Here is a 72,089-nt window from a genome sequence, read left to right as displayed (position 1 = left end):
TGAATAGAGTGCTTTGTGAGTGGAGGGCAAGGGGCTACAGTGAATGTGATAGGCCAGAAGCTCATGAAGTTTTACAGCTACATCTAATTGTGAATCATTTCTAACTAGGACTTCTAACAAAAAAGGTAAAAATACTCAGACATATGTGTATTCTTTTACTCAGGCCAGAAACCTGGGGTCATATAAATGCAAATACAGTAAAGATGTCACTGAAAACACAACTGGCATTCTCTCAAAAACATCTACTTTCCCTGAAGATGGCCATGTGGAAAGAAAGAGAGGAAATTTCTTAATCCAGGATTCTATGCTGGACTGGACTCTACGGGGGTCCAGACAAAGAATTTTCTTTTTCTAAGTCGGTCTTTGATTAACGGTTTTGTTTATATTCTTATGGTGCTTGGCACTATAGAACCAATGTATTCTAACATAATTTTTAAGTATTTCTAAGTATTTCTTTCTTTGCCCTTGACTAAATGAAACATCCATCTAGGTAGAACATAAGTAGAACCCTTTAATATGTGATCCAGAGGACACAGAAATACAGGGGGAAACTACATTCAGTCCCATATACGAAATAGTTCCTCATGTATGACAGGAAAAACTTGCCTGTCAATGGTGGTTCTGGGGTGATAAAGAAAGTTTTCAAGGTAAAGGAGTCATTCATCAATGTGAGAAGACAAAAATCTGTTTGACTGTGGCATGTGAGAGCTTAGATCTCCAATGGAACAGGTCACTCAACATGTCATGGTTTGCAGCAAAGTGTGTTGATATTGCTTGTTGCCTAGATGGCCTATGGATATGTTCTGGGGTTTAAAAAATAAGATACTGAATTTAATTTCCATCTTTTTTTAAAAAGGGGGGAGGAGCTCTTCTTAAATTAGCAGAGACCATAGCTTGCTGAATAAAGAGTAAACTTTTTCAGAAACCTTTTAATTATTCATGGAAAAATTGTTAGCAAGGTTAGAATCTATTTTACTTTGAAACTTTTACTGCTGTGATCAGAGAAATTAATAGAATCATTTGCCAACTAGTCTTCTACAGCATTTGCATTTGTGATCTTTTGCTTATCATTTTAAACCAAAGTATTTTACTACCAATTCCTATCAGGTAAAATGAATAAGGAATAGAGTTTATTTTATATTGGTGATTTGTATTTCCTTAAGGAATGATACTATCAAATTCTAATATGAATAAGGCAGACAAGAAAAACTCTAGCTGAATCAGAGTGCTACATTACTCTAAAAGAAGTTTTTAATTCCAATATATGTTAATAAAACTACTGATTATTGCATTACTTTCAATAAATATTTGTGAACTATCAGTACAAATGCTACTTCCCCTAAGGAAAAATAATCCAAAATCAATTTGAAATAACTATGTGTTAATTGAACATTTTTCTCTGCATGTTAACCTAAAACAACCAAACTAAATGTCTTTTCTAATTTGAAGCCTTTCCTGAGGAAGGGAATCATTGACTAGTAACTTCTACACAAAAAATTAAACTGTACACTAAATTCTTATATTGGTTTCATGACCTTTCAACAGATTTTTTATAAAAGAATTTTATAAAACAATTCCACCCTTCTAAATTGCCATGATAATTTTGAAAACTCCTGTTGTATTTAAGTGAAAATGCATTATCAAATAGGTCTTTTTTAGTATTGCAAAGTGGATATTTTTATTTCCTATTTGCAGAAGCAGGTATGTATGTTGACATCTGAGAACAAGAACTTAGTAGAATTAATTCTCAGAATTGACAAACTAAATGTTACATCTGTCAAAACATGGAAACAAATAGTTGAAAATAATGCTTTTACTTCAAATCTTCATGATTCATTTTGTGATGTCTGTGCCGGAGGAATAAAGAGAAGAGGGAATGTATTAATTATACGTGATGGATGTCTTGACACTCAATGAGTGTTGGAATGAAGATGATGTTTTGAAAGTTTTCCTGAGGGGTTGCTTCATGCTTCGCAATAATGTGTGTCTTATCATATTTTAGCATTTTAAGTAATTTTAATAAAGAGGGAAAATACATTATAAATGTTGACATAAGAATGCACACACATGCACACTGGTACACAAAAATGAGTTGCTTAATAATGACGATGCAGTCTGAGAAATGTACTGTTAGGAAACTTCCTTGTTTATGTGGACATCATAGAAGGTTCTTACACAATCTATAAAGTGTGGGTCAATCACACTCAATGTGATCTCTTGATGCAATCAAGAGATACAGTAGGGCTGGGAATATGGCCTAGTGGCAAGAGTGCTTGCCTCCTACACATGAAGCTCTCGGTTCGATTCCACAGCACCACATATATGGAAAACGGCCAGAAGGGGCGCTGTGGCTCAGGTGGCAAAGTGCTAGCCTAGAGTGGGAAGAAGCCAGGGAAGGTGCTCAGGCCCTGAGTCCAAGGCCCAGGACAGGCAAAAAAAAAAAAAAGAGAGAGAGAGATAGAGAGATACAGTAAACATGACATGTATGAAAATGTTACTAGTGTAACAAGGCTTACTCTTCATGATAAACCTTTTATTATATGAAGAAACATTGTATTTTAAAATAACATAAAGTATAATAAATAAATAAATCAGCACCATAGTTGTGTGTTACCAATTTCAAATATTCTGCATAAGGATAAGTGCTATATTTTCAGGACTGGCAATGTGGTAGGTTTGTTTACACCACAAACATCATTATACTACAATATAATTAGGCAATAGAATTTTACAAATCCAATTATAATCTAAGGAGACCACAGCTTTACTGTAGTCTTATGAGACCTTTGTAACCTTAGTTGTCTGTTTTGGACTAAAACATTACTATCCAAGACATGGCTATGTTCATATTCAATTGCTCACACATCTAAAAAGTGAGTATCTGGTTTTCTGCAAGTAAAATGGAGGAATTCCATTTATTCATGTACCTATGGCAAGCTAAAGGTTTTGTTTCTCCCTTATATTCCAGATAACAGCTTTTCCATTGTCAATATTTGATACCTCAAACATATTTAAAGGGTACTTCAATAATGTTAATGAGTACATCGAAATTAAAATCATGTATGACAAGGCAGATGGAATGCCAAATAACCTCACATCTGGAAAAACATTATTCTATAAACCAGTTTCCAAATATCAGTTAAATATTGATTATATACTTTTAGATATTATTAAATATTTCTTTCCTTGTGATCTTGTCTCATATTTGAGTAAACACACTATAAATATAATGAAAGTTCAGAGAGAGATAGCAATTGACAAAAGTAATATCCTTAGATATCATTGATAACTATAAATTGCCCCTATGTCCTTGAAAATAACTTGTGAACAAAGTAAATTATGGTATGTTATCCTAACTCCCCACTTTTTGCTAGAGAAGTTGTTTTGAGACAATTTGGCATAAAGTATGATAGTAGTATGTCTTCCTTTTCCTCAATGTAGCACTCCACCTGCATAAGTAATTCATCACTAACCACCATTACTCCCAAGGACAATGACTCCAAGTAAACAGTGGCCAATCAAATGCCACCTATTTAGTCAGTGTTTAAACTCTTAATCTTTGACTATTTCCCATCAATCTGAGAGCAGGGACTGTGTCCACCTCTATGTAAAATCCAACATAAAATAGGCACAAAGAAAACTTGAGTGAAGTGCATGTATCACTGTAATTGCAATGAATTAATTTAGACTAGCATTTAGGTTAGAACTGAATAGTGTGCACTGATGATGTTAGTAGCCTGAGTTAGAATCAGAACTTCTGCCTCTCCCAAATTTAAGTCCATCAGAAGCACAGAGGAAGGAGAAAGGGAAGGCAAAGGACAAGCCAGTGCAGTGTGGAGCAGGTTGTGCCAGCAAGCTCAGATGTCCCAGGGCTGTGGAATCTATGAGGCCTGCCAAAGGGGCTCTTGATTGACTGAGGCTCCCTCTCCTGCAGACCTGCCTGATTACTCTGTGACTATCTATGTTCACTTCAGAGGCAAAGAGAACAGCCTGTATGTTAAATATTGATATTGAAATGTTTTGCTGTTTGTAAATAAGAACTAGAAGCATTGTTTTTATTTCATTGTCAGATAAAAATGTCAGTTCCTACAGAAATACTTAAAGATACCCGCTTTTCATCTTCTAGCATCGCTATCCACTTGTTTCCTAGCTAATTTATAAGTGAAAGTTTATCAGGAATGTAAGATGTATTGTGCTCATAAACTGATATGTTGAACTGAAATCCCTTTGTGCAACTACTTAAAGATGAAGAAGAAAAAGAAATAGGAGGGGGAGGAGGAGGCCAAGGAGGAATATGAGGAGGAGGAGGTATGGTGGTGGTGGTAGTGATGGCAGCGAAGGAGCATCTTAGGACAAAATATTAAAACATAGAACAATCTGGGCTCTGGTGGCCCACACCTGTAATCCTAGCTACACGAGAGGATGAGATTTGAAGATTGTGCTTCAAAGCCAGCCTGGATAGGAAAGTCCATGAGACTTTTGTCTCCAATTAAGCACTGAAAACCAGAAATGGAGCTGTAGCTCAAGTGATAGAGCAGTAGCCTTGAACAACAAAAGAAAGGCTCAGAGACAGGGCCCAGGCCCTAAGTTCAAGCCCTAAGACTGGCATGAAAGAAAAGAAGAAAGAAGTAAGGAAGGAGAGAGAGAAGGAAAAAGAAGGAAGGAATTAGATAGTAGGATTTTGCTAAAAGATTCACCTCTTGGTGCAATTATACTAGTTTAACAAGTCATTATTTTCCCAATTAAAAGACTTTTTCTTTTCACTTGTTACAGGAAAGCTATACAAAATATTATTTCTGTAACTTTCCCATGATTCCTTTGGTAATTGCTTATTTGGGGCACCACTTTTAAATAAAATTTGATAGTATTAGGCTTTGTTCAAGGCATGTGAGAATCCACCCATTATCTTTCCATCCACTTCAAAAACGAGCTGCTGACGAGATTGCTCATGCTGACAGTCAAGCAAGCCCAAGAATTCTCCTACTGAGAAGCCATGTATGTCATTAACCAGTGTGCTTCCCACCTGCTGGAAGTTTTGAATTTCTCCATTCATCCCTCCACTTCACCAGTGGAAAATGTGAGATGACGCACATTGCTTCACTTAGATAGCAAGGTATAAATGCTGTGGGGATGTATCAATGATTTTTCCAATTCCCCTGCTATATGTAATTCAACTTCAATGAGGCTATTTAACTTGCATCAGTGCCTTCATGAGGATCAAAGTCTGCCATTTATGAGATAGATGCCATGTGTTAAATTCTATGCAAACCCTCTTATCCCAGCTCAGTCTTTTAATCTTTAAAACCCAACCAGGGAGGTAGGCACTCAGAAGAGCCTATGGATGGAGCTCAAGGTCACACGGTAAAGAGGAGAGCTGAGGTTCCAAACCAGACCATTAGCCAGGAGCCAATGGCTCAAGCTTGTAATCCTAGCTAGTCTGGAGGCTGAGATCTGAGGATGAACCACCATAAAGCTGGAAGTGGGGCTGTGGCTCATGTGATAGAGCACAAGCCTTGAGCAAAAATGCTAAAGACCAGTACTCAGGCCCTGCATTCAAGCCAAGTATTGGTATGCACACACACACACACACACACACACACACACACACACACACATCACCACCACCACCAGAACCCAGAACATTTGGGGGGTTTCCGGCTGCTCTGTAATTAAAGGTCTCTCCATACCCAAATTAAGTCATTGGCTCTTAGCCATTGAAACACCAATCTTTTCTTTTTAATTTTTTTTAATTTGCTGGGTCACCCCCCCCCCAACACATTCTTCTACATGAAATAAATTATTAGGTGTAAATGGGCTTAAAATGTGATTTAGGTATTTATTTAAAGAGCATAATTATTATCTTCAAATCATCAGTACTGCAAATGAATTATGGCCGTCAGTTTTCCAGCAGGCTGAGCTGAGTTGAGCTGAGTCTTTATGTCCCTTGGAAACTGCATTCCTGAACACAGTGCTGCTCTGCCACCTAGAGGCCACACTCTGAAGCAATGTTGAGTCCAGGCCTGGGACAGGGGCTACACCTTAGCTGAGGTCATCTCACAGCTTCTTTACATTACCCACTTTGAAATGGTTGTCTTTTCTCCTCCGTAAAAGCAAAGTTGAAAGGGGTCACACTGATCAAGGCAGATTGCATTCAAAACCTTTTTGGTTAAACGGCAACTCCTTTGCTCAACTACTTAAAAAGCATACTAAAAAGGAAATAATACTAAAAAAAAAAAAAAAAAGATAAAATTGGAAGTCAGTGAGAATGTTTCTAAAAAACTAAGTTACTTTCCAAACTTACTATTAACAAAGGCCAATTGTATTAAATAAAATGTGAGACTATTTTTATGGCAATGACTCTAGGAATAGGAAAAAGAAAAAAAATAGCTCATTCTCTGATAGCTCACACCTATAATCCTAGTTATTTTTTATTTTATTGTCAAATTGATGTACAGAGGTTATGGTTTCATACGTTAGGCCTTGGGTACATTTATTAAAGAGGCTTAAAGATCGAGTTTGAAGCTATCCTAGCCAGGAAAGACCATGAGACACTTATCACCAATTAATCACCAAAAAAGCCAAAAGTTGGGCTATGGCTCAAGTAGTATAGCACTAGCCAACAGCAAAAAAAAAAGCACCAGGGATAGCACCCAGGTCAGAGAAAGAGAGAAAAAGAGAGAGAGAGAGAGGAGAGAGAGAGAGAGAGAGAGAGAGAGAGAGGAGAGAGATCATTAAAAAGGTAATTTCCTTGGCATTTTAGACAAATACAGAGCTTTCGACACACAGGAATCAATTATTATCATGTTGTGGAAGAGATTCATTTTTTTCTACAAGATTAACCCACTATTTGCATGTTCATCATACAAGTGGCTAGATGTTCTCAATTTTCAAAAAGTTTAAGAAATAAATATTTCTCAAATTACAGTAAAGCACACAAGTAAAACAGGAACATTATTTCCTAATCTTTACCTTATATAAAAATTTCTACTGATAGTTTGTTTAATTAGATACCTCATAACAATAACAATATTGGAGTGACAACTAATACTGTTTGAGTACCTCCTGTGTTTAGTATATGTACTCATGTATTATTTCTAACAACATAACAATTTGAAAGTTATTAGAACCATCATTTAAGATTTAATGAAATTGAGACTCAGAAAAATGAGGAAATAACTAAACTACAAGTGGTAATTAATGAAGGCATATATAGAACAAAAAACTCCAAAATAAATTATCTTTCTAAAACATCACATTTATTTATAAATAATAAAATGTTACCATTTTATATCCAAAATGATCATTGCAAGGATATTCATCTGAATATTTTGCATAGAAATAACCAATTCAATTGTTTAAATTTTTATTGAGAGTCATTGAAATAGGATACATTTATTTATTTTCAGAGCTGAAATATTGAGCAGTATTTGCTTTAATGTCTAGTGCCATAGTACCCTTTCTAAAAAATACTTTTTTGGAGGAAGGACAACATAACCTCATACTTTCTAAGCCAATGCTGTGCAGTAGAATCCCAGAAATGATGGCAATGTTTCTGCCTGTCCAATATGGCAGCCAGAAACTACATGTGGCTATAGAAGGGATAAATTTCTTTTCTTAATTTCAATTGAGTTAAACTTGAAAAACCATGTATAGCTAGTGAGTGCCACAATAAGACGCTCTAGGACAAAAAGGGGTATGAAAATTGGATAAATTGGATTTTTTTCTAAAATTGAGAAAGATAGAAACTATTCTTATATGAGATAAATTTACAAACAGATTATGATGAAATTGTTTAAATTGAACAATACCCTAAGGCAAAGTTAGTAGCAGCAAGAAGGATATGGAGAAGACAAGGAAACATGATATGATAAAAATGAATTTGTGGAATATTCTTATTTCAACATAAATTGATACCTCCAATTTTGTAGGCAGGAAAGTAGAGTCTATATAAAAGAGTTATAATACAAGATCTTTCAACCAGTAGGTCATGACCCTTCTAAACCATGAAGTTACATGATCTACCAGAAAACAAACCAATAGCATCATTAGTTGTCCATCCTCTGGGTACCACTAACTTCTCTTGGAATCAACTCTTAAACCTTTCCATTGATATTTATATTTTATGACATTTTGTTCACTTAAAAAATACTTGAGGGAGAGGAGTAGAGAAATGAAAGGAGGAAGTGGGGGGGAAATGCCATCACCATTTATACATGACTCAATGTTTATACAAGAAAATTAAGAAAAGTAAGCGAAGGTGGCTCAAAAGTGGTGAGAATGTTTAAGGAGTGACATTGATCAAGACACACTGCATTCATAAACTGTTTTAATAAATGGCATCTCCTTTGTATAATGATTTAAATATATTTTAAAAATTAAATAACATACCTGGGAAAATGTGCTATATATCTTGAATATTTGATATCTTAAAAGATTTTAACTATAAAAGGTCAGATAATATTGTAAAAATTATAATTATGTTGTAAATAACAAATTCTAATATATTCCTGTAAACAATTAAGATGGACAATAAGATGATTATGAATAGTTGTAGGGGTTTCAACAGTAGGGAATGTGCACAATTATCTTTGCGAGCAAATCAGAGTGGATTCTCAAGTTACTTTTAAATTGTAAGAGTAGCATATGGGAATTATGATTTTAGAATGTTAAGACTAGAGGAGATGTAAATACCATCTATTCTAGTCAACATCACATTTTTCACAGATGAGAAAGCTGAGGTCTACAGAGATGAAAGGACTTCCCAGTACAGAAAGATAAGGGCAGATCTAAGAATAGACCTGAGGGTCCCAATTGCCAGCCTTGATCTTTTTGATAGATTGCACACTGTGAGCTGTATATTCACATTGCACTCTGATCACACACAGTGTGGGTAAATTTGGTGAATAAGTATCTGTCAATACTGGGCTGTAACAGAAGTAGTAGATGCCTAGCACTCAGTGAACACTGGGGGGATGAGATTTATACATTCACTTGCCTTCATCCATTATATCCAACCAAATACAAGAAAATTCAGGGAATTGGATGATATCCAGAGAAGTTTTTTAATGGGAAAACTCTCCATGGAATGGAAATGGAGATGTTCAGATATGCTATAATGAATTAGCATTGTTCAAGCTAGAGCACACACATGGAAATGCACAAGGCTCTGCATTCCATTCCAAGCACAAAACAAAAGCAAGAAAAAAAATATTATCCCTTTAGCCATAATTTTGGTCATAATTCCAAGTGATTTACACAGGAAACTATTGAGTATAATAAACTGAAAAAACTGATTTAATAAATCAATAATCTTAGAATTCATAAATGGCTAAAATACAAATTAGAAACCAAGAAGTTCAGCCATTTAGAAGATAAATACTGATCATGCTCTAAGAAAAATTGACTAACATAGACAAAGTACAATCTCTGGGTAGCATCAACCTGACATCTAGACACAAACAAGGGTAGTTAAAGCAGCCCATAGGACCTCATATTGCCTAAAGTTATGAGAATTCAAGGGAAACATCGAACAGTAATTCAAAACACCAATTCAAGTTCATCCACACATCTCCACTTATTAACAGCAAGAAGAACGTGATTTTAAATTACTACACTCTGGCTAGGAATTCTAGTGCTATGTTGGAGTGGAGAAAGCAGATTTCTGCTCTTTATTTTAAAGGAAATGGCTTTACTTTTCACCATTAAGTAAAATGCTAGCTGCAGGTTTGTCATATATAGCTTTTATTATATTCAGGAATGTTCCCTGGATTCCTAGTTTCTTCAAAGCTTTCATCATAAATGGTTGTTTGATTTTTCAAATGTTTTTTTCCATGTCTAAAGAAATAATCATGGGATTCTTGACCTTGCTACTATTGATGTGGTGAATTATGTTAATTGACTTGTGCATATTCAAACAGATTTGCATCCCTCTAATGATCTGATTTGATCATAGTGTATAATTTTTTTATGAATCATTGAAGTCAATTGGCCAGAATTCCCTATATAATTAGCACAGGTTTAGGCTAGTCACAGCAGAGGATCACAAGAGCCTAATAGCTATTTCCCTATGAATGCATAAGATAAAGCTAAGTGAAATGAACTCCATGTTATGGAAACGAGTGATATATCACTGTTGTAATTACTTTCAACATGCGATGTGAAACCGTAGCTTCTATTGTTGATGATCCTCTTGTATCCCCTTCCTGTGGTTGTACCTGCATTATCTCTGTATCTTATCTGAGGACATTGGAAACTGTATATACTAGTATTAGAACTAGGAAAGTGAAAGGGAATACCAAAATTGAGAGACACAGGATAAAAAGACAAACAACTACAAAAGCAATGCTTGCAAAACTGTTTGGTGTAAACCAACTGAACAACTGATGGGGGGAGAAGGAAAGGGGGAGGGGGAGGGGGAATGAGGGAGGAGGTAACAAACAGTACCAGAAATGTATCCAATGCCTAACGTATGAACTGTAACCTCTGTGTACATCACTTTGACAATAAATAAGAAAAAAATGCTTAAAAAATAAATTGGCCAGAATTTTGTTGAGAAGTTTTGCATGGATGTTCATCAAAAGAAATGGGTCTATAGCTGGGACTATGGCCTAGTGGTAAAGTGTTCTCCTCGAATATATGAAGCCCTGCGTTCGATTCCTCAGCACCACATATACAGAAAAAAGCCAGAAGTGGCATTGTGGCTCAAGAGGTAGAGTGCTAGCCTTGAGCAAAAAGAAGCCAAGGGTAGTGCTCAGGCCCTGAGTCCGCACCCCAGGACTGGCAACCAAACAAAACAAATAAACAAAGAAATGGGTCCATAGTTCTCTTTAGTTGATGAGTCCCTGTCTGGTTTTGGGATAAGGATTATACTGACTTCATAGAACGTGTTTAGTAGTGAACTTTGGCTTTCAATTTTGTTGAAGAGTTTGAAGAGTATTGGTGTGAGTTTTGCTCTAAAGGCCTTATAGAATTCCACTGTGAATCCATCTGGGCCTGGGCTGTTCTTGGAAGGGAGATCTCTTATTGCTATGGAACCAACCTAGATGCACCTCAGTAGATGAATTGATCAAGAAAATGTGGTACATACATATGCACATTGGAATTCTATGCATCTATCAGAAGGAATGACTTAGCCCCATTCGTCAGGAAATGGAAAGACTTGGGGGGAAAAATCATACTAAGTGAAGTGAGCCAGACCCAAAGAAACATAAACTCTATGGTTTCACTCATGGGAAATAATTAGTACTTGTCTAGGATAGTCCTAGTAGAGGAGCACAATCTATAGCAATAGCTATATCAATAACAATGTACATATGAGCACATAAGATGATCCTAGGCAAAATGAACTACAGACTTGGAAATAAGTGGTTTGTCTTTGCTGTTGGCATTTCCAATGTACCCTATGAAATTATGCCTTTTTCTTTTATCTTTCTTCCCCATGGTTTTGCCCCTGTCATCACTGTAAATGATTTTGGTACACTAGGTATTGTATGTACTTTTAATGGAACTAAGGAAGAAGAATACCAAAGTGGACAGACCAAGGGTAAAAGGTTAACCAATGCAATAGCAATGCTTACAAGACAATATGCTGTAAACCAACTGCACTTCTCAGGGGGTGGGGGGGCGGTGAGAGGGAACCGGGGAGGGGGGAAGGTGGGAGAAAAATGAAGGAGGAGGTAACAAGTTTGATAAGTAATGTACTAACTACCTTACATATGTAATTGTAACCCCACTGTACATTACTTTGACAATTAAAAAACGGTTTAAAAAAACCCTACCACACCCTTTTTTAACCATATTTACTTTTCTAGGGTATGAAGATGTGCTAAGACTCTATAGTCCAGGCTATGGGGAACAGGTATTCACCTACTGCTATTAAGATTACCTTTATGGGAAATGGTTAGAGCTTGAACAAATAATGTTGAGAGAGACAAGCCTAGAAGACAGAGAACAAAAGGGCATGGTCTCCTTGATATATGACTGTTAGGGGGGTGGGGATGGGGAACAGTAGAGACCAGGCCTGCAAAATCACAAACTTTTTTTCAAATGGTATTTCCACATGTTTGGGTCAGTGACTTTACATTATGTATCTAAAACCAAACAACTACTAAACAAACATAAAAAGGTCTAGGATAGACACATGATTATATAAGATGAGGATAAGCAAAAACAACTCCAAGAGAAGGACACAAGAGGATTCTATTGTTGTCGTTACATTTAATGTTCTAGAAGAATTTCCTTTGGCATACCCTACATGGTTACTGTATTTGATTTTGGTGCACTGGATATTGTATATATGCCTACCTGAACTAGGGAAGGGAAAGAAAAATGAGGGTGTAACAGATATCACAAGAAATGTACTCACTACCTTATTATGTAACTGTACCCCCTTTACACAACACCTTGTCAATAAAATCTAATTAATAATTTAATTTTAAATTTTAATTAAATTTAATTAAAATTTAGTTAAATTTAAATTTTTAATTAATAGGCACTTATTCTTGAATGCTTCTCATTGTTGATTGTTTATGATGGTAAGAATCCACCCAAGTATGCATCTACAGTGAAGTGAGTAAATAAATGCACATGCATGTAATTGAATAATATGTATGACCGTGAGAAAAGATAGGCAAATTCCCTTTCTTCTAGTACTCAGCCATCACCCGTGAAAATGGCTAAGTAACAAAGCAATGTTCCATGCATACATCAGGTATGGCACATGTCTAAGAAATAAGAAAATAATACCTGGGGCGGCTGGGAATATGGTCTAGTGGCAAGAGTGCTTGCCTCATATACATGAAGCCATGGGTTCAATTCCCCAGCACCACATATATAGAAAATGATCAGAAGTGGCACTGTGGCTCAAGTGGCAGAGTGCTAGCCTTGAGCAAAAAGAAGCCAGGGACAGTGCTCAGGCCCTGAGTCCAAGGCCCAGGACTGGCCAAAAAAAAAAAAAGAAAAAGAAAAAGAAAATAATACCTGGCATGGGGAAGGTCAGCCTGGGATCTTTGGCAAGCAGGTGACTATAGAAGTCAAATGGCATGGAGGGAAAGAACAATCACAGACAGAAGAGAAGGAGTGGCTTCCTGAAGTCAAACCATGGAACTCCCAACTGAACTCAAGTTCGACAGGAGAGAGGAAGATAACTGGACATCACATTGGGGGAACCTCTAACTTCCAGCATGCATTTTGTTACATAATTAGGCAGAATTAAAACTCAACAGGTTTTGAAAAGTGTTTCCTTTCAATGGATTAAATATATGCCCTAAGGAGGGAACATGGACACAAGGCTAAAAAATGAGCATGAAAGCTAGGGTACATTGATGTCTTCCCAAAAAACAATGCCTGCACACTTTCATACAGCAAGAAAGTCATTTCCTAAGGCCCAGTGTGGTAAAATATGAAGCCTAATACATTGTGTAGACAGTTTTATTGGACACCAGAGAAATATAAATAACCTTATCAAAAACAAAAAATGAAAAGCATGAATGTGTACATGAAGATTTGTTGGCAGCAACATATTAGCAATAACAATATTCTCATCCACCTCTTGGATACTATGAATAAGAAAACTGTAAGAATGAAAGGATGAAAATATGATTCTCCACTGCCACATCACTGAGAAAAGGCATAATCTTGTTCCCAAGACTTCTAGCATAAATAGTTAGGCATACCTAACAACTCCCCAAAGCTATTGACAACCAGTTTCTATGCCTAAATGTTATTTTCTGCTTTGAGATGAAGTCAATATGAGAATTACATAATTTATACTCCACTTACTTAAGCCATATTTTTTAAAACATGTCATTAAATTGTGTGACTTTGTAAACAGAAAGGCCCCCAAATCCCTTCTCCTCTAAATAAGTCACTGTATCATAGCACTGAAAAGTTCACTGGTGGCCGTTTTTGTGGCCACTATCTACCAGAGAGCTGGATTGATATATAACATAGGCTTAATGCAGAGAAAAGCTTCCTAATCAAACATATATTTTTCCATAGGTAAGGTTTATTTAAAATTTGCTTTTTATTTTTGTTTTTGATTTTTGGAGTCAGATCTCACTGTGTGCAGCTTTAGCAGGCCTCAGATTCACTAGCTTTCTAGCCTCAGCCTTCAGATGCTATGATTGTAGGCATGTACCAACATGTCTGGCGGCATAGGTTAGATTTGCCTCTTTTTTTTTTCTTTTTAGGAGCACTGGGATTTGAACTTTATGCCTCAAACCTACTAAGCAGCTCTATACACTTCGCCATGCCTCTAGCTCTGTCTCCTACTGGTTAATTTTAGAGTAGAATTGTACTTCTTTCATGGGCAAAACTTTGAACTATGATTCACCTACTTTGAGGCTTCCTGTCATTGCTGGGATGGCAGGCACACACCATTGCCATGCTCAACTTCCCAACATGAGATAGAATCTCACAAGCTTTTCTGCCCAGGCTGGCCTCAAATATGGATCATCTCCTAGTCACAGAATCCTACATAGCTTGGAATGACAGGCACCTAGATATGGGTGGACAGGGTGTCCTGAATAGTTTTCTGTCTGATCTGGCCTTAACCCATAATCTTCCAGTTCTCAGTCTCATTTAATCTTGAAACTCTTCAAAGATCTGGCAATGTCTGGAAACATAACTGGCTGTAACTGCTTGAGGAGGGGAGATGGATAGTCAAATATCCCTGCAGGGCACAGGAGAGCACCCACCACAACAAATCATCTGGCCCCCAAAGTCTTCAGTGCCAAGACTGAGGAACTTTGATCCTGTGCTATGAGAAAGGCAAATTTATTGATATTTCTCAGATTCCATTGGCAATTCTGGCTACAGTATCTAAACAAATAATACTTCAACTATCATATTCATCTCTGGCTTAATTATTGTTTTATATATATCTGTATGTCTTGCTGACTCTAATGCTTTAGAAAGTGAAAATTTGATCTCATTTTTTAATGTGCTTGAGTTTAATATGTTTTGCATTTTACACTAAGAAGTACCTTTTTTTTCCACACTTGCAAGTCAAAGGATAGTGGTAGCCTTGGAACCAAAGAGGATCATGCACTGGATTTTACTAAGTTTTCCTCTCTGCTATAAATCAAAAACAGAGTTGCAGCTCACTGTGACATGTATTTCTACATTGTTTTACAACTTGATATTTTATGCAAGAGCACTTACAAAATGTTAGCCATATATAGCCAAGGCTGGTTGTTTACATCTATGGGTCACAGAATGATTAGAAACAACAGCCCCAATTGACATATTTTCAAACCACTATCACAGCTCAGTGGTAAAGTTGTGATTAAACAAACTAACCAAATGTCTTGGACTCATTGAATCTCTCTATAATTACAAAGGCAGGATTTTCAGATTCATTTTAACCATTGCCAAAACATTGTTATTCCCTTTCAGATAATTTCATCTCTCCGTAATAGCTTGACTTTGTAATTTAGGTCAAGTGGAAGATAAAAAGTAAGTAAACAAACTAGCGACATGAGAATCTATTGACCTCTATTGAACACTTGAATGGGAATCTGGAATTTACTAAATGAAGCCAGAGAGGGAAGAAAACATACATGGCAAAACTCAAACCAAGTGATTTAAGGATTAAAAAAAGAAACTTTGATAAAACAAAAGTTGATTAATTCCAGAAAGAAGAACAAGTAAAAGTTTGAAGAGCCCCTTCAATTTTCTAGCTATGAGATGAATTTTAAAATAAGCTTCCCCAATAATATGGAGACATCTATTTCAACCTAAGGTTTTGAATATGCTGTTGAGTTAGCATTTGGATCTGTGCATATGAGTTTGTCACAATATGATTTAAAATCTATCTTTGACCATGTGCATGCTCAAAACCACTTTGTGCCCTTTGGATTTTATGTGATATATAAAGCACTTCCTACGCCTTTGGGAAAAGAAGTCTCACACAGAGAGTCATATCTTTATTTAAAATGGGTAGAGATGCCATGAACTGGTTCTTTACCATGACTTTTTCACCTTCTAAATATTAGCCAAGGGAATCAAAGCATATAAAGTTCAAAAACCAAACTGGACATCTATATTATGAGTTAGTTGACAATTTAAGAGTCTGACCTGGATTCTGAGAGCAGCTGCATTCTGCTGATGCTGCTGGGGCTTTATGAAGTGGCCCTCTCCCTCCAGTACCTGGATTCCCATCACTGTCACTGATGACTCTCACTTCTCCCTGAAGGACAACTTTCCTTTCATTTCCTTACCCTCCACCACAGACCTTATAGACTACACTGCGGCTCAGAGTATGTGAGCTGAATTTTTTAAGCTTTTAGAGCCTGAACCAGACCCAAATGTCAATGAAACAAACTTGGAAACAACACAAGTTCTATGCCATGTGGAGGTGGTCTGAGCAAGATTTTCTGGACCTCCCTATAAGCTTTCCCTTCATTTTGCAGGACTTGATTAGACCATAATCCTCATTTCCTAATGGGAAAAAATACACCAACTACTTTTTTTTTTACTACTCATTATTTGCAAATGTGGTTTTTTTCTTCAGACAAACCTTCTAACATTAGTAGCATTAGTGTCAGTTGATTAAGGTTATTTTTTTTTTCTGAGAGGTTAAAATAAAGACAGACTTTAGAAGAATATAAGACTTTATTTTCTGTTTTTTTTTTTCTGTACATATTCAAGAAAATTCCCTTTGCTTCTCTGAGGATCTGTCTCCCATCAATAAAGTTGGCCTAAAACAAATATGTAACTGATTTAGAGGGAGAGCTAAACAGAATATGTGAATATATCTTAATCGGTGTTCACAGCACTATTTATTTAATCTCATTTAAAAAAAGGAGGTTGGTTGGTTTGGTTGGCCCATTTTTGTTATGTTTTGCTTTTGAAAATGAGAACATGAGAACATAGAAACTCAAGAATTTGCCCATGGCACAAAGGCCAGTGTGGTAAAGCAGAATGGAATTTTAATTGGAGCAGCGGCTATTGGACCCAGCAGATCCTTTTTCTCCCTTCCAGCCCATTATAAGCAGGCCCTCCCACCTACCCCACCCCCAGCGCCAGCCACCATAGGTAGTATTTTAGGGCAGAATGAGCCGCATCCCTAGCAGATAAACTGTCTCCAGACTGCTCACTGCATGATACAGAGGCCTGTATCGTTCTGCCCAAGTGTGAATACACTGACAGGCCTTAGAGTTCCAGGGGTCCTGCTACGATCAGCTGAAACAGAGAAGCAGTCATTGGTAGAGAAGCTCAACTTCTCCCTCTTCACAGTCTTGATTTTTTTAGCCCCCTCTTGGTAGCTACGAATGTCCTCATAACATTCCTGAATACACCTTCTGCTTACAAATCTCCTCAAGTTCTCCCAGGACAGTGCAACCTCCTAACTCCAAATTCCATTTTCTTGCCACAACAGTACATGTGAAAGCAAGGGAAATGTTTTTGTTTTGTTTTGTTATTTTTTTCATAATAATCATTGCATCTGTCTGCCAAGTTATCAGCAAATCTTTTTAGAATGGAAAATAGAACCTGTAATTGTAGATTGTTACGTAACAGTTTTGGGTTCATGAAGAACAGAGCCCAAGGCAAATTAAAAGCCATGAATATCCTCTACTCTGTATTTTATGTGATGAGATACAAAAATGAGACAAAAATTGGCTGTTGCTTGTCAAGGAGCCTACAACCAAAATGCCTGGGACATCAACTCTCTAAAGGAAAAGCAGAGCAGAAGCGAGGACACTGATTGCACTGAAGTGCATTCATGGATCATAATGGTATGGCTGCAGGGTAGGCATGATCCATACCATAGAAAGTTGTCTCTCCCGAATTATCTTTGGGAACTATGCATGCCACCAACACCTAGAACAGTTGTTTCTGTCATTACTGCCCCTTTGAAAACTCCCAGGTCAAACTGAGCCAATCACACTTCTCCTCCCCCCAAAATTTGGGCTTTTGACCCCAAGACTCTTGATTTTAATAACATTAACCTACAGAAAGTGGACCCTAAAGGACAACCTCCAGATAAACCCTGCTTCCACAAGTCTAGGATGTATTTTTTCTTTGAAGTATGCCATTCTAATAAGAGAGTTTGTCAAAGCAAGTCGAACTTGATGTTGTTACCTGAAACCCAAAGAAATTAAGTACCCTAAGTCCTCCATAAAGTTGGATATTAAGCCCCAGCTATTTCCATTCTGGCTTTGGCAGACAGAGAATGCCTGCCCGTATAAACTGATTCCCATATGGTGATATTATTGAGAGTAAAGGAAAATAACATTAAGTTAGAAAAAGTAAACCTGGAAAAACTGTCTACCTATCTCAAATGCCATAAGGCAAGGAACATGAAAACAGAAACAGAAAACATGGGGAAAAAATCCATAACAGTAACCAAAACATTCACAACAGGGCAGATCATTTCTTTCAGAAAATCTAACAATAGCTTCTCATCACAAACAACCCAGTCTTTACATTAACAGGTCAGTACACTGCCTACTTTGTTGACCCTTGGCTGTCTCTAATCTCATTTCCACCTACTGTCCTCTTCATTTATTCCATCCAAAATTACAGGCCTCTTTTTAATTCTTAAGCACGCACCTACCTGTTCATAGTTTTCCTATGAGGACATATGTACAGCTCACCTGGGGCTTACAGATATTTTCATTTGATTCTCTGCCCAGATAGTATCTCCTTAGGCTTTCTTGGAACTCCTATTTAGAAAAATACCTCCAAAATCGTTATATTTTACTTAATTTGACTTTGTGACATTTGTGACTATAACTACATGAGAGAAATACTGCACTTTTGCTCATTGTCTGTCATCCTTACTGGATTATTGTTTCCATATCAGCCACGAATTTGCATGCTTTGGTTCATTGTACAATCTGCACTATTTTGAAGTTGATGATACACAGAGAATTCTCAAGTGATAGTTATTTATCTGATTAATAAGTGCTTCAAATCTGAGCAGTGAGACTTTTCTTTTTTAACTTATTTCTTTATAGTCAAAATGATGTACAGAGGGGTTACAGTTTCACATGTAAGATAGTGTGTACATTTCTTATCCAACTTGTTACCTCCTCCCTCATTTTCCCCTCACCTTCCCCCTCCCTGTCTCCCTCTCCATCCATGACTTGTACAGTTGGTTTATAGCATATAGTTTTGTAAGTGTTGCTGCTGCATTGGTTTGTCTTTTATCCCTTTTCTCTCCATTTTGATAATCCCCTTCCCTTCCCTAGTTCCAATACACATACATACAATATCCAGGGTACCAAAATCAGTTACAGTAATCTCAGGGGTAAAACCCTGGGGAAGAAAGAAAAAGGCATAATTTAACATGGTATGTAGAAAAGAACAACAACAATGATAAACCATTTGTTTCCATTACTTGGAGTTCATTTTGCTTAGCCTATCTTGTGTGTACATAGCTATTGAGCTATTGTGATCTGCTAGGGTTATCCTAGATGTGTACTAATTATTTGAAGGAAACCATAGATTCTATGTTTCCTTACGTCTGGTTCACTTCACTTAGTATGTGGAAATAGTTGTGGAGGATGGTGATGACTTTCCTTCAGGTCCTCATCTTTCTCAGGATATTCAATAGCAGTAAACCTGTCCCTCAGGAGAAGAGTCCAGGTGTGCTGATGCCCACAAAAGGAGCAGCTCTCCCATTTCAGTTTCTCCAGCATAGACTGGTGAGAAACGAGGTACTGGAGCATCTTAAATCATTGGAGGTGCAGAATCCAACAATGTTCATGGCTACAACCAGAGCAAGGCAGCAATGAGTACTGGTAAGGGCTGTCCCAATCTTGTTGCAGGAGAGGAAGACAAAAGTTAGAATTAGAATAAAGGCAATGAAGATGTCAGAATGTCTGGATCTATTGAAAAATCAACCCTGAGTATACAATATTTCTGCTACACTTTTTTTGTATTGTTAAATAGATTTTCCCAAAATTGCCCATACCTTAACCAAGCACATTGCCTTATAGCTATAATATTAAGGAAGGGTGAGGGGGAAAGATGTTCTCAATTTTTTTCTTATATCATAGTCTACTTACAAAAGAGTTTCTACTAAGGTCAAAGAAACAATCAAGCTTTCACATGTCAAATTTTATATTTCACAAAATGCATTTTTCTTGAGAAATTTCCAGCCTTCTTTAAAGCCAATATTCTAGCGAAAGAATAGGTTAAAGCCTCTGTTGAACTGTCATTTAGATTTACTCAACAATGGTAAATTGAATTTCAATATGATCTCTAAACAAATCTGGTTGAGGTAGAGCATAATGAGATATTCATACCATACAATAAGTGAAGTGTTTTGCCATTCTTAGAAAACTCACTGAACATGGGTAGAAAACTAGGGAAGGGTTTAATATAGAAGGGTCTTGAGATAAAGATTTACACCACTATTAAATGTCAGATTTCTTTTATTTAGAACTATGTGAGGGAACAACTATGTAATATCTATGTACTCTTAAGTGTTTGTTAAAATAGGTAGACAGGTAAGCACACATGTAGATTCTTATTTTACACAGTTGAAGATCACACTAATCAGTGAATATAACACATTGTGAAGGGCAATCAAATTTTAAAATGTATACTTAAGGAGGGAAAATAATTATGATCTCAGAGAAAGAAAAATATATTAAAACCTCAATAATGTACTTATTCTGGACTTGGTAATTTTATTTCTAGAGCTTAGAGTAAGACAATAAACATATATACGGGGGGGGGGGGCTGGGGATATGGCCTAGTGGCAAGAGTGCTTGTCTCGTATACATGAGGCCTTGGGTTCAATTCCCCAGCACCACATATGCAGAAAATGGCCAGAAGTGGCGCTGGGGCTCAAGTGGCAGAGTAATAGCCTTGAGCAAAAAGAAGCCAGGGACAGTGCTCAGGCCCAGAGTCCAAGCCCCAGGACTGGCCAAAAACAAAAACAAAAACAAAGATATATACAGGGAGGAAAATGGATTGAATTACAAGAATGTTGACTCTCTGTGTAATCTTAATCAGACAAAGACTATAAATGACACAAATGTTTCACCAAATGTTTTATAGTGTTAAGAATTGTACTTTGGGAGCTGGGAATGTGGCCTAGTGACAGAGTGCTTGCTTAGCATGCATGGAGCCCTGGGTTCAATTCCTCAGTACTACATATACAGAAAAAGCCAAAAGTAGTGCTGTAGCTCAAGTGGTAGAGTGCTAGCCTTGAGCACAAAGAAGCTAGGGACAGTGCTCAGGCCCTGAGTCCAAGGCCCAGGACTGGCAGAAAAAAAAAATACTTTTAATGTATTATAATGACAATTTAGCTTAAAACGTCTATTTTTACTTTAAAAAATCTGGCAGAAAACATGCCAGAGGTAATTAGATTGCCTATAAGTATTTGAATTATAGATGGTTTTTATTTTATTACTTTATACCTTACTCCAAACGAGCTACAATGAATGTACATTACCTTTTAATAAAATGGTCTGCATTTTGAATGCATATGATGAAGAAAATGAAGGTGGGCAGCAGAAGAGAGGAAAGAAAAGCAGCTAATTTTTGCAATGATAGAGATTAAATTGTGTGGTGTGTTTTAGAGATAAAATCCTAACTTGCCACTTTGAAATGATAATAAATAACAACCACACTTACAATGAAGCAATGTCAGAACGCTACAATGGGGAAGCAAAGTAATATTAATAGTCACAAAGTCATATGTCAAGAAAATGCACTAGTTCCCCAGAGAAAGATGCTGGTAGAATAAATAACCTAGACTAGAAGACCGTAGTCCTGGTAATTGTGCTCTTTGTGAGGTGACAGAGACAGATTAGGTGCTGAAGCATTTAAAGGGTTATTATCCTGATTTTTGATGAATGGTAATAAGGCCTATGGGTATATTTATATAAATACCACATAAAGAGCTTATATAAGAAGTAATATTTGGAAAGTTTTGATCCATACAACTACATTTAAATTCCTATTTGTGTCAAATAAGTTTAGAAAATATATAAAAGCTTGAGGCTTATGCGTATAAGCTATAACTGTATCTACCTTTTCTCTCTTCTTATTTCCAAATTATTTGCCTACCAGCTTCCCAATATTCTCTCTTTCTTCCTCCCTCTTTCTTCTTCCCTTATTCCCTTTACTCCATCTTACTGTTATAATTTCAAAAGCAAGGTGAAATATTTTTGCAGTTTTACCTGGTGAATTTTTTATCCTCTGGCACTCTACTTCTAACAGAGTCTGTTTTTTTTCGTGTTTTTGCTACCTAGGAAAAATCCAGAAGAAATGCATGAAATTTTTTTTGTTCAAATCACATTGACCATTGGTTGACAAAACAAGAAAGGAGTTAAGTTTCAATGGCATTACTATCTATTCTGCATTTATTGTAGAGAGTATTGTGAACAATTCTGCATTTCGTTTTAAGTCCAGAAATAATTTCCCAGATTTGGTTCATAAAGGATGTTTCTGTCATTTGAAGTGAAAAATAGACCATCATGCATTGCATGGCTTCTCATTTGGGAAAACAGGACATATGGCTTGTCCATCTAAAAGGGAACCTTCCATCCTGTGAACTTGTCGAGGCTGACTATTGCAGGCTCATTCAAATAGCTACTGTCTTTGCTTCTGCCCTTTCTTAGTTCAGTGCCCCTTGACCCACAATCCTGACAAAGAAGTTAAAGAAAAATATAAACAAACTGTGTGTATAAGAACTAATTAGTGTTGTAATCTGTGTGCCTTAAAAATAGATCCTGGGTCAAGAATTTATGTAAATATTTATTAAGAAATATTTATTGAGCAATAAATATTTTCAGAAAACTCCAGTGTCTGAATAAGGGGTATGTGGGGATCCAAAGGAGGAAAACAGTCAATAAAGAACAAGTTGTTAAAAAATGTTAGTTTCTGCTGAATGACAAACCACCCTAATACTTACTGACCTTAACAAACATGTATAGTGCTCACACTTCCATGAACCCGTCATCCTGGTGAATTTTATGTGGGCTGACTGCATCTAGCTTCTACTAAGTCAAATCTGTCTTGACCAGACACAGTGATTGACTGGTTTTTGAGGTTTCCTGTATCTATTTATCTCTATGTCATCTCCCATCCTCCCACAAGCTGGCTTGGACTCCCGTATGTAGTAGTCTCAGATTCAACACCACACACACACACACACACACACACACACACACACACACACACACACTATGCCTTATTCAAGACACTTTGGGATCATGTTTGCTAAGCATTCAATGGACAGAAAAAGTCACATGACCACCCAGATTGCAATTTAGGATGGGGATTTTTCAACATCTCTAACAGGGAGAAAGAGTTTGTAGCTAATTTATAATTTACCACCATCACATGCCATACGGATGGGTGGAATCTGTCAGAGAAATTATTAATTGATACATTCTTCAAAATTAATCCACCCAACCTTTGGCATGAAGAAACGGACTTTTAGAGACTTCTCTGATGAGGAAATGAGAATGGCCAGGAGACATATGAAAAAATGCTCTACATCACTGGCCATAAAAGAAATGCAAATCAAAACAACATTGAGATTCCATCTCACCCCAGTAAGAATGTCATATATCAAGAAAACTAACAATAACAATTGTTGGAGGGGATGTGGCCAAAAGGGAACCCTACTTCATTGTTAGTGGGAATGTAAACTGGTTCAGCCACTCTGGCAAGCAGTATGGAGATTCCTCAGAAGGCTAAATATAGAACTCCCCTATGACCCAGAAGCCCCACTTTTGGGTATCTATCTAAAAGACCACAAACAAAATCACAGTAATGCCACCAGCACAACAATGTTCATCCCAGCACAATTTGTCATAGCGAGAATCTGGAACCAACCCAGATGCCCCTCAGTAGACAAATGGATCAGGAAAATGTGGTACATATACACAATGAAATTTTATGCCTCTATCAGAAAGAATGACATTGTCCCATTTGTAAGGAAATGGAAGGACTTGGAAAAAATTATACTGAGTGAAGTGAGCCAGACCCAAAGAATCATGGACTCTATGGTCTCCCTTATTGGGAATAATTAGTACCGGTTTAGGCAAGTCATAGCAGAGCATCACAAGGCCCAACAGCTATACCCTTATGAACACAGAAGATGATGCTAAGTGAAATGAACTCCATGTTATGGAGACAATTGTTATATCACAGTTGTAACTACTTTCAACGTCCCATGTGTATCTGTAGCTTCTACTATTGATGATGTTCTTGTATCACCTTCCAGTGGTTGTACCTACACTATCTCTGTAATCTTATCTGAGTATATTGGAAAGCGTGTATAGTGGTATTGGAACTAGGAAATTGAAAGGGAATACCAAAATTGAGAGACACAGGGTAAAAAAAGACAAACAACTATAATAGCAATACTTGCAAAACTGTTTGGTGTAAGTGAACTGAACACCTCAGGGGGGGAAGGGTAAGGGGGAGAGGGGAGGGGGGTATGAGGGACAAGGTAACAAACAGTACAAGAAATGTATCCAATGCCTAATGTATGAAACTATAACCTCTCTGTACATCAGTTTGATAATAAAAATTTGAAAGAAAAAAAAAGAAACAGACTTTTACATATGATTCCTCAGCCATTGCAAGGCTGCTCTGGGATAGCTAAGAGCCTAGCCATTCTAGCTAGCTGCCCAGGAGCCAGAGTGGTGGCTAACAGCTAACTTCAAACACATTGAGTTCCATACTGACAATTGGAAGGCTGAGGAAACCAGAATTACCAAGTCTTTGAGGAAAGTGGTGAGGCTGTCTTTGTGACTGATATGAACTGTACACATTTTCTATACAAAATGATTTGGAATGTCTGAAATGGGCATTCAGTGTCACTTAACTATTCTCTGTTTAAAGGAAAGACAGTCATTGTCTGGGGCCTAATCAGTACTTTCCTACCAATAAGAAACTTTGAACAAAGACTTTGATCTAAAATTCAACCTGTTTAGTGAGCAATTTTCAGTATCCACAGGTACCATTTTTCTTCACACAACAAGAAAACAAACTATAAGCTACCTCGCTGTAGCCAGTCATGTATCTTTTCAGTAAGCCAGTGAATAAGAATCAAGGTAAATGTTTTATGAATCAAAATTTTCAGAAAAGAATAAAACCATTAATTCAATCATTTTGCACAAGCACTTATTAAAGACAAGTTGACATTAGAAATGTAAACTTTTTTATTTACAAAATGCTTCTGTTGAGCTGGCACTGGTGGCTCACACCTGTAATCCTAATGACGCTGAAGGCTGAGATCTGATGATTGCTGTTATAACTCATCCAGGGCAAAAAAGTCTGTGGGCCTCTTATGTCCAATAAACTTCTCAGAAAAAGTTGGAAGTGTCACTGTGGTTCAAGTGGTAGAGTGCTAACCTTGAGCCAAAGAAGCTCAGGGAAAGCATCCAGGCCCTAAATTCAAGGCCCAGGGTCAGCACACACACACACACACACACACACACACACACACACACACACACTTATGGATTCTGAATACAAGTTGAAATTCTGGCTGGTCCTATGACACAGAACAATTCACATTTAGTCACTAGGCCTTCATTTTATCATCAGCAGTAAGGATCAATACTCTTAGTATAATACTAGGCAATATGATGAGAAATTGCAATTTTTAGCAATTAATTAACAGTCCCACAAAATCTATAACATTGAGGTAGTATGAACTACTTGAGAAAAGAAAAATCTAAAAAATGTTTACAAATGTGCTTTATTTGCATCCAGATGTTAGTTAATATGTTGAGAAAATTAGACTAAAAATTGAAGCAAGTGATTTTGATGTCAACAGATCCTTTTTTTCCTTTTTTCACAATAATTCTTAGTACAGAATAAGCTTTCATTGCACACAGCCACCTATTTATAATAAACACACACACACACTAAATTTAAAAAGATTTCAGGAAAGAGCAGTCATTGCAGTCTTTTGTACTGCCTTCTATTTGGGTTTATCAAAATACTGATAGTACTTCTCTGTGGCCATGCATCATCTCAGCCACAGGCCAGCAGTTCAGGAATAAACTTTTCTCTCCTGCCTGAATACTGTGTGGTATTCTCATTCATGGGCTGCCTACTTTAATAAATGCTACAACTATAATATATTATGCATTGTATACTATACATACTATATTATGTAATATATTAATATAACTTAATGTAATAATATATTTAATAATTTAGTATTACATAATAGTATAACTATGGTTTCTGCTATTATTACCATCATCATCATGTGGGAAAATAACTATTAGTGAACAAGGCAGACAAGGCTCTGGCTATGAGAGCATAATTACATAACAGGAGAGATAGACACAAAGTAAGAGTAATGATTATAAACTCACACACTCAGCCAGGTGTTAGTGGCTCATGTTTGTAATCATAATTACTCAAGAGTCAGAAACAGTGACTCATTCTTTTAATCCCAGCCTCTCAGTGTTAGGCCTGCCTGGGAAAACCATCTCTCCCCCTCTTCTTGAAAAACAGCACACAGTCTTACCAAAATCACCTGCCTAAAACTGGTAACCACCTGTAACGGTCAATCACCTGATTGTGAATCAGCGGAGGACCCCAGGCTCGGTGGTCACTTCCTCATCCTCTGAGGTCAGTTCTTCATCCACCTTAGTTACACCTCCTTCGGAGAGTAAAAGGTCCCCCAGGCTCTGAAGTTACTTGGGTATGGCTGTGCCACACCTCCTCCTTGCCCTCCCATACAAAATCTCTCTTTGGGCCTAACATTCTGTCTCTACACACCACCATATGGTGCAGGCTGGTGGTTTGGGTCTCCTAATAAATTATTTTCTGCTTGAGCTTGTGTGTAGGTCTCTTTTCAGCAGCATTTACACTGAGTAAGCTGAGATGTGAAAATCATCATCCAAAGCCAGCTCAGGAAGAAAAGTCTCTGTGACTCATATCTCCAAAATAACCAAGTTAAAGCCAAAGAGGAGCTGTAACTCAAAATGGTAGGGTGCCAACCTTGAGAGACCAAAAGCTAAGGGACAGCACCCAGGCCCTGAGTTCAGGCTCTAGTACTGAGAATACACACATACACACTTACACACACACACACACACACACACACACCACAAACTCTGATCAACATTATAAAATATGGATACTGGGCCTAAGTAACTTCATCTTGTACTTATTCTGACCTCTTAATAGATGATGGGGGCTTTTCACCCAATTCCAAACATGCTACTGGTGAAATAGATCATTCTTTGAATTGGTGATATGTCCTGTTGTTTTGTTCCAGGGAATTCTTGTCCTAAGTGGGGGATTGTTCCACCTCGCTTGTTTTGTTTCTGTAAACAGGCTTTTGATAGGTTTAGTTCCCCGCCGAATCTTGTGGATTTTGCCCAAGTTTTATGCTAGCTGCATTCAGGGTTGCAGGTTCTTTGGGACATGAGTCAGACTGCAGTCACTGGCTTTCTAAGACTCCTGATTCAACCTCTCAGAGTATAGCATCCCTGTATCTCACGAATGGTTTCCCATATAACAATTATGAAATAAAGATCGGATCCATTGGTGCATGCAGTAAGAGCCTTGGCTCAGATAGGAGGAAAGTGTCTGAAGGTTACCAAAGAACATACTTCTAAAATAAGTGCAACACTAATTATATGGCCCATGTCTGAGTTCAAATCCTGGCCACTTCCACTCTGCATAATTCTGAGTGAAGTCCTTTCTCTAGAAAAATGTAACAATGGTTAAAAAAAACAACAACACTGATAGTAATCTATTCATCTCACCATTGTGACCTTTTTAAGAAATACTCTATAACCAGTTCTTGCAATGAGAAACCGCAGGGGGAAATATGTGTTCTTCCCAGTCCTGGCCTCTCTTCAGTGAAGACCTCCCTATAGTCAAGCTCCCTTTGGTAAGAAGGGAAACAAACAATTCCCAACTTTAGCAGGATACCCTGATCTCTAGTCCTGGTTTCAGCTACTCATCCATCTCAGCCTTTTCCTGATCTGCAAGATATGGGGAATGAATGCTCCTGCCTGGGAAAACAAAACTCTTTCTGTGACCTAAAATAGTTCTGCCTATCATGGACATGGGAAGCAGAAGGCTGGAAAAAGAAGAGGTTATTAACCTCCAGAGAGCTGTGAAGAGCCTTTCTCAAGCCCCAGAATGAAAATCATGACCTTTGCCATTTTATCCAATTTGTGGCCTAAGTAGCACATGGCACAGCATCTAATTTAATCCATGGAACAGAAGTATCTAAAAAGGCTTTAGGAACTGAGATTGTGTAGGGACAGCAGATGCAAGGCCAGATTAAGTATATTGTAAAATAAATGATAATTATTTCATAATAAGATATCATTTTCATTTTTCTACTCGGGTCAACTGTGTATGATAGAATTCCACTACTGGACATGGTTCCAATTTCTTATATTCTTTTAATAACATAACTGTATTCAATAATGTTCATACTTGGGGGATTACATTAGAGACAAGAGACAAACAAATGCAACAGCAATACTTACAAAACTATATGGTGCAAACCAACTGTGCAAGTCATGGTGGGGGAGGGAAATGGGAAGTGGGAAGGCGGGGTGATGGGGGCAGTATGAGGTAACAAGTTGAATAAAAAAATGTATGCACTGCTTTACATATGAAACTGTAACCCCTCTGTACATCACTTTGACAATAAAGAAATAAATCTTAAAATTTTTAATGAAGAAAAAAACAAACTATAATGCTCTAAAGATAGATGTTGGCAACGTGAATGTACTTAATGGCACTCCTCTATTTATTTTAAATGTTTAAACAATAATGTTCAATCATGATTAAGTGTTATTTTCTTTTTATCATAATTTAAAAGTAAATTTTAAAAGTTCTAATTTAGAGTTCCTTTTAATTGAAATATTCTCCCCACCTTGCCTCTAATAAAAAACCAAAAACAATACATAAATGAATAAGCTCTTCTGACATTTAATAGTTTGTTAATCAAGAAAAAATTAGTTAATTATTTAGATTTTTCAATCTATTATTTGATACAATTTTCTAGCTTTTGTGGTTTGGAGTAATAACCAGAGGAGTCAGAACTGTCCTTCTTAATCTCTCATTTAATCAAAACTCTCCATGCATCCTTACCACTTCTACATTGGTAAACTCCATGATAAACATGCGTCTATAAAGAGACTGTTATTCTCATTCCTTCTGAAATTATGTGGCAGAAACTTATGGACAGAGTTAAGCTGTCAAAAGGATTTAAAAAAATCTCTTTAAAGAATCAAGCAAATATATTATTCCAAAAATATTAAGATGGAAGGATTGTTTAATAATTTCTTGTATGACTACACCTCAAAAACTAAAGAAAACAAGGACATTTTCTTTGCATACCTCTATTAAGGTAGGCATAGCTATTAAGCAAATGCAAACCTTGAAGGAAACTAGAATGGCAGTTCATTTAACATAAGCTTCTCATTGACCTTGAAAGGCATCCACCCAGAATCCTTAATAAAGCATATGTAAACAAGTGTTCTCTCTTACCTTTGAATTTTGATGACCTTAGAAAGCATTCGAGCTTCCCCTCTGTAGTTAATGTGTCATTGGAATCTGTTCCTAGTCATCTGTGAATAACTTGGTTGTAGCTTCCAATTACTATACTCTATATGCTTCTCTCTTGTGCTCATCTTATTACCCAAGCAAACACTCTACTAAGAGCCAAGCAACTTCATGTAAGATTTATTTAAAAATCTAACTTTAAGCTTTTTTCTCAGAGCTTGAATAATGCATTTAGTATCTCTCATTCTTAATTCTAGTCTTCAAATTCACCCTATTCAAATGTAATAGCATGTCAGCAAAACTCATACCCTTGCTTGCTGCTCTTCATTTCCCAAATATGTAATAAGATGTTACACACAATCTAACAAATGTAAGGCTGACTATATGGATATTGGTTTTGCCAGTAAACAAATCTGATAAAAGTAAAGGCATATAGTTAAAGTCTATTCTGTGGCACTTACCTAATCTAGTATCAAAATTAATTTCTAAGGATAAAAATAGCAAATATATGTCTCAGGTAAGAATCCTGAAGTTCTGTAGTGTACAGTCGTTATGTGCTTAAGGATTTGAACAAGGATGGTCACAGATTTGTAGAATTTCAAGGACAAAACAATGCAAATAGCCCTGGGTAGATCATATTCATACAAAAACTAAATCACAAAAAAAAGATGCATTTAAAAAAATCCTACCAAAGAGATTCTGCAATTAACACAAAGATCAAAAGATGAAAATTTATAAGTATACACATTAAAAGTAAACCTTTTTATAAATAAATAAATGTCATCCTTGGATCCCTGCATCTCTTTGTAAAGAGGAAGTATATTTCATCCAAAATGTTAGTGGAATTTTATTTTCATTAAACAGAGAATTTAAATAGCTATGAAGGATAAAAGATAATCAAGTGAATTTTACATATTGGCCAGTTTGCATTCCTTTCATCTTTAGATATTCCTCCTAAATTTTTTTAGGCTCACAGCCAGAAGAAGTTTCCAAGTGAGTCATCTAGGCTGAATGCTTATTATTATTAAAATCTTCTCTGCAAAATTGAATGACTTCCAAGATTTGTTGTTCTTTCACTTCCCAATTCTCATTCTGATTTTCACTAACATCTATTCCTCTACCCAAGAAGAAAAATGAGGCTAAAAATTTTTAAAGGGAGAATGTAAGGACTTAATGCAAGGGAAAACAAGTAAACAAAAGCATGATTTAAGTGAGTCAAAAATACCCCTCCTAATTCTTTTCTTTATTACAAGTTAACTACATTCACTACCCATGTATTGAAATTCATTTTGATAATAATAACAGCTACCATTTAGAATATATTCAGAGTGAGGCATTGTTCAAAGCATGTTACAAATATTAACTCATCTGATATTCATAACTCTTCAAGATGAGTAATGTTCCACTTTGGAGACAAAGAAATGTCAAGCAACTCAACCCTGGGCACAAAACTAGTAAATTCCAAATGCAGCAATCAAACTAATTATAAATCTCTTATTTACTACTTTACATTGCTTTTCTGTGTTAGAGGACACACTAACCATGCATATAATTTTGGGTTCTGTTTTAATATTCTGCACTTATGGGATAAGATGATACTAGAGACTTCCACTTGTTATTAGCATATTCTATATGCTCTACCAGACTTTCACTACCTTAAAGAGACAGAAAAATTAATAAATCATGTTCAAGCTTTAGGTAAATGTATAGTCCAGTGAGGAGGTTGGTCTTTACACAACACAGTGAAAGCAGTGATTGGTTACATAGCTATATCCAACAGTGCTACTGAGGATGTGGGATGGATGCAGGTGCAGAGATAACTAACTACTTGAAAATTTTTCAGGAAATTGTCACCAGAAAGGTTAAAAAGTGATCAAATTTTTTAGAGGACAAATAAGAATTCTTCAAAATAGGAAAGGCAGAGGAAAGCAGATGTCCATATTCTGGTGCTTTATCTTTATGTCGGGGCTCTGGGTGGCCACATTCCACTCAAAGAACAAATGTTAAAGAAAGATTCTTCAAGCAGAAGGAGGGGAAGCACGCATGGCAGAACAATCATACAGTCCCCAACCCATTTGTAGTCCTTGCTCTAATCCTTTGAGAGCAATTTAGATTCTTATTCCTGTAGCCCACTTTCTTTTATCTAACTCAGTTTGGTTTTCATCAGTTAAAACCTAGTCAATCTTGGGGCTGGGGATATAGCCTAGTGGCAAGAGTGCCTGCCTCGGATACACGAGGCCCTAGGTTCGATTCCCCAGCACCACATATACAGAAAACGGCCAGAAGCGGCGCTGTGGCTCAAGTGGCAGAGTGCTAGCCTTGAGCAGGAAGAAGCCAGGGACAGTGCTCAGGCCCTGAGTCCAAGGCCCAGGACTGGCAAAAAAAAAAAAACCTAGTCAATCTTAAGTAATATTTCTATGTGACCAGCCCATTATATAGGATATAATGACAGATGGAAGGAGGGAAGGAAGGAGGAAGAGGAATACAAAGAATGGAAGGAAGTAGAAATGGAGAAATAAGTTATTCTTATTGCCAATTATCTATATCTGCCACTTCTTCAAAATACCACTCCACACCTCCATAGGAAAAAAGATAGCTTTTGTCCTAGGTTTCAAAGGTTTATTGATGTATTTCCTATAGGAAGAATGAATTTGACTGGGGTTTTTCTCTGGATGAATTTAAGAGTGCTTTTGGAAAATCAATCATGTGGTAGGTAGTGTGAAGGCCAGAACGGATTGTGAGTAGAGAGAGGAACATGGAAAGGATACATAGGAGGACCCAATTACATAAGAAAGAAAAAGGTTATTGTAAACAATGAGAAACAAGCCTTTTGACACTTAGCAACTGTCTGTGTAGGCTAATAAGGGAAATGATTTAAAGGTGACTATTTCACAGTGACTAGAAAGGGGAACTTAAACCTGAAATCAGAAGCAAGACTGTGTTTATGGGTATTATGAATTTGTGTGGTATCAGCTAGCAGCTGTGGGAAAATCCCAATGGCTCAGGAGGAAAGACAAGACCAGAAGTATATATATGGAGTTGTGTCATGGGGCTAAAGGCTGACATGAGCCCACTTAGGCTTTTCAAAGATAGAAGAAGGACAAGAACAGAGCCTCGAGGAAGAGGACCCACATTTTAGAACATATGGGTGGGAGAAAATACAACCAAAAAACTGCAAGCAAAGCAGAAGGAACCAGAACAACACAATGTCCATGATGCTAAGGAGTTTGAAGAGGTTGTCAGCAGTTTTAAACACCTTGGATAGGACAGGGAAAAATTAAAATCTGAGAATAGCAACAAAAATTCCACAATTAAGGAGCAATTGAGCATTTTCAGTAGGTTTATATAAAGGAATATCAGATTACAGAGGTGTTTGGAGTTTAGTGGTTAGTAAAGAGAAATCTTTGAAGTAACTATACAGAAGAGAAGCAGAGAAAAGAGACCTGATCATGACCCTTTTCCTCCTTTAAAAAATTTTTTTGTTTCATTTTTCTTCCTTTTCTTTTTCTTGTATTTCTCTCCCTTTAAATATAGAGGAGCTATGTGAAACAATGGGATGTGAAGGGGCACAGTGCACACGAGATTAAAAATACATAAAAGAGAAAATTGGTAGAAACAAGATTCTCTCGGGACAGAAAGTGTGACCCTAGTTCATTTGATTTAGAGGTGAAGGCAGTTAAGAGCATCCAGTGGCTTCTACCCTGCCTGTAAAGCTACAAGAAGAAATGCATTCTAGGGCAAGGATCCTAGCATATAAACACATCATCCACAGTATAGACATAAGACACAGGCAGCACATAAACATACTGTCTTATGAATGAATGAGTAGCACAAACACTGGTGTAAATATATAAATAGTAGTTTCTGTTGCTAATGGGTCAGGAAGAGAAGAGCATTTGTACAGCCATTAGCCCCAAAGAGAGCCAAAAGTGACTATAAGTGCTCCTTGCATCCAACATCAGATGTAAAGAGATTCATTATTATGTGATAAAGCAGTGAACCTGGCATACTGATCCAATAAGAAATCAGAATCATCAGCAGAATAATTTGCCACTGTAATAGCCAAAATAAACCAAGAACACTTCATTTCTTTTTTTCTTCTTTATTGTCAAAGTGAAGTACAGAGGGGTTACAGTTTCATATGTAAGGAAACTACATTACTTATCCAACTTGTTACCTCCTCCCTCATTTTCCCCCTCCCCAGATCCTGCCCCCCTCCATGAGTTGTACAGTTGGTTTATACCAATTGGTTTTATAAGTATCGCTATTGCAATGGTTTGTCTTTTTATCTTTGTCTCTCATATTTGGTATTCCCTTTCACTTCCCTAGTTCCAATATACATATATACAGTATCCAGGATATTAAAATCAGTTAGAGTAATAGCAGGAGTAAAACCACAGGAAGGGAATATGAGAGAACAAAAGGTATGGTTTCACATAGTAGTTGAAATTAACTACAGCAATGATATGCCACTTATTTCCATAACATAGGGTTCATTTCACTTAACATTATCTTATGTAGAACACTTCATTTCTATCAAGGAAATTCCATGATATTCTTCCCATGTGAACTCCTGCTATTGTTGCTTTCCTAGAAAATGGTTTTGTACCTTCCAGCACTAATATTCACTTCTGACTTCCCAAATCAAATAAGACTAGTCAAAATATGAACAAAACAGAGTAAAGATTCTAACACATATAAAACCAAAACTGACAGTTGAAGATGATTGAACATTATAAACTAATATACCGTTTTTCAAATTTTAATTTTATTGTCAAGGTGATGTATAAAGAGGTTATGGTTACATTCGTGAAATAGTGAGTAGATTTCTTGTCAAACTTGTTATCTCCGGTCTTCCCCCCCTCCCAATTGCACCGCCCCCACCAAGTTGTACAAGTTCCAACATGTTGTCTAACTAACTTTTGACAGAAAATCTGATAAAATTTGCCCAGTATTATAAATGTGAGCATATATATATATATATATGCACACACACACACACACACACACACACACACACACGGAGGGTGTGTGGGGGTGGGTGTAAAATTTGTTCAATATTTTGTGTGTATATGTGTGTGTGTGTATCTATGCACATACACCATAAGACCTTGGTCCTAATGGAAAATTGTAATGCTACTTATGGCCATTTATCTATATCCTTGAACGGAAATGTGTTAACTCAATTTTCTGAAGGAGCAAATGATCTAATAGTCACACCCTTTACTTGTTTTTCTTTCAAAGAGCTAACATAGTCATTAAAACTTTCTGTGGGCCCTGGGTTTGATTCCTCAGCATCATATAAACAGAAAAAAACAGAAGTGGCACTGTGGCTCAAGTGGTTGAGTGTTAACCTTGAATAAAAAGAAGCCAGGGACAGGGCTCAGGCCCTGAGTCAAAGCCCCAGGACTGACAAAAAAAAATCACAAAACTTTGTGTGCCATATACTTCTTTGGCAATTTGACAAACTAATCAGATGTGTGTGTGTGTGTGTGTGTGTGTGTGTGTGTGTGTGTGTGTTGTGTGTGTGTGTGTGTGTGTGGGTGGGTGGGTGTATATGTATCATAACTCCAGGATCAGAGCCTACAATAACGTTTGAAAGAAATTCTCATTTTCTTTCAATGTGAGCTTAATAGAGTCCTTCTCCCCATCTGAAAGTACAAGCACCAACTTAAAGCTTGAACTCTAATTTGTCCCTTTTATATAAACTGCAGATATTCTTAGTGTTCACTGGCTGCTATTGCTAACTAAATTAACACCATCTCTCACTCTCTAAGAACTTCTAAGACTTCACCGATTTTCAAAGAGCGCAGAAATAGAACTGTGGCTACAGCTACAAAGGGAAGATTAAAGTCCATGAATGTGGAGAATCTCTGATATACTCCGAGAAACAACATCTAAGAAATTCACTTTAGTGCAAAAGTCACTCCCAGAAGAGCCCTGGAAAGATGAGTATACTGGAGTCTCTCCATTATCCCAGTACAGCTTGCTTTTCTCTGTGTGTACTGAAAACCCATATTGTACAAATGATCATCTTAAGTACATAAGACCATACTGTCAATTATGTTTTCTTACTGGACATGTTGATTAAATTTGTCTGTAAGATACAGAGTCTACCAGAAAGAATTATTAAACTTCACCAAAATCCTGTCAATCACAGTTAATTAAAAATACTAATGAAGCATGATCATAATGAGATTTACAGTAAAACCATATATAAAGCTCTCATGAAATAGTTAAAAAGCAAACTCATAAAACTAAGGTATTTTCTTATTTAGTTGGCTGGTTCATGGGTCTTGATATAAAGTTATTTTTGCTATAAAGGATATAAGAGATTGCCCTTATCCTAGATAAAGTGGCAATCTCATGATGCACGGGACAAGAAATGACCACAAAGGAAACAATAGCAGAGAACCTTCATGACATCACTTAAGCCAGAATTTACTATTTTCCTACCCATATTCTAATATATGCATTTCCTAGAGATATTATAGCAAATCACCTAAAGTAACAAAACTTTACTCACAGTTCTGCCACAAGTTGAAAAATAAGATGCCAGCAGGAACCAGGATTGGTGTTGCAGGACTACAAATCCAGAACCCAGGAGACAGAAAGAAGAGGACATGAGTTCAATTCCAATCTCAGCTACATAATGAGAACCTGTTTCCCATATATATATATATATACACACATATATACATACATATATAAGTATATATGTGTGTATATATATATATATATATACATACATACATACACACACTAAGCTGAATGTAGCTTATTGTCTTGTTTAGGGTATGCCAAAACCCTTGGGTTTGAATTGTAGAGCAAGATAAATAAATAATTACATACATTGATTGATTAATTAAAATTGTAAATTAAATGCCAGGAGGATTCGATTCCCTTTAAACAATATATCTTCCCTGCCTCTCTTCTACTTCTGGTATTTACTAGCAACTCAATACATTTTTTATCTCAGGACTTACAAAATTCCAGTCTTGACTGTCATCATACAACGCTCTCTCTCTCTATATATATATAGATATATAGATATATAGATATAGATATCGTTCTCTCTCTCTGCCTACAAATAGAGGATAATATCTCCATTCTTTTTTTTTTTTTTTTTTTTTTTTTGGCCAGTCCTGGGCCTTGGACTCAGGGCCTGAGCACTGTCCCTGGCTTCTTCTCGCTCAAGGCTAGCACTCTGCCACGTGAGCCATAGCGCCGCTTCTGGCCGTTTTTTCTGTATATGTGGTGCTGGGGAATCGAACCTAGGGCCTCGTGTATCCGAGGCAGGCACTCTTGCCACTAGGCTATATCCCCAGCCCAATATCTCCATTCTTAACTGATGACTTCTATAAAGATGCTATTTCCAAATAAAGTTACATTCTCTGGTACCAGGGATTAGGAATGTCATGCCTGCTACTTTAAGAGATATAATTTTAAGAGATATGCCAAAGATTCCTAAAATTACACACACTTTATTGCAGAAACTTTTTCGTAAAAAACAATCCAAGGCAACAGAAAGAATAAACCTGTATATCCTCCTACCTCAGTCTCTGAGGTGCTTTAAATATGTGTACACCACCATGCCCTGTAACATCCTATTTTTTTAATTGTAATCACAAATGACCAGTATTTGTACATGTGTGCCAGAAATGCACAAGAATTTTGTACTAGAATTTATTCAAGAAGTATATGTAGTTACAAAATAGATGCAGGGTGTGTGGTTAGGATCAAGTTAAAACTGACACATATAGCCCCAAATAAGAAATTCTCAAAAATTACCTCTGAAGGCTTACTTAGTATTGAAGGGTATGGGTCAGTGTAGGATGTAAACATGGGCTGAAGACTCTTAGTCCTCATTACTAACAGTGTTTCCATTTTTCAGTGAACTAAGGTGAGCCCAATCCATACTGAGCTATATCTGAACTGATTAAGATATACTGTGTATATTTACATTTAAATTAACTCTTCATAAGTTTATAAATTATATATAATCAATCCAGTAGTTTATATCCAGTTCTAACTGAATGTTTTATGTTTGCCTAAAGTAACAGGACAAGAAGTGGTATGGTGGCTCAAGTGGTAGAGTGCTAGCCTTGAGGAAAAAGAAACCAGAAACAGTGCTCAGGCCCTGAGTCCAAGACCCAGGACTGGCAAAATAAATAAATAAATAAATAGATAGATAAATAAATAAATAAGACAAAATACTCATAATGTGGTGCAAAAAGAAAATGAAATCTCGCATGTGTAGGCCTGCACTCAGACCTGCAGTCATATTTTTTCCAAAAGGGGACATGACATGATGTATGTCCCAATGTGGGAAATCAGCTTTAGAATCAACAACTTTAACACAGCTTGGGAATTTTAAAGCTAGGTGCCAAGGTATGATGATATTGTTTCATTCATATACCTGACTTCATAGATTGTTTTTCTGTGTGCCAACATATGGTGATACGGTTTTATTCATACACCTAACATCATCAATATTTCTGTGTCACAGAAATGGAAAGTACATTATTATCTAAAAATCAGAAGTATGCACGTAAATGCATAATTGGTCAGTCTGTCTGCTCTTTGCACTCAGTAATACTGTGCAATTCTCTGTAAATGAATATCCCTTCTTAGACTGACTTAATGGAATAACCCTAAACTTTTGTTAATGTCTAGCATAGTTCCTGGTAAATGAGTCCATACTTTATAGTAAATACTAGATTTCCTAATACTTTCTGTTAACAGTTGACCTGTGCAAGGTACCATTTGCATGTGAGGAATTCATGTAAAATAAATATTACTCAATATTTTTCCCACTGAAGCAACTCTGAAACCTAAGTTTGGGAGCACCTAATTGTACCAGTATATGCTATGCTTACTTTCCTAATAGAAATAATTGCTTCAGAGGTTTTCTGTTCAAATAAATCAATATTTGTAAAGTATTCAGAAGAATTCAATGTAAGCACTTTTGTTAGTAATCATGGTGGTACTGTTATTGTTAAAACATCTCTTCATGAGAATCTTAAGAGTCATTATTGATTGAAATCCATTAACTTGAGGGAATCAGAGTGAATTTCTCAGGAGTCCTTTGCTTAGCTTTCTTTCCTTAGGGCAAATGAAGCTTCATTCTTTGGAGCAAACAGGCTACCACAGCTGACCCAGGTCAATTCCTGCTGACAATAATAATAATCTTCTATTTCTACCAAGTGAATTTTGATAAGATTTGACAAACTTCTCTATTTAACTTTCTGGCAGTCACCAATATTTTTCCGATCATAAATGTCAATAAAAGTTTCTCTTGCTTATAAATGTACTTATTCAGGAATAACCATTAGGTTAGGAAGGGGCCTGATGTCAATTCATTGTTAAAATGGCTCTTATTGAGGCTTCTAATCAATTCATGTTAGTGATATAAAAATTAGAATCCACTGTGACACCAAAGAGCTTTTCCTTCTATGGACTATATTGCAATCACTATTGTACAAAAAGCAAGCCTGTATAAATTAAGTATATTCCCAAATAGCAGATGAATATATCCAAAAGGGACTTTTAGATTAAGTCTTTATATTGTCTTTTCTCTTCTTTGTTTTCTAAGTTAAAAATGGTTTACTTACACCAATTGAACGTACACATCCACTTCTCTCTTCCTGCGGCCATCACAAAAACACAGGGATGCTAGTTGTGAGGCATTAGACCTCTTTCAGCTCCTGCTGTGCAGTAGTATAATATGAGAGAGAAGTGTCCACTCCATGTACTGATAAATTATGTTGGACATCTTTCCACAGTCTGTTTACAACTGCTGACTCCCAACACTTAGGAAGCAATATCTCACTATAGAAATGGCCCTGGAACTCTATTTTATTTTCACAAAATGCTGTTGCCGACATAGAAGATAAGGAGTTGGGAAAGAAGTAATTAAATGAAAAGGTTATAAATTTTTTTTTAAAAAGAGTCTGGAGAAACATCAGAAACCTGGGAATAACAAGAGATGAACTAGCCAGAGGCATTTGGCCTTTTCTTAACCATTTTAGCAAAGGAATGTTTGGCAATTTGGAGAGGCATTCTGCTTTAGGTGGTAAAGCATGATTTTAACCTCCCAGTATGTTTTTTACATGGATTGTTTCAAAGATTAAAAATTTCTATGTATGTTTCATTCATGCAACAATATTTGTGGAGACCCTCCTAGTGTCAGTCACTATTTTATATGATATATATAGATATCATATGATATATATCTATACAAGTACACACACACACACACACACACACACACACACACACACTGTCCTCAAGGCTCCTGAGTTCCATGGGAAAGACCAGCAATAACCTTAATTAGTACATCAAATATGTTGTATTTAAAATTAAAAAAGGAGTGAGTGCTATAAACATACAAGAGTAGACTAAAAGGGCTGGGAATATGGCCTAGTGGTAGAGTGTTTGCCTCGTATACATGAAGCCCTGGGTTTGATTCCTCAGTACCACATATATAGAAAAGGCCAGAAGTGGCACTGTGGCTCAAGTGGTAGAGTGCTAGCCTTGAGCAAAAAGAAGCCAGGGACTGTGCTCAGGCCCTGAGTTCCAGCCCCAGGACTGGCAAAAAAAAAAAAAAAAAAAAAAAAAAACTGGGCATGTGTGACTTTAAACACAACTACCTTAGTAAGAACAAATGCCTATGTATTTATTCAAAAACAAATTTTTCCCAATCTCTGCAAACTCTTTGATTACATTTGATAATATCATAACTGACTTTCCCTCAGATCAGCAGGTACAGCTGGGCCTCTTCTAAGATCTCTGTTGATGATGGTCAATCCACACCCATCCAGTGTCTTGGAACTTTCTGGAATCAGCATAGACTTGGTAAACCAAGGAATCAAAGACTCAGATAAATATGGTAAGAGTTTCTTGCCCATTTTCTACTCCTAGATATAACATCAACTGTCACTCACTCCAGGCTTCTGCCCAGAACTTCTTAAAATATTATTCCTTTATATCACATACTTAGTACCTTTCCATTTTTGCCTTCTTTAGAACCACAGTCTTGTTCTTTTGGGGCATATCTTATTTTGAAATTCTTTATTGTCATTCCTGACTATCACCTAGCCAGTCTCAATAATGTCAGTATTCCCATCCGTGCTTTTTTGGGATACAAGTGGGCAGCAAAATGTTTGGTTTTACTTCCTGGTCTGTGTTGGCAAGAATCCCATGGATGGGTTAAAATCTAGTCAGTGGGCTGAATTTTTCACTGTATCCTCTGTGGATTCAGAGGACAGAGAAATGGGGGGAGGAGGATTCCTTTAAGTTCACTTCCCCATAGAGTAAATATGAAGCAGAAAAAGTTTACTAAAATAGGAAATTTAATTTCAGATTTACTGGGAAGTAGCTGAGGAACTTCAGCCACAGAAAACCAAAGTTTACTCAAATCTACTTCTAGAAAACAGTATGGTTGGTTTTGAATTTTTGCGTGTGTGTTTGTTGGTTAACAATGAATACCCTCCTTACTCTAATTGAGCCTACATGGGAATATAATTAGAGTAGTATGACTGAGCCAAAACCATTTTCATCTTACTGTTTCCATTTTATTAGTCAGGACTATGTCAATAAATAGATGCTGACTCACATAACTGAAAAAGCCTCATATACAGAGCCCTCTTCAGGTATACAGTTCCACCAGTCTATGGAGTTTGCCTCTCTCTGCCTTTGTTCTCCTTTTTTGTGAAGAAGCTTCTTTTCCAGGATCATTTTCTTTTCATGGTAACCTAGGTTCATACACTAGTGGTTCGTATTCTAGAGTGAGCTGCTTTCCAGGATATTTCAAGGAGGATTTCTATTGGCATTCACTCAGATCACATGTTGTCACTGAGGCAATCACTATGCTCAAGGCTCTACACAAGAACCAAAATTGTGTAAGGATATTAATAAAAAGGAAATGGATGCTGCACAACCATGACCACAATTAAATGCTAAGGTGCCAAAGAAGCAAAATTGAAGGCATACATTTTCAGGGTAGATTTTTGAGAGTAAATGTCTCCTCTATGGACCCTAGTCTCTTTCCTCACCTTAGTTTAATTCTGGCCAAGAAATAGATAAAATATTCATTACATCCCAGAGGGCCTGAACTTTCCACCATTTCACAATTAGAGCTTCATTTCTTTGAGCTAAGCAGAAACCTGAGAGTATTTCAGATTTTCTTTCTCTTTCTTTTCTCTTTTTTCTTTTTCTTTCTTTCTTTCTTTCTTTCTTTCTTTTTGTTTCCTTCCATCCTCCTTTCTTTCCTTCCTTCCTTCCTTCCTTCCTTCCTTCCTTCCTTCCTTCCTTCCTTCCTTCCTTCCTTCCTTCCTCCCAAACAAGAAGAGAGCAAATCTTTAAGTCAAAAATAGTGTCCCATACATGTGTTAATGATAGAGTATCACCTCCAGGGCTAGAGTAGCCAGAAAGACTCACAGAATCATAGTAAACATGGAAATCCCTAAGCAGGAACCCTCTGATGGTGGATCACTTCTGGGAAGGCTTATCTAGAGTTCTGAGAACATGATTACAGAAAAAAGAATGAATCCTGCCAATACCAAATCCTTGGCTATTCAGGTTACTGGAAACTGTTGGAAGCTTAATTTTTCCCTACAGCAAGGTGTAAGGAGAAACCAGGAGAGTTATGAATTGTATGTCCTACCTATGCCTAAGAAGAGAAATCAATCTTTAAACCATGAGAAAAGTCAAATGCCTCTTAAGTTTAGTACTGACATGAAGTTCCATGAAGTTCAATCCTTCATTTCCCAGTAATTTAATATTTCTTTTCTGGGACTCTGATTGCCTTCAGCAAAGAAAAGAACTTACATAACTGAAACATATTTGTCTTTCATAACAAGCAAGTTCTAAAATTTTTCTTCTACCTAATAGTAATAAATCTATAAAGGTATGATTCCTTTATTAGTTAGAGACTAGATCTGGGAATATGTTTGCCCAAAAGTAAACTCATACAGGAATCCAACATTACCTACAAACCAAACTGACCTGTTCTGTAGAGGCAAGCAGTTAGTTCCTGCTGGAAGATTGGTAAAGGACACTTTGCCAATAAGAAGTTAATCAGTTTTTCCTATAAATGTGATATTAATATATTTCCTATAGATATAATAATCATCATCAAGTCAATCAACTCTAGGGCCGGTACCCATTAACAGTCTTGACCCATGGTAAGGTGTGGGTGTTATGAAAACAAGAACCAAACCAACGGAAAGGGAATCATGATAAAGAAGAAAAGACTTGATTTTCCTCTACAACAAGGGTCTGAAGAAAAAGCAAAAAAGAGTGTTGGGGTTTCTCCCCTAGAACTAAGGGGAAAAATCAGTTTTAAGACATTTTGACATAAAGAACCAAGTCTACCTTGAGAAAATAAGAAAGTTGTTGATTCTGAGCCACATATGAGTGACAACAGCTTGGAAACGTATTCAAGTTCTCCTGAATAATGTGTTCCACCATGGAAAAATGTACAGGAACTTCAATAAGCACAGAAAAGAGTTATAAATCTATGTGTTTATACAGTAGCAAAGGTCCGGTCATCAGCTACCTCAAGGATTGAAATAGGTGGGATTTAGACATGTTCTTTAACACATTCTTATGGGCCAGTGGAGGCTAGGTTGAATAGACATAGTAATATCTTCCAAGACTTTTATTTACTATTAGTCAAAAGAATATTAAGTTAAATAGGTGGATAGGAAATGACTAATAAAAAGGGCTAAATCTAGGCCAAGAAAATTTTGGCTCTTGCACTGCTATACTCTATTTCTCTTCAGTTACAAAGTTCTACTGAGCTAAGGTTAAGGAATATGCAGGGTACTTCATATAGAGGCATCTTTTTCATCTTCACACAACTTCAGTTCAAAAATCACAAAATAAGTAAGTTAATGACCTCTTAAGTTTACAAATAAGGGTAATTTATTACTGTTACCTATCTTAAGCTATTTTATCGGAGCATCACTGACTCTTAACCAGGTGCCAGTACATTTTGGAATCTTGTGACCCACTAACCTGCAGCATCCTTGCAGATATAAAAATGGCATACACAAGAAGTATCCCAAGGAAGAGAATGTGGGACCCTGAATATCTATCGTCCTTGGCAACTGTTTTTTTTCACAGTATCTATTTGTTTTCTGTTCCATCAGCAACTGATAAGTCTGCCTTCTGGTGATACATATCAGAGTCAAATTGTGGAGAATCAATTTATCATACACCCAAGATGTCAACTCAGTGCTAAGACCAGAGGTAACTCACCCAGGCAAAGCACTTCTGTACTCCCAAATGGCATCAAGAAGCCCAGAGTCCTCCCACACTGGTTCTTATCTAGCCATCAAGCCAACCATAGACCTCTTAGGGACACACTTACAAGCATTCTTCCCTAGGCAAACATTCTTTCACCTATGTCTTCAAACTAGGAAAGTTAGATGCTACAACACCAATGAATACCTTTTTTAGGTTTTCTCCAGTCTAAGATTCCTATCAGGTTAACTCTGCAAAATATAATTACTGTCACTAGGTTTGTTTATCAGTGAATGCAATAAATACTTTCATGTGCCAAGGGCTATATTAACTGTGGCAAATTTAGGCTCACAAAGAGAGGGTGCCAACCCTTAGTGTTTGTATACCAGGAGAGGAGTACATAAATAAGTCTCTTGAGAGGCAAATGGTCCTAACTGCCATATTAAATATATAAACCACACTAAATTAAGGGGAAAAATATCTGATTACAACTCTTGGTTCCAGGAAGACTTTTTCAATGACATAGGCTCTAAACTGACCCAGGATACACCCTGGGGAGAGGTGCAAATCCGCCAAAGGGGAGGTTGACTCCCAAGTGCTAGAAACATGCCTTACAGTTGACTGGGAAAATGAACCTTGGCAAGCACATCATGGAATTTACAACCAGATGGCCAAATCAACCACTTCTTGGGATGCTCTGTATTTCAGACTAGAGGGTCTAGGATTGTAGGAGGGCTTTGCCTGAGAGATTACCATGATTATTTCAACCTTATACTGCGTGGATGTGGCTTTTGAGCAATTCCTGTGCAGAAAGACACAAACCCAATTGCACATACATTTGGCCCTGGGTATATGAGAATGCCCCGTGTGAATTCACCCAGACCAAAAATATTCAGAAAGACATGTTTTCATTGGTTCTGAACATGGACTATTTTTTATTATTCAAATAATACGCTATAGCATGTTTGTACCATATTTCTGTTGTCCTGGGTATTATAAATTACCTAGAGATAATTTAAAATATATGTTATACAAGGTAAGCATCCTAGTGTTTTGTTAGACAGGGAAGTTTGGGAACAAATACATCTGGAAACAGATAGACCACAGTGCATGGTAAGATCTCCTCATCCTTGTTTTACTGTGTTTTATTTGCTTTGTTTTGGTTTGATTTTTTGTTTTGTTTTGCGAGGGTTGTTTTTGAAGGGCTGAATTTTGGGTTGTTGTGGGGTTTTTTGTTTTGTTTTGTTTTTTACTTTACTTTTTTTATTTGGGGGGAAGGGGGATGCCAGTAATGAGACTTGAACCCAGGGCTCTAAACACTGACCCTCGGTATTTTAATTATTTTTTCCTTAAGGCTGAACCACTTGAGCTGTACCGCTCTACATCCAGCTTTCTGGTGGGTTAACTGGAGATAAGGGTCTCAGGACTTTCCTGCCAGGGCTGACTTCAGAACCATGATCTCCCCTCTCAGTCTCCTGAGTAGCTAGGATTGCAGGCGTGAGCCATCAGTGCCCGGCTTTCATTGTGCCACTGTGTTTCTTTTTCTTTTCTTTTATGAGTAATAAGAGGTGAAACTTCAGCTCTTTCCACCTCTGAGCCTCATGAGAACCCAGGCCTTCCAGGTAAAGAGGCATGAAGTCACCTTTTACTCTGAACAGACAAGAGAAAGAAGACAAGCAAGCCCAAAGGTATTCTCTCAGCATCTCGGAGACTTCTCTGGCTGCGTCAGGAAAGGGTTTGCCCTCTGCCTCACCAAGCTGCAATTAGCCAGGGATGCACAGATCCCAAGGGCTCAGGAAAACCCCTCCTAAGCCCCAGTCCTTCTCCAGCAATAAGCAGCAACATCTGCAGCAAGAGCAAAACAGGAAGTGCTGGTCCTTCCAGCTGCCCGGGAATCCCGGGCGGTCTGAACTCTTCCTGGAAATCTTTCTTCACCACTGCTCTTGCGAAATCTAGCGGGCCCTCCCTCTTTCTCTCTTGCCTTCTTAAGCCAAGCAAAGCCTGGAGCCTCATTGCTCAGCTAGAAACTCTGCGACGCTTTTTTTCCCCGAGGGCCTGGCTGGCGAGCACCTGCGGCTGCTGTGCTGGGACTCGGCCTGGAGGAGTCTCTTCTTTCCGCAGGTGGGTCACGTTGCTGGATGTGGCCCCCTGCCTTTCCCCAGGTGGTCCCCGTCCCTCTGCCCACCTGGAGCCTCTGTTTCCAGGACCCCTATCTTCACCCTGCTTGTAAGGTGGAGAAAGTGTTTGGAAACAGCGCGCCCTGGCACTTCCCCAAGCCAAGCACCCCAGGCTGCCTGGAGGTCAGTTAGTAATTAAGCAAACTTCCAGCTTCCTGAGGTTGTGTATTGCTCATATTTCACTATCCCAAGGTGCAGCGAGGTGCACGCAGGAAGACAGGGGTGGGGGTGGATTCCTTTCTCAGTCTTATTTCTGCTCTGGTGCAAATCTAGGGCGCCCTTCAAAGGGAGCCCAGATGTGAATCTGTTTCCTGAATTAGAGCTGTTTGCCCTGAGATAGGAGACTTCTTTCTTCCATTATCTTGATTTAAATTTCACTAAGCACTAAAGCAATTGCTTTTGTAGAGAATTTCTTTTGAATGTTAGTTTCTGTAAAGAGAAAGTAAAGTCTTGATTCTCTGTCCAGAGACAGGTGAAAGATAGAATTTTTTTAGTTTGGCTGGTGTTTTTGTTTTGTTTTGCCCTGAGTGGCAATTTGAGCATTTTCTTTCAAAGATGTCTATGTCTAGGACAGCAAATTATATGGAGCCAGGGGAATGGGATGGAGAATTTTATTTCTAGTTAGAACTAGAAGCTCAATATCCCAATCTCAGTGTCCATAGGTGTAAAATTAAAGGCTTTTAGTACAGATGATGATCTAGAAGCAGCTTTACCAAGGTGAGTAGCCATGTAATTTAGGATGCTGCAGATTTGAAATATGTTGAAAGTCTTGTTAATGGTACAGGTATATCAGAGTAATTATTTGTACATAATGCTGATTGCATTTTGATAAAATGACCCAGCTGTTGGAAGGAGTGTCTCTTCCCACAGGAGCATTTTAAAGTTCTACCACATTTATCATTTTGAGAATGCTCTGGGCTTTTGAAGCCATTCTTCAGCCTTGCTATGTGAAAATGTCCTATTCTCTATAAATGGCAGTCATATAAATGTCACTCACATGGAAGAATATTTTTTTCTGATACAGGAGGTGTAATTTTATAAAATGGCACATTTATTTGAAGCTGTAACTTTTTTGAGATATGGCCTTTTGCAAGGCCCTGAGTTTTTCAGAATGCTGTGATTTAGCACGGTATGAAATTTTACCTGCATGTATTCTACCTGCATGGCAAATACTGCCAGCCCAGAAAACAAGATGAAGCACTCTCTATTATCAGACTTCAAGGTTGTAAAGTAAATGGTACATGTGTACAGAGAAATTGGGTCATAGCACTTTTTCCATTTGGAAACGATTATGATTTTCCTGAAGTTCAAATACCAGCTGGAGGCTCAGAAAGCAGCATGTGCAAGGCCTGACCTCTAACTTGAAAGTGGTTTCTAGGCATCTGACTTGCTTGAACTTGCTAACTGTTGTTTAGAAGGCACCAAATAGATTTTTGTATGCCTATAAGTAAGTTGAAAACCTTAAGCCTTGCACTACATTATGTACAACTTGGGAGAAATAAGTTCATTTGTCATAAAGTTTTGAAGCTGAAGAAAGCTTGATCAATTTCATAAAGGACAATTTTGACTCGTAAAAGGCCACCCGAAATCATCCTGTATGATCAATGCCATTATTTACAGGACACAGGTTCTCAAGTCTAGATTTTATATAGTTAAAGAAATTCACTTCAGTGTTTTATGACTTCTGACATCTAATTCTCTTTATAACTAACTTAGATATTTTATCAGCTTTTATTTAAAAGTAATTACATTGGAAAATTCTTTAGAAATTGGATAAGCTTCTAGTAAATCAACACACACACACACACACACACACACACACACACACACACACACAAACAGCAACAGCATCATAGTGCTTCAAAACGAGCAGGTACCTGGTGGCTAGTAGTCTCTGTGCTGTCCTCTGAGAAGGTCATTTGTTAAGTGTCTGTAACTATATCTACCCATAATTCCTATTATAAGCATTGAGAATATTGTACATAATGAATTTTCTAGATGGGCTTTGAAATATTTTTGAACTTTCAGCTAAAAACAGAAATAAAATTACAGAGACCAAGCCACGGAAGCTACCTATTTGACCCTGTTTTTCACATAGCCAAAGAATGGTTCCTTAATTGTAAAAACTTTCCTGCAGTTCTATATGATATATCAAAGTTATTCAAATTTTGTCAATAACTTTTAAGTAATTTCCAAAATGATTTAACACATGCTTTTTTTGGTTAAGAAGAAATCAGTACTGCCATAAAATTAAGTAAATAACTGGAGATTAGCCAATGTTTAAAACAATGTCTAATAAGAAAATATATTGGTCCTATATACATAAACAATTTGTCCTAAAATTATTAAGGAATAAAGAAAAGAGAATGTTCACACTGTTTGAAGATCATTACAGAACTCTCACTGAGAAAAGAAATGCAGTAGTCTACTAAAATATTTCCATTAAAATTAAGTAGCTCGGGCTGGGAATAGGGCCTAGTGGTAAAGTACTCATCTCTTATACATGAAGCCCTGGGTTCAATTCCTCAGTACCACATATATAGAAAAAAGCCAGAAGTGGCGCTGTGGCTCAAGAGGTAGAGTGCTAGCCTTGAGCAAAAAGAAGCCAGGTACAGTGCTCAGGCCCTGAGTCCATGCCCCAGGACTGGCAACAAAAACAAAAACAAATAAAATTAAGTAGCTCTCCTAATCTAATTTCTCCATAATATTCAAATAGTTTATTCAGCCATGTGTGAAGTGATCTTACCCTGTTATACATTGGCACTCATATATTGCTGAAAGTTATTTTGAGAGATTGGCTTCCTTTTAATGTAGATTATATTATCGGAATATAAAGTTCAGTTTCTTCTGGGTACTGGTGGCTGTCACCTAGAATCCTAGTTATTCAGGAGGCAACATTTGAGGATCATGGTTCAAAGCCATCCCAGGAAAAAATGTCCATGAGACTCTTGTCTATTAACCCCCAAAATGCCAAAAGTGGAAGTGTGACTCAAATGGTAGAGTACTGGTCTTGAGCACCAAAGCTTAGCGACAGCATCTAGGCACAGAGCTCATGCCCCAGGATGGACACACACACACACACACACACACACACACACACACACTCTCACACACACACACACACAAAGAGTTCACATCCTATTTTAAAAGGAAAAAAAATCTGCTCAAAGAGTAAATTTGAAAAATTAGAAACTATTATTCCGAATGAAAAGAAAGTTTAGAGATAATAATGTAACTTGTAGAAAAATATTAGTATAGCACAAAGTAGACATGTTGACATCAGCACCTAGTATTAAATGAAAAATAATTCATCAAGAACAAAGCTGGACCTCCCAGCAAGCGTTTATTGTGAAACGGCACTACTAGCATTGTGGATCATGGCAATAGGAAGGGACAAATAACATTTCCACACTTAGGATGAAGCTTACCATAAAGCAAAATCTTATGAAATATATAATGTATTGTGCACTACATTATGCATTATATATTATGTGTTACATAATATATATATTACATAATATTTGTACATAAATTGGTAAAGCAAAATTGCATTGTTACAGTGGGAAACTGAGCTTTAATTTTGAACCCAAGTTAAACAGTGGCTGAAGAAACTCTGTAGAAACCTTGGTAAACTTGGTAAACTTTCTTGCCCTTTTTCCTAACAGATTAATTCCCTTCTCTTGCACTATAGTAGTTATTCCCGAGACCAGAACTCCTTGAAGTCAGACTTTGTGATGTATCACTCTTTCCTGTTTCCTAACGTAGTGCCTATCACAGCCATTCACTAAATCTCTGCTGCAAACATGAAATCTTAGGAAGTCATTGTTGATAACTCTGAGTTTTATTTTAGGAAGATGCTAACAACCATTATGGACCAGGATGGACTTAGTAGTAAGAATAGATAAGTGTGGATGTTTTGTATTAGTTAACAGAGTCAAAGTATGATAGCAAAATTCAGATTTTAACTAGTTGTGATTTGGGGAAAAGTGTGACTATGCTTTGTACTATATTATATACATAAATCATTTGATTATTATAATTATTTTCAAAGCAGAAGAAACTAGAAACTTGCTGTTTCCTTTCAGCCACTCTAATTTTAATAATCCTATTATATTGTTATACTAGATGTGTTTTCATAATAAATTTATAAGTATTAAACTTTGCATACTAATTCATTTTTTAAAATGCAATAATATGATTAAGCTTTTAATCAAGATCATAGAAATTGGAATATCTAATGTTTTAAGACTTTAACTACTTTAAAACTTAAGTCAAACATTTTAGTCTTTATTTAATAGCTGAAAGCCTAGCATAAAACATAAAAAGTACTCAACTATTTAAAAGAACTAGATTATTTCAAAGTATTCTTATACATGCGTGTATACACACACACACACACACACACACACACACACTACTGTGTTTCTTGTTGTTCATCTCCAGCCCCAAAGTACAAAGGTGATTTTTTTTCTTTATTTAGTTTCTTGATATATATGGTATGGGGAATGTGAGGAGGTTAAGGAAAATGAAATGATGTTGGGAAATGGTTCATTGCAGTTCACAATAAAACTGTGCCAGTTGTACACTTTTTCTTTTACCCTTTTTTGAGTCATGAGAAACTAGAAAGTATTTGTTTGGGGGTGGGGTTATACAAAGAGCTCCCTGAATCTATTTCCCTGAGGGAAACAAAACTCTAATAGAAATAGATTTACAGCCCAAACTGTGCTGCCTGTTAGCATGAGATAGACAGGATCTAGGACTTTCTGTGGGCAGGGGAAAACACATGCACTTGTTTTCCTAAAGAACCTTGGAGCCTTTGGATCAAAAGGCTCCTAAGGAAAGAAATTTAGATCTAATGCGCAGTCAGGATGAAAACATTGGTGCCATCCTGTCAGCCCAGTTGTTTCATGAGCACTTGCCATGGTTATAGAGAGCAGTATATAAGATGTAAGGAAATTCCAGGCAAGCAGTACATCCGAAAGATGGGTGAGAAGTCCTGATTTATAGTATTTGGTAATTTTAGGGTATAAAAGCTGCCACCATGGTTGATTTCAAGCTTTTATCTGCCACTTTATCTTGGCATACCACTGAAAAGATCTGAAATTCAAATCCTGGAAATTAAAAATAGAAGTGGATTCTTGTAAATATTTTGATCAATTAACATTGCTGTCAAGCTTGAATAGCAGGGTATAACAAAAGGAATGAGAAATGAGTTAAGAAGCATTTTTTTCTCTGTGGGGTAGAAAATGGAACAACTGCAAGGCCAGATTGTGCTCAGCAGTTCCATCTGATCTGTCTCAGTAAACATTAGAGGCATCGGGCAGTGGAAGGCCAGATTAGAAGTGGAGGGAAATAATATCAAAAAAAAGATGAAAGAAGCTGAACAACCCTCAGGAAATTTCTAAAAATGGAATTGCCCTATCAATCCGGTTGGCCTAGGGGTAAGAGGGAGGCATCAACCTCACATCAAAACTCTCCTGTCCGCAAATTGATTTAGTAATGATCAATACTTAAACAATTCCTAGAGGGAGGATTGTAAAGATGCATGACTATTCGTAGGAAATTCTGATGTGGGAAAAGCTGATTGAAGACTAAAATTATAGGATCACATTCTAAATGTCTACTGCTGCAATATCATAGAGAAGCAAAACCACTGAATGACACTAAACACTAAATCAATTATTGTATGTGATCAAATTAAGCAAATATTCGAGTTGTGTGTATAAGCAAAATACTACCAAATCAATGAAATAAGAATGTGGGTCCTTGGTCAACTACAAATTTGTAAATTGCTTCTGGTTTTTAAATGTAAAGAGAAATCAAAATGAATGACATCAGGTGCCCTGACCTTGTCCTCCTGAGATTCAGGCTTTAATCAAAGAAGCCAACCTTCCTAGGCAGAGCTAATGAAACGCCAGGGTGAATCAGGAAATCATTATTGAATGAGGAGCCTCTATTCTTAGTCAGGAAATCAAAATGATATCTTAATTTATCCTGACATATGCTGCTGAGATGTAAAAGGTATGTATTTGGGGTAGGGGGAAATATACCAATGAGATTTTTAGTTCAACTAGAGTATCAACATGCAAAAAAACTTGAATTAGAAATCTCTATAAAACACAATTGAAATAAACAACAGATCTCTGTTAACTTGCTGCCCTCATAATTCACAGAGTGGCAGTGAAATGTTATTAATAGAATCACTCAATAGCTCATTCCAGTTACTTGTTAGCAATTCATGTGGAAGTACCCATCTCCACCAAACAGTGATGCCCTTGTGGCTTGATCAGACTGAAGAAATTGGCTCTATTTTAATATCATTTTATCAGCTAGCATAAACATTACTTATCAATAAATTAATTTTTTGAGATAAATAACATTTTCTCACAAAATAATTTAAATAATCTTTTCATCATCAACCAATCAGTAGTTGTTTATTAAGATGAAGAATTTTCAATAATAGCTTTCTGCTAGTCTATGGTTAGTTTGAACTTTTAATAGTTACCAGAACGTATTGTGAAAATCATGACATGCTACTACAGAATTTTCTCTTTAACTGACAGGGTCATCAGATACAATATGTTCTGTGAAATGAGCACATATCTGTACCTTTAGCTTAAGTTTCTGTCTCTCTCATTTGAGACAGAGAGAGAAAATAAATGTGTTCTTTTACCAACAAATACAAGTTTGGCATAATTAGAATTTAAATTCCCAATTAAGTTATATTCTCATTTCAGAACAAATTATTTTAATTTTCCTTGGTACTCATTAAACATGGACACTACTGTAAAAGTTTGAAGTTCCTCTTCTGCCAGCTTTGTCCTTGTGCCACACTCTTCTGTACTTAATCAATTATAAAGTCCTAAAAATACATGAAATAGCAATCATCCATTTCATGTCCCATTAGGAATTTTTTGAAATGTTAAAAAATAACATCTTTGCTAATCTGGTTGCAAATTAGGCTTAGTTTTTTGGGGATTTGGGGGGGGGTTTGAGATAAGGTCTTGCTAGGTAGCCCAGGCTAGCCTCGGTTTTACTAAAATTAACCTGTATTAAAGTGAGTGTTAATAAATAAATAAATAAATAATGAATTGAGTGTTTTGGTAACAGCAGACCTTTATTATCACAGCTAATTAATGCACACACCCTAGCTTTGACTTTCTCCTTTGCCTGGAAAAGTCCTTACCTTAATGCCCTCCTCAGTCTCCAGGTCTCAGCTTGATTAAATTTACCAGAAAATGTACAATGCCAGTCAAACTTGAAATTTATGTTACAAGTATTTTACTATGCGTCCCAAATGTTATAAGGGCCAGACTTCCACTCAAAGCTATTGGATATTTCACAAAAATTTAAACTTAATAGGGGACCATGTATTTTAATTATTAAATCTGGCAACCTTCACTTGACTGGCACCTCTTTTTTAAAGAAACTTCTGCTCATTAGCTCTCAAAATTAGACAGCCTCTCTCTTCACTGAATTTTTATTCTGCAGCCCTGTTCCAGCTTCTTCAGAGTACTTATCTGAAACTGAAATTATCATAGTTATCTGAAATTGACTTATTAATTATGTAAATACAATCCAACTTTCTTTCCATAAAGCACACACAACATGTTTTGAAGCATACAAATTCAGAGTGCTGACTTGCCAATTGGGGGTTGGGGTGGGCTTGGTCATGGAGCTTGACCTCATGGCCCAGGCACTGTTTTGAACTTTTTCACTCAAGTCTAGCACTCTACCACTTTGATCCACAGCACTACTTCCTATTTTCTAGTGGTTAATTAGAGAGTCTCACAAACTTTCCTGCCCAGGCTGATTTTGAATCTCAGTCCTCAGATCTCAGCCTCCTGAGCAGCTAGGATTTCAGGTATGAACCACCATTACTTGTCCACTTTTAAGGCGTTATAAATATACTTAGTTCCACAAAATATCTGTATTCATCACCTTTTCATCCTAAGCATCCTAAACATACTGCACACAATAGATAAAAAGCAATTACTAATACTTAGTGAGAGGTATGTGTTAATGTGTATACTAAAAGGAAAGCTTTGAAACGTATTCATAGGATTCCACCTTCACAAACAGAGCTACTTCCAAAAAATTAAATATTTGAATTAACCTATAAACAAAACTTGAGCAATCAAAAATCTCAAAAATCCATTGATTCTGGGAACATTATTTTAATAAACTGTCATTGGTAGTCTTTTTAAGGCAGAGTTTCTGCTTTTATTACACTAATATATAGTAAATGCAATGTTCAGATCATAATGTATTTGTTTTCTCTAAAGAGACTTGATCTCACCACATGCTGAAATTACTCACTGAATAAATTGGGTGGACGTGTGTAGGTTTGAGAATTTTACATTTTTCAAAATAGTTTTTACTCTCCAATTGTTGTTCGGTGATATTAAAACAAATGATCCCACTCACAAGAAGGCTGACATATTTACGGAACTCCCTCTTGCCTTTTATTGTTTGATGAAAGGAGACATTTGATTGATAAACTTCAGCTCGTTATATGTATCTTGTCACATGGTCAAAAGTTTTCATAGTGGATTGAAATTTAGAAGAAATAATAGGCAGAAAAATCTTATTTATAAGAAAGCAATAAAATTTCCTGTCAGTTTGCAAGTGTTATTTGTATTCCAGCCCACTGGAAATGCCAAGCCATATTACTGACTCCCATGCTACAAAAACCACTGGTGTGGGTGTGTCCACTTTAATAATGACTTTATAATTGTCTTAATAATGACTTTGATAATGGCTTACCTAAATGATCAGCAAGATATTATGCTTTGCCATATGAGAGTTGCTGTTAAGGAGTACCAAGGTACGTTTGTGAGATATAGCCATATTTGAACTTTGCCGGTCTTATAAGATAACTAACCGTTCAAGATTTCCTAAAGGCAATTTAGAGCAAAGTCACCCACAGTCTACTACTATCTGGAGTCAGGAGTTTAACTGTTCCAGCACTCATTTTGCCTCTGGTTTACCCTAAAGATAGGAAATCCATCTTCTTACCCAAAGAGTACTTACAAGAAAAAGTTACAAAAAAGATCAACAGTTTGTCTGGCCTAATATAATCTCATCAAGACTGTTTCCTTCTATTCTCCCTGTCCCCAGTCACTTTCTTCAAAACAAATGTAGGTATCCTTATCTTTACCCCTATTCTGTAGTTCTCAAATACGGGCTCTCTTTAGAATCCCTTAAGCTTATTTTGATTTTGTTTTTTAGGTTCAGATGCCTGAGCTCTACCTCAGATCAATAGATTCAGAAACCCAGGAACTGGCTCCCCGGAGTTTTAGCTGCTCTCTAGCTGATAGTAAAGTATGGCCAGCTAGGAAAACCAATGCAGCCAGCTATTAAGAGGAAGCTGACAACAACAACATAGCCCTGATAAAAAGCTTACTGCCACCAATCTCAGTCTTACCTAGAGGAGCTTTTGAGAAACACACACACACACACACACACACACACACACACACACACACACACACACACACACACACACACACACACCAGACTCTGCCCTAGAACAGTTCAGGGTAGACACTATTAAAGGTAGTCTTTAGTTTTCTGAACAAACTCACTGCCTGATTTATATGTGCAATATGACTGAGAACCACTAGTTTCTTGCAGAACCTATTGGAAAGTTTTTGCATGTTTCACAAAGCTTAATGATTCTAAAATGTTTTCAAAATAAGGAAATGTGTGCTGGGAATATAGATGTCTAGCTGTCTATACACTACATGTCTCTTCTTCCACACCCTCCTAGCTAAACTGGACCCATTCATTCATCATTGCCCTCTTATCTCCTGATATGATATATCCTGCATACTATTTTGACTTACTAAAAATTACATATAATGATAGTTTTGTCTTTCATGTTGCTTTTTATCATCTCTAAACCTCTTTTGTATGCAACATTTTATTTACATTTTCACTTTGCATAAATATATAAAGTCAAATAAGCTAAAGAAACAATTTAAGATTATTACAGATGTGTATGAGTAACTAAGGTTGAGTCTTTACCTAAAGGAATTTACCTAAATTTTGTATGGATTTTCCAGAATTAAATAAAAGGAATTCATGGCAGCAAATTCTTCACTTCAGGATTCTCCCTACCAGAGAAAGAAAGAATTATTTCTTTTTCTTCCTACAAATATTATATTTTTATATTAGTTGCATATATAAGAAATATGTATTTCACTTTTATTCTATAAAATTTGAAGGAAACAAATGGCCTGTTTGCTGAGTGCAAGGCAGTAAAATAACCACATTTTGAAAGAGTTGTGATTGGATTATGGATCCATCTTCTTACCAAAAGAACTGGGGAACAGGCTATTCCAAGGTATAAGAAGGTAAAGTGCCATTTGGTCTCAGGATGCTGATGCACACAAAAAAAATTCAAAGTGTAATTGCTAACGTATCTCTTAATGGAATCCTATTCCTATAGTGCATAGGTTTCTACATGTTGCTGCTCTGCTTTTGGGTGTGTTAGCTTTTAAGAGGCTGTGTGTGTCTCTTAATTTGTGTCATATTTTTTAAATCTTTTTAAAGTATTTATTTTTGCATCAGCATTTAAAATGAATATTGTATAGATATATAAGATTATTCTAAAACTTATATGGAAAGAAAAACTAGAATAGCCATAATAGTTTTGAAAAAGAACATAAGAAGCCAAACTACACTACCTAAATCAAAGGCATTATAAAGCTACAGCCATGAGCACTGTCTGGCAAGAGGTGAAGGTGCATGGATCTATAAAACAGAACAAACAACCTAGAAATTGGTCCATATCTACATGACAATTGACTTCATTGACAAAGGTAAACAAGCCATTCAATAAATAAGAATACTATTTTTTACTAAATGGCAAGCTAATCATACTTACAGGCAAAGAAAAGAAACTTGAACTAAGCTTTGTACTTCATAAAAAAATTCAAAATGTATTATGGGCTTAATTTTAAAAATTAATATTATGAAAAGAATGACTATAGATTTAGCGCTTCACAAAGAGTTTTGTAGGTCAAAATCTTAACCCATGAAATAAAATTATCAATAAATTGAGTATCAAGAATTTAAGGGCTGGGGATATGGCCTACTGGCAAGAGTGCTTACCTCGTATACATGAGGCCCTGGGTTCAATTCCCCAGCACCACATGTGCAGGAAATGGCCAGAAGTGGCACTGTGGCTCAAGTGGCAGAGTGCTAGCCTTGAGCAAAAAGAAGCCAGGGACAGTGCTCAGGCCTGAGTCCAAGGCCCAGAACTGGCCAAAAAGAAAAAAAGAAAAGAAAAAGTGGTACAACACTAGTCTTGAGCAAAAGAGCCCAGGGACAGTGCCCAGGATCTGAGTTTAAGCCCCACAACTGACAGGGAGGGAGGGAGGGAGAAAGGGAGGGAGGGAGGGAGGGAAAGAAAAGAAAAAAAAAAGTAACTAACTAGATGGGAAGATTTTGGGCTGGGAATATGGCCTAGTGGTAAAGTGCTCACCTCATATACAAGAAGCTTTGGGTGCGATTCCTCAGCACCACATATATACAAAAGAAGGCCAGAAGTGGCACTGTGGCTCAAGTGGTAGAGTGCTAACCTTGAGCAAAAAGAAGCCAGGGACAGTGCTCAGGCCCTGACTTCAAGCCCCAGGACTGGCAAAAAAAAAAAAAAAAGAATTTAAGAACTTTTACCAAGCCATTAAAAGAAGCTATAAGCTGGTAGAATATATTTGCAAACCACAAATCTGACAAATAAGTTATGTATGAAACATATAAAGAAAAATCAAATGTTAACAGTATATATGTATATGATAATATGAAGTATGATAATTGAGACCATAAGAAAATGTTCAAAATCTTTAGCCACTTGGGAAACACAAATTAAAAGCACAATGAGTAGGAAGATATGGTGGTATACACTTGTAATACTAGCACCCAGGTGGGAAGGCAGAAGAATCATAATTTCATGTCAACCTGAGTTACAAAGAGACATCCTCATTCACAAAAAAAGATGAAATATCAGAATAGCTAAATTTAAAAATACTAAGAATAGGAGCCATAGCTCAAATGATAAGAGTATCAGCCTAGAAACCTAAGGCCCTGAGTTCAAAACCTACTACTAGAAAAAAATGTGTGTGTCTACATACATACATATATCTCTGTATACTGGCCCTTATAAATGCCTAGTAGGGATATAAAATAGTACAGCCGCTCTGGAAATAGCACGACCATTTCATGTACAGGTAAATATACACCTACCACATGACCCAGAAATGGCACTGTTGTGTCTTTGTCCCAATTTGTTTTCACACAAAAACATGTTCATAAATGTCAACAGCTTTAATTCCAACTTTCAACACTCCCTGTGAAACCATAGCTTCTTTTGTTGTTCTTTTGTCCTCTTATATCCCTTCCTATGGTTGTACTCGGCTATCACTGCATCTCATCTGAATACACTAGATACTGTATATACTGGTATTAGAACTAGGGAAGTGAAAAGGAATATCAAAATCGAGAGACAAAGGATAAAAAGACAAATGACTCCAAAAGCAATACTTGCAAAACCATTTGGTGTAAACCAACTGAACAACTCATGGGGGTAGAAGGAAAGGGAAGGGAGAGGGGGAGGGGGGAATGAGGGAGGAGGTAACAAACAGTACAAGAAATGTATCCAAGGCCTAACATATGAAACTGTAACCTCTCTGTACATCAGTTTGACAATAAACAAAAAAAAAAAAAGAATTTTTTTTTTCAAAAAGTGGAAACAGCTAAAATGCTCTACATGAGATATAGACCTACACAGGACCACAAAGAACCCAACAGTAGGGTATGTGTTTAGCATGTGGGAAACCCTGAGTTCAATCTCCAACACCAGAAGTAAAACAAACAACCACAACCAAAAAAAGCGCCGAACAGTAGTACATCTGTACCTTGGGATACCACTCCACAATAGCAACAAACACATGACAACAACTACATGGATGAATCTCATGACCAACAAGTTGAATAAAGAAAATGCAATATCAAAAGTTTTGCACACAGTATGATTATATTTTTGAAACATTCTCAAAATGACAAAATTGGAGAGAACAGGTGTATGATGTTCAGGGACTAGGGTTGGGATAGGAGGATGAGCATGATGTAAGGAGAGCCATGAGAGAACCTCTCACTCTTACAAGGTGAGTATGCACATCTCCAGTTACACCAACTGACATGGAAATGAGCATGTGCAGTATAACAGTGTGTCACTCTACTAGCAATGTCAGAAGTGACATTGGTTCATACTGTAATAGTTGCCACTGGAGAAAAGTGGGTGAAGAGTGAACAGAACTCTCCTCTACTGTCTTCAGAATTTCTACGTATCTATAATTATTTCAATATAAGAGTACAGTTGTTTGTAACAACACTTGATTTGCTAATAAAAAGCATTTAATTATTGAAATTTTGAAATCCTGTTTGAACATTTCCAGGTTTTTAATAGACTGAAATCCTGAAAAGATGGAAATGGTTTGGGCCTGTCTGAGACTAGAGTCTCTGAAATGTATGAGATAACATGCCAGGCATGTGGTAACATCCTCATGAGTGGACCAGCTGGAAACAACTCTAAAGAATGCAGCCTCCTCCGGTTCCCAAGACCTGGGGTGGAATGTGACCTTAGATGTAGTAGATAGGCAAGATTTTTCTTGGCCCATACCTGGTCTCCCATATATGAGGCATGCATGCATGGGCATGCTCACAGGCCCACACAAACGCATGTGCATGCACATGCACGCATGCACACACACACACACACACACACACTTCTAGGTGACAGCTGCCTTCATGGCCTTCAGACTCATCTTTACTGCCTTTGCATTTGCGTCACTGATTGCTAATCCTTAATCCATATAAACATTCAGTCGGATCACTTTACTTATCTTGGCTGCTTGGTGAACACACTCCTATAGAAGATAAGTCCATAATAGGTAAACCAGTTCTGGTGGTTTCTTAAGCCAAGAGATATACCTGTTGTTTGTTCTCTTACATAATAGAGGTTTACATAGTATTCATGGGCTGAAAGAGAGCACTGTTATGTTTTAACTCATTTTTTCCTTAAGTCTTCTGATTATATTCTCTATTTCTTATTATCTTCTCTGCTTTTTCCATTTCATGTTCAGTAGGATCAGGAAACATTTCCCACATAGCTTTTTTGAGTAACAGATGTTTTCAACTTGGGTCTAACAGCCTTCTTTGTAGAGCACTTATGGTTGAATGTACCCTCAAACAGAACTCCCTTGTGGCTGAGAATATGTATACATTCCACATCTGTGAACTCCTATTATTAGAATTTTTTCCAAGGGTTCAGAATCAAATTCTTCCAAAGAATTATAGCTTACTTTTTTTGCATGCTATTTATCTTATCATTCCAATGATAATAGCTTTAAGTTTGGTAATATTTTCCATTAAACTATTTATTCTTGAGTTATCTTGCAAGCAGAGTCTTGACAAAGGCCTACATGCCAATAAATTATTAGATAAATGATTTAAGGGAACCAGGAGTGGGGGAAAAAGAGAATGACCAAAGAAGATGGGAAAGACAGTACAAGAGGAAGTTCAGTTGACCCCCAACTACAGATGGCTTCTGCTCTGTTGCGTGGGAACTCTTTGAGGAACTTTAAGAACTGTGTCTGAACTAGATGCCAGTAGAAAGAAGAGGCACTTATCCATGGGGTTTCACTCTCCATTTGGTTATGGTGGCCCCAAGGGTTGCTCATGTCTTCGTGCTGAACAGGCACAGGTCTCAGAGAAGCCCAAAGTCAAAAGTATCAAAAAATGTAAAGCTTAGAAACCAAACCTGAGTTTCTTTCAGGCAATGGAAGCAGAACAGGGCTTGATTACCAAGCTCTTGTATCTTGTTTTCTAGAACTGGGAGTATTTAAAGCAAAATTCCTAATAGGACAAAACATCAACCTTAGAGTTTCTATAAATTGCATGAAAATTAACTACCCAATAATAATAAAATAGCACTGGTTGACATAATAGAAATACAAAATTTTCTATTAAGAAATTAAGTCGACTCTTAAGAGATCTTTATATCGTTTTACCCTCTTTGCATCATGAATTTGCTCATTGACATCTCTGAAGTTTTGAAAGTGAAAATAAATGTTAATAGTTGAGGTAACATGCTAAGAATATTATATTGGACTACTAAGCTGCATTTTTAAAAGGAAATAATAAAAATATGAACAAATTCTAAATAAGAAAATTTTTTATCTACAATTATATAAATTCATATGCTATAAAGCTGTTTCCATGTACACTTTTACTTGTAAGAATTAGTTCAACAGAGTACGAACTTCCTAGAAGTCACTAAACTCCAGTGATCATTTTTGTATATTGACAATAATAACAATTATGTAAATGTAATTAGACCTAATTGAAAGGCTTTACATAACAGTTACTTTAATGAGATAATAATAGGTTATATTACTTAGGCAATACAATACAATTACTTAGATAATATAATACAACTCCTGAGTAGTTACTAGATTAAATAATCTGTTAAAGGGGCTGGGAATATGGCCTAGTGGTAGAGTGCTTGCCTCATATACATGAAGCCCTAGGTTTGATTCTCAGCACCACATATATAGAAAAAAGGCAGAAGTGGCACTGTGGCTCAAGTGGTAGAGTGCTAGCCTGAGCAATATGAAGCCAGGGACAGTGCTCAGGCCTTGAGTTCAATCCCCAGACCTGGCCAAAAAAAAAATTTGATTAAAGACAGCCAGTTTATTGATCATTTACTAAATCTCAAGAAACATTTTGAGATACATAAATTCATCCATTAATCAATATCTCTCAAATAGATACTATCGTCATCATTTTTGAAAATAATCAGGATTTGTTTTATTATGCATTAGAGAGAAATGGAGAAGAGAGACAAACATTTCCTGCCTCCAAACCCATACAAGAAATGAGAGACTTCATGTTCTACCATGGTGAAATTGGGATCCAAAGTGTCTGAGTAGCTTGCCAAGTAGCTTTACTAGCAAGAGGAAGAGCCAAATTAGTGCCTTGTAGTGCATGTCTTCATTTTAAAACAAAAAAAAAAGAAGAAATGTTAGAATACATTAATGTTGTGGCCAAAGAGTTCAGAACTACTCTATTTGCAATGTTTAACATGATCCCAGTAAGAATATTTTAATAATTAAATATTTTCTCTCATTATAGGACATTAGAAACTTTAACACGTCTGTATTTGTTTCAAAATGTTAATTCCGTGTAAGGAGGGAAAAGATGAAATATATAATGATAAAATCATGGAGTACAACATGAGATAGACATTCCTATAGTCTTGTAATACATTAGCCAGTTCTACAGAATAAAATAGTTAAGGCAACAGTCATCATCAGGGTGTTTTGTTGTTGTTTTTTAATAAATCCAATTGTGAAGTGATTAGCAACTAGCCAGTTCAGGTGATCTAAGGTACTAAACTAGGTTGCATTAATAGATGCTTAGAACTTCTCACAGAAAGAGCTGCTTCAGTATGAAGAGACCTGGTCATGTGCAGGTGTTTTCTCATGTATGGTCACCATGTTTGACAGCCCTTCAAGTTGATAGGAAACGTTTTGGTGATTATTTATAATTACATTTCTCTGAGTTTCTGTGAAGATGCAGGGATGTCATGTATTTCTGGTTCCTTTCTCCCATGATTTCTACCCACCTACAAAATCCTGAATGGCCTGCTTGTCATAGGTTTCTTTTATAAACAAAAATCTGAAAATCTGGGTTTAAAAAAAAAGCCTAGTAAACATATACTCTATGATCTGCATGGAATCTAATGTCAAGATTGAAGAGTGATTATATTTGGCTTGAAATGTCTGCCTTTTATGTTTACATTTTATAATACTCCAAAAAATCTCCACTTGTAAGAATATCTAAGTTTAGTTTTAACTTGTATTTGTTCCATTTCATATAAGATTCTGAATTTATACAGTACTTATCCTATAACTTAAAAGTCTTTCATACTTCGTCAAAATAAACCATCCATTGACACCTTTTTCTTAGTTTTCTAATAGACAGTTGTGGGGTTTTGTTCTTATTTATATCTGTTCAAAATTTGTTGGTTATCTTCTGTCTTCAATTACAGATCTTTTACTTTCAGAAAGTACTTATTTTATGTGATCATATTTGATCATATCCGTTCATCTACTCTCTAATTGTTTAATTATGTTGGGATAAAGTCCTCCTCCTTTAAGATTATAAAATAATTTTTCACGGTGGCTTCTATTTCAATTATAATTGCATGTTTAAAGTTAAGTGTATGTTAAATTTGTGTTGGAGTGAAATTTTAGAAGTAGATTAAGTATTTCTTCCAGTGGATCATTGAATTTTCTCTTTGTTAGATACTGAATTATCAATCTTTTTTCAATTGACTTGAGATGCCATCTTTATTATATATGTTCAGATATGTTTTTCAATTTCATACTACATTTTGTTCAACCTTCTGTTTCTTTGACAGTAATTCATTGTTTCTGTTTTATAATTATAATTCTGCTTTTAGAACTTTTAGAGTAAGAGAAAACCGACATTATTGAGAAGCTTAGCTGCCCCATCCTAGAACATGCTATGGATTTCTATTTACATAAATGTTCTCTGATTAAGACTTTCTTCCTATCTTTCTTGCTATCTTGTCACATGTTGCTTTTTCCATTTTGCTATAGCTAAACATAGGATCTGTTCTTCTAGAAGGTCATCTAAGTGGTTTGTTTTTAAAATATATTACAAATGTTGTTTTTAATTGGGTTCCTAGGAAAGATGTTGAATTGTCTTTATATGTTTTATGCTTTTTTCTGTTGACTATCTTTAGGTCTCTCAGTCTATAATTTGCTCTTATGAAGCCTTTTTAAAGTTTATATACCTTTAATTTCTTCTCTATAACTTGTTAGCTACAACTTCTAGAAAAAGAAATGCCCAAAGTAGCCACAACAACATACTTGACCTGCTTCTGCTCTTATTGGAAATGTTTCTCAGAATTCTATTTTAACTGTGATAACAGGTTAAAAAATACATACTTTTTGCTGATTATGAAATGCCTATCTATCCTTCTTTTACTTTGAATGAATAACTGTCAAACCTTAACGTATGTCCCCTAAGGATACATAAATATGACCATATTTTTCTCCATAAATTTTCTTTTATATTTTTATGTTAATAGGTTTTTCAATGTTGAATTTGTAGAACTAAATTTTTCCTTAGAACAATCCCTATTTGATTGATGTGGACTTTCTCTAAGAAAGACACTAAGTTCTGTTTACTAATGTGTTATTTAGGACTTTTGAATCACTAAAAATAAGTGAATGGCACATTATTTTTCCATTAACGCATTCTTCATCAGATCCTGCTCTGAGAACTTTTGAAATCAAATGTTCAATTAATGTAATATTATTGCAATATATATCCAGTTTTAAAAACTCACTAATGTCTTGGTTTTCCACTGCATCTCTTTGTCCCACAGAAGTTTTTGATTTGTGATTTTGTTCAGTAAAACATATATAAAAATATACATGACAATTTTAATTCCTGCCTAGTTTTAGAGGGAAAATATTCAGTTCCAAAGTTATTCAATTACAAGGTAATTACAAGGTTAAAATATCAGTTAATTACATGAATTAATTAATTACCGGTTCCTAGATATGGCTCATTTTTTTTCATGCCCATACCATTCTTAGCTTACATTTTTTTATTGGTTTGTTTGTTTTTCAGTAATGGAGAAAACATATACAAATGCCCTTCCTCTCACTAGGACTTCTTCTGAAAAGCAAGAGACTATCTGTATTTTTGGAACAGGAGATTTTGGACGATCACTGGGATGTAAAATGCTTCAGTGTGGTTATTCTGTGGTTTTTGGAAGTCGAAACCCTCAGATGTCCAGCCTGCTGCCCAATGGTGCAGAGGTCTTGAGCTATGCCGAAGCAGCAGGAAGGTCTGATATTATCATTCTAACAATCCATAGAGAGCATTATGATTTTCTCACAGAACTCGTTGAAGTCCTCAATGAGAAAGTTTTGGTAGATGTCAGCAACAACCTCAAGATCAATCAGTATCCAGAATCTAATGCAGAGTACCTTGCACAGTTGGTGCCAGGAGCCCAGGTGGTAAAAGCATTTAACACCATTTCAGCCTGGGCTCTCCAGTCAGGAGTGATGGATGCAAATCGCCAGGTAAGATTAAATGAATTTCTACTCAATTTTTAAAAGTGAGGTGTTTTTTTCTGGTTGTTGTTGTTGTTGTTGTTGTTTGTATTTTTTTTCTTACTCAAGATTTTACCACGTAGCCTAGGCTGGCCTTGAATTTGCAATCTTCTTGGCTGGGCCTCTTTAGTGCTAGGATCATGGTCATGAACCAACCCACCAGACTCAATGAACTACCTCACAGATGCATTTACCTCAAAGATCTCAAAGCACAGTTCTAAAATAAATTGCCCAATAAATATTCCATATTCCTAATATTCACCAAGAATAATTGTCTTGGATTTCATCAAGCAGAATATTCAATTCTTGTTATTCATTTTCCATCTAGCTCCATCATCAGTTTTCAGTTTGATGGAACACAAGGGTGTCAGTATCTGAAGGCCTCTTGCCAGTACTAGAAAGTAATACAGCTTGTTAGGTATTTTACCACTTCCATTACCTTGATTCGAAGAAATCGTAAGTGATGTTTGTCCCCACAAATACAAAGGAAAGATGAAACTGCACAGAGTGTAAAGAACCAAATCTTACAGCCATGTGAGATGCTGGAAATCTCCTTCAATTGGAAACCCTGGTACTTAGCTACGCAGCAGATGGGTGCAAGTTTAAAGCATCATCTGGCTAGATAGGTAAATTTCACATCTTTTTTTAACAACATTTGGCTATTACATGCCATTTTTCTACATGGTGCTTATGTATAGATGTTCAAAACAATTACACAAAGAGAAGTAAGTATGGAATTAATTCTTTTTAACCCAGGTGTTCATCTGTGGAAATGACAACAAAGCCAAACAAAAAGTGGTGGATATTGTTCACAATCTTGGACTGACTCCATTGGATCAAGGATCTCTTATGGCAGCCAATGAAATTGAAAACTACCCCCTGCAACTGTTTCCGATGTGGAGGTTGCCCTTCTATTTGTCTGCTGCACTAGGTCTCTTCTTCTTTTTCTACTGTGTCCTAAGAGATGTTATCTACCCTTATGTTAACGAAAAGCAAGATAATACATTTCGCCTGGCTATTTCCATTCCAAATCGTGTCTTTCCGATAACAGCACTTATCTTGCTGGCTTTGGTCTACTTTCCTGGTGTTATGGCTGCCATTTTGCAGCTCTACAGAGGGACAAAATACCACCGATTTCCAGCCTGGCTTGATCATTGGTTACTTTGCAGAAAGCAGCTTGGCTTGGTAGCTCTGGGATTTGCCTTCCTGCATGTCATCTACACACTTGTGATTCCTATTCGCTATTATGTTCGATGGATTTCAAGGAACATCACCATTGCCCAGGTAAATCTCTACTCATTTGTACTTCCCCTGCCTTAAAGAGGAATTTTGGTATATCACATTCCATTTCACAGTCATGAAATATCTCTGCTAAGCATCTTTATTTTCTAAAATAACCAGAATTAGAAACATCACCTAATTGAGACCTAATAGAACTATTGAAAATAAAAGCTATTCCCAAGGCTCTTTGTATCCAGATCTGTAATTCCAAGGCTCATTGAAACACTGCTAGACTGGCATATTTGGGGCTTGGGCACCCTAATAACACATTCTTGAATTCCTATGGGTGGAAGTCAGTGGATTTTGTATAGTAAGTGAAAACCCATGTGCTTTCAAGCTTCTATTTTTACACATGCTACTTCCTTTAGGAAGGCAAAATCAACTATCTTGCAAATCAAGAGGCTGCTCAAATTCATGCTTCAGCAATGCACACAAATTCATGAAAGGTTGTTTATAATTCTGCAATTTTTAACTTGTGAGGTGTTGTTCTGAATAACTAGAACACTAAGAAATTCTAAACAAATACGAAATTCTATCTTCTGTATAGTCAAAAGAGTAAGAATCAGCCCAAAGAGTCTTACAGCATTGAAAAGAAGTGCTTCTAAGTCAGTTTTAGTTTAGAAATTAATGACTCTGATACACTTTATTTTATTTTATTTTATTTTTGGCCAGTCCTGGGCCTTGGACTCAGGGCCTGAGCCCTGTCCCTGGCTTCTTCCTGTCTCAAGGCTAGCACTCTGCCACCTGAGCCACAGCGCCCCTTCTGGCCATTTTCCATATATGTGGTGCTGGGGAATCGAACCGAAAGCTTCATGTGTAGGAGGCAAGCGCTCTTGCCACTAGGCCATATTCCCAGCCCCCTGATACACTTTATTACTAACTCAAAAGTTATTAGTCACTAATTTGTTGATGATACTTCTTTGGCACACTTTTCATTATTTCCTGTTAAAGACTTGAATGTTTATTAAGTCATATTACAATGACTTGGTTCCTTTTGATCTGAGGTATGATAGACTTCATGCTATAACTATGACATAGTCAATGTGAATGACCTAAACTGTGTGTGGGGGGGGGGGAGTGTGTGTGTGTGTGTGTGTGTGTATGTGTGAATAATCAGCATATAAAACCGAAAAAACAAATTCTCCAGTAATAGTTTGAGAACATCAAGGATTTTTTTTCTGCCTTGCTTTTATTAAGTAAAAGCACTCTTACTCCAGTTACTCCTCCAGCTTGATTTTTGGCTAGTTCTCTTTGAGATAGAGTGTCTCTTTTTTTGGAAACAATCCACCTTTCTTTGGCTTCCCATCATAGCTAGGCTAACAGGTGCATTCCACCACTTCCAACTCTCTCAAATTTTTCTGTCCAGACAGACTGTAACCATGATCCTCCTAGTATGAATATCAAGTTTTGTTTGAGGACCAAAGATTCATATGGTAAAGAATATTTAAGTGAATATTAAATTTCTTTTAGGAATTGCCAGGTAACTTAAAACTCTCTTCAGGACTCCTAGAAAATGTATACTATAAAACTATAAAAATTTTAAAACAAAGCTATAATACAATAAAACCAGGATGAATTTTTTAACAGAAGTAATTCTAATTGTATTTTTAAACATTTTCAAAATGATTAATGAGAAGTGCCATATAATTTGCTTTAAGCAAATTTCGCGTGTAGAAGTATGTTTTAAACTCCTTAAAGGTGAGGTCATTTTGTATTTAAAAATAATAATTTTTAAAACTACTTACAACTTTCCTTAGATCATGAACAAGAAAGAGAATCCGTTCATTACCTCTACAGCCTGGCTTAGCGATTCCTATGTGTCTCTGGGAATCCTGGGATTTTTTCTGTTTGTACTCTTGGGCATCACTTCCTTGCCATCAGTTAGCAACACAGTCAACTGGAGAGAATTCAGATTTGTCCAGGTGAGAACTTCATGGTTGAAATTTCTTTATATTGCCAAATGAGCATAATGTTATAACCATTCTCATTTTTCCTCTCCTATCATCCTCAATGTTTCCTTTTTCCCCATCACTTCTCCAGCCATCTCATTTAAACTTCACATTAGAGAACATAAGCCTAAGGTACATGCAGGCAAGTTGCATGGCAATTTGGTTTTCAAGTGAGGACACCTTGCCAGGATTCCTGAATGCCCCCAGTGCCACAGCTTAGACAATTGGAAAACACCAATAACTATTAAACTAGGCCTGGAGATGGCCTAGGTAGAAGGTGAAAAGAAATCCAAAGACAAAATTGTCCCTTCTGAAAGTGAACTGGACAATAGGGCCATATTGATAGGCAGACACTGCAATAAAATTTAAAACGCCCAAAGTAAGATTTGATATATAGGATCACTCTAGACTGATTCTTGGTCTATAAGAAGCAAATAGGTTTTCCTGTGTTCAGCCACCCAAGCATTGCATTCACAGCACTTAATGACTATCCCTGAAGACAAATGGTCCTCAAAGTATGGCCCGAGAACCAGCAGCAGAAGCACCAAGCCACACCCAGACCCACTGAATCAGACATTAGGAAGACAGACGGGACCAATGATTTAATGGGTCTCTGGAGGACTCAGATGCTCTCTCTTTGTGAACCAGTGTAAGACAATACACCATTAGTATTGGACATTGGAATGGAACATCAAGTCCCACAATTCCTCCCAGGGATCAAATTACAGCCCAGAATTTTTCATGATAACACCGTTAGTCAAAATAAGACAGGAAGAAAAAAAATGAACTTTAAAATTTAGGCAATAATCAGTGAAGTTTGCTAATTTTCTTAATTTCCACACAAATAAACCAACATTTTTGTCAGTAACATATATTAAATAATGAAGGTCTTCTTGAGGTCATATTCATCTCTGACCTTCATAAAGGATGATAGGAGAGTTTTACCACTGGAGACCAAGGCAAGGGGATCATTATCATTCTTAGAAAACTTTTCCACTCATCCATATTAAGGAAAAACTACCAACTCATTAGTAAGCCCCATTAATTTTTAGTGGGGGAAAAAATAGTATCCTGAAGAAGGATTAATACATTTTAATTCCTGTAGCAGCATCCTAAATATTATAGGCTTAACATTTTGTAGTTGATAACAAATAAACTTTATTGACTTGAAATGTTTACTTTAAGATATAAATAATGTTAATGCACATTTTTTCTTTCTTGTTTATAGTCCAAACTAGGCTATTTGACCCTGATCTTATGCACAGCTCATACCCTGGTGTATGGTGGGAAGAGATTCCTCAGCCCTTCAAGTCTGAGATGGGGTCTTCCTTCAGCCTATGTGTTAGCCCTCATCCTTCCTTGCATGGTACTGGTTATCAAGTTTATACTCATCATACCATGCATAGATAAGGCCCTTACTCGGATCCGCCAGGGCTGGGAGAGGAACTCAAAATACTCAAAATCAGCACTGAATGGAAGATCTGATATTTAAAGCAACGTTGAACTGTTTTCCCTCACCATTCTCTGAAGTGTTATGAAATGCTGCCTGACTTGGAGAACCTGATGTGTTGGGAAACAACACTTCTTTTATTTCAGGTTGGTGATGAATCATAGCAAGTCTGGAGGTCATGAAGCTGAGAATGAGATTAGCACAGTGGTTTCACATTAAGAAATTCCTTGATTGTAGGCAACATGAATGATGTAATGTCTTACAAACTCCGGGAGGTGGCGGGGTGGGGGGGGGGGGCGATGTATCTCACTTCCTTCTATAACTCAAAAGAAGAGATACATGAAAGAGAAAGCACAGTGATAAACCCAGATGAAGATTTTGCTTTCGGCATGTGTCTGAAGAAGGGGCCTAAATGAAGTACAAGGAATGAAATTTGTTTCTGTCTTTCTTTTCCAAAAGTAATGGTGATCCATATATAGTGCCATAGTGATTTTATTCTGTCTTGTTTGTTAATGGATTTGGTAGTGGTGGTGGGATGTTTTGCTTACTTGCTTGCTTTTTCTAAAGTTGAAACTCAAACCCAGGACTTCATGCATGGTAGACAAACTATCACTGCACTGCATCCCACATGATCTGATGTTTCCTGTGAATTGAAATATTTTATAACACAACAAAATTATCACCGTTGACTGGAAGTTAACCATGCTTTGAGTAGACCCAAAACTGCCATGGTAGTAGGATCTTTTCTCTACAAAAGCTAAGTATAGAAAAAAAAACTAAGTATAGAAAAAATTGAGAAAGGATAGAAATATATTCATTCGGGTTTTTTAAGGTGCAACAAGCAGAAAAAGGTTAATAGATGGTTTTGCACATAAAAATCACATGGAGTAGAATTTTAATTAATACATAAAAACTATAAAGTTTCACTATATTAGTCCTGCATTATGAAGATATTATGGTAGATTTCAGAAATTATATATCCTAAATATTGCTCAATGTTGGTCACCTGTGAATTTAATTTCTAGTCTGTTATAATTTTTAAGCAGTCAAATTAAATGAATTATGTGAAATGTGCATTTAAACAGTGCAGAGATGAGTAAGAACTGTGGAAAATCACAGGGAAGAAAGGTGGGTGACAGTAGGTGCTGTATAAGACCCACTTTGCTTTCTAATTGTTGGTGGGATGTAAATGGATTTAACATTTTGCTGTGCGGGTAGGTCCCTCTCCAAGGTGACCTTCATCAGGATTAGCCTTCCTAGCCCAAGCTCGGCGCTAAAAGGAGACTGAAGCACAGTCTTCCCACGTATCACTGAAATAACTAAAAGGCATTAGATTTGACATTTTTTCTGCCTAATCTACAAAGGCCATATATAGTTTCCATTTTCTCTTTTTTTTACTTTTGTTATCACATATTACACTTGACATTATACCAAGTGATTAAGATATGTGAGAACATCACCCACAATCCAGCTTATTTTTCTACACAACTTTTTGAAAATAGCAGTATCTGTATCATTCTATTCTATTTAACTTATTTTTTCCTTTTTATTTATTGAAGGCTTTACTCTCTCACTTACATGATATATACATGTATTTATTGGCATTTAACTTCTGCCTTTATTGAACATGTAGGAAATAGCCATTTTTTTACTAAAACAAACATTTCATATAATATCTTTGTACTAATAAAATTTTTTGTATTTGTGATTTTTTTATGTATGGTCAACTTGTTCTAGAGTGGCCTCATCAATACCATTTTTATTGGATGAGGGTATTTGTTTCCTCATAGATTAGAAGTTTTGTAATTTTTCAAATAAATAACTGCATCAGTGCACATAAGATATGCTCCTCTAATTTATCTTTTTTTTTTTTTTTTTTGCCAGTCCTGGGACCTGGGCTCAGGGCCTGAGCACTGTCCTTGGCTTCTTTTTGCTCAAGGCTAACACTCTGCCACTTGAGCCACAGTGCCCCTTCTGGCCATTTTCTGTATATGTGGTGCTGGGGAATTGAACCCAGGGCCTCATGTATATGAGGCAAGCACTCTTGCCACTAGGCTATATCCCCAGCCCCTCTAATTTATCTTTGATCAGCCGAAACAAGTCTGCAAAAAGCTGGAAGACTTGAAGAGCCATGGGACATGGGGTTGGCCCAAGAGCATCAGTGGTAAAGACAGGAAAAATGTCACTGCTGTGTATGGTATGCAAAACAGCTCAATGTTCCAGGAGTGGCAAGAGGGTTATTTGATTAAAGCTTCTCTACCTTCAAGGCTGGCCTAAAGAGGGCTTT

At 36.7% G+C, this 72,089-nt stretch overlaps 1 protein-coding gene across 1 annotated transcript; it reads left to right on the top strand.

Moving 5' to 3' along the window:
• Positions 1–45,666: 45,666 nt before the first annotated feature.
• On the top strand, positions 45,667–71,638 carry Steap4 (STEAP4 metalloreductase). The gene is made up of 5 exons (XM_048339967.1): positions 45,667–45,846; positions 64,635–65,092; positions 65,879–66,406; positions 68,161–68,325; positions 69,581–71,638. Exons 2-5 carry the CDS (start codon positions 64,637–64,639, stop codon positions 69,842–69,844), a joined length of 1,413 nt encoding a protein of 470 aa, XP_048195924.1. The 5' UTR covers positions 45,667–45,846; positions 64,635–64,636; the 3' UTR covers positions 69,845–71,638.
• Positions 71,639–72,089: the final 451 nt, after the last annotated feature.

This window comes from Perognathus longimembris, chromosome 2 (assembly GCF_023159225.1).
Source record: "Perognathus longimembris pacificus isolate PPM17 chromosome 2, ASM2315922v1, whole genome shotgun sequence".
Classification (NCBI taxonomy): Eukaryota; Metazoa; Chordata; class Mammalia; order Rodentia; family Heteromyidae; genus Perognathus; species Perognathus longimembris.
Note: the sequence above shows the minus strand (reverse complement) of the source record. Positions and strands in the feature narration are given on the sequence as shown.

What these genes read in the sequence shown, in the direction of transcription:
- Steap4 (XM_048339967.1), top strand. Translation starts at nt 64,637, where the DNA reads ATGGAGAAAACATATACAAATGCCCTTCCTCTCACTAGGACTTCTTCT. An exon ending in TGATGGATGCAAATCGCCAG is followed by an intron (nt 65,093 to 65,878) that starts GTAAGATTAAAT and finishes TTTTTAACCCAG; the next exon opens with GTGTTCATCTGTGGAAATGA. An exon ending in GAGAATTCAGATTTGTCCAG is followed by an intron (nt 68,326 to 69,580) that starts GTGAGAACTTCA and finishes TCTTGTTTATAG; the next exon opens with TCCAAACTAGGCTATTTGAC.